This window comes from Saccostrea cucullata, unplaced genomic scaffold (genome assembly GCF_032062105.1).
Source record: "Saccostrea cucullata isolate Sc308-1 unplaced genomic scaffold, CSIRO_AGI_Scuc_v1 ctg248, whole genome shotgun sequence".
NCBI classification, from domain to species: Eukaryota; Metazoa; Mollusca; class Bivalvia; order Ostreida; family Ostreidae; genus Saccostrea; species Saccostrea cuccullata.
Window position 1 is genome coordinate 89,329 of NW_026924677.1, and position 72,089 is coordinate 161,417.

Sequence of the window (72,089 nt, forward strand, 5' to 3'; positions counted from 1 at the left end):
ACTGTTCGTTATCTCCGTGTGTTTCATTTAGTCAGATACCTTATTCTCGTGGTTGACTTTTTTGGTAAATATTGAGCCATTTATTTTAAATCAAGTCCATGAATTTTTAAAATTTTCTACCCCAATGGTTGATAGTGCACGCTTCATTTAATCATTTGTCTGAAAAATACAAGACCCAGGTTTTCCAATCAGTAGAATGTAAGGAACTAATTTTTCGCCAGGAAACGTATCATTTTTCCCGTTATAATTATTCTCTTTATAATAAAAAATAAATGTATATTAACACAAACCCCAACCATTGTCATGGGATGGAAACAATTTTAACAGTTGATGAATGACTACTTGGAATTGAATTTTCGTAAAATAAGGACACTGTCAAAATTGTACTTAAAAGAACATGTGATTCATGTTTCCGTAACAATAGTTAAAAATTCATAAGAGCAATATAATTTCTTGTCAATTGATTTTATTTGTACTATCTCTTTCTCTTTCTCTCTCTCTCAATTTAACAAATTTGTATATCAAATAAAAAATATGTGTAACAAATTACAGCTTAAAGGTGCCTGGGCATAGATTTGAAGTTTTTTTTTCAAATTTTCGGTATAATATCATGACAAATATAACTAGTGCTAATTGTAACGGGAAACGTTACAGATGTTCCCCAAACGCTCCCCAACTCCCTTTCGGTGCCATGTTCCCTGTAAGCTTCATTAAATAAGACAAACTCTGTGCATTTTTGACTTTTACATCGCTTTCCCAGAAGGATACCAATTATATTCAATTTTTAGCATTGCACCCAAGCGCATGTGAATGCATGTGCGTTATGATCATATCATATTGTCTACACTATTAATATTTTAATATACTATATATTAAAGCATTCAGTCCAAAAGTAATAAAAATCACTCATTCAAGAGTATTTTTAAATATACTCGTTTCAAATGCACGCACGTGTGTGCACGTGCATGATGATCATACCTTCTTGTAGGAGTCCCTTACATCTATCTATGTTCTAAATCCCATCCTGTTTGGTTGAAAAACAAGGGAGTTATAGCCATTTAAAGTTTCAGCTAATCAGATTGCAGCACACGTGCATGCGCGTAATTTAATGATTTTTTTTCTATCATTTTGTAGGATATCCTAATGCCTGACTATATTTTAAATTTGAATTCAAAAAATTTCGTAAAAAAAACAAAGGAGAAATAGCAATTCAAAGTTTCAGCCAATCATATTGCAGCACACGTGCATGCGCGTGATTTCATGATTTTTTTTCTATATCATTTCGTAGGATATCCTAATGCATGACTATATTTTAAATTTCAAAGAATTTCGTCAAAAAACAAAGGAGAAATAGCCATTTAAAGTTTCAGCCAATCAGATTGCAGCACACGTGCATGCGCGTGATTTCATGATTTTTTTTATATATCATTTTGTAGGATATCCTAATGCATGACTTTATTTTAAATTTCAAAGAATTTCGTCAAAAAACAAAGGAGATATTGCCATTTAAAGTTTCAGCCAATCAGCTTGCAGCACGCGCACATGCGCATGCTTTCATGAAAATTCTTATATATCATGCGGTAGATCTTCATAATGTAGGACTATGTTCAAAATTTCAAAGGATTATGACAAGAAACAAGAAAGTTATTGAGACTTTAGTTTCAGCCAATCAGAGCGAAGCGCACGTGCATGCGCGTGAGATCTTGCTATTTTGACCATGCTTTCTTGTTTATACTACTAATGTATCCTTACATTATGAGTTTCAAAAAATTTCATCAAAAAATAGAAAAAGTTACGGCAATATCCATTATATTGGTAATTTCACCTATTGCACGTGCGCGCTCTTGCAAGCACGTGCGCGCAAAATGACCTTTGTTTGGCAACTCTACATAACATGCCTACTAACCCTAAAAAGGTTTCACCTAAGTCGGATGTGTAGTTTACAAGATCACTCGTGGACAAAATTTTCCCAGGAAGAAGAAAAATAATAATAATAATAATAATAATAATAAGAAACAGAGTAAAAACAATATGTTCCCCAACTTCGTTTGGGGAACATAATTACCAAGAATCTAACCTAACAAGTTTTTGAAACCGAAAGCTTTAAAGATTTCAAAAAAATGGAATGAGTCTTGTCTTTATTTCTGTTTTTTTTAATTAACCCTGTTTTTGCATTCTGTATCTTTTTAAATGCATTTTGTAATTGAAGTTCTATAGGACCATGTGAAAGAAAACCACTTAAAGAAGATCTGGGAAAGTCTGTTCACATACCTGGATCATTACCTTTCAAACAAACTATACAGTTATTTCTGAGAGCCATATAATGCTAGCGTTTTAAAGAATGAAAGTGCAGGAACCTCTAAGAATAGAATACCCTATTTATGCCCATTTTATGTACTATAATATAGTTTGTTTATTGTATCATTATCTCACAAATTACTCTGGAAAAACATTAATAATACGATCATGTATTTTTGCATTGAGTTTCAAGACAATGAATGTTTAATTCGATACGTTGAACGATCCATAAATTTCCTTTCAACAACAAAAAACCTTGGAAACATATTTTGTTTGTCTTAACTTATTCATATCAGAAACATGTTGTGTAGAATACTTAATGCTGGGGGATGATTTTGATCCCTCGTTTTATAAGTATGACATCACTCTGCGTTTCTTTCAGAAAAATGTAATATTAAATGAACACTTTAAATAAGGGGGAGGTCTGTATGAAATATTTATGTAAGTGATTTTTTTTTAAACTTTATGACATTATGTAGAAAATGTTGGCCATGCTAATTGCAAGTGGTTAAATTTAGGAAAACGCGTTAAAATGGCTTTGAGTAAAAAGCAATACATTAAAAGTCTCTCTAGTAATTTTTGTTTTCATTAAATGAAAAACCCAACCTTAATCAAAATTCGTCTTTTTGCTCTACAAAAAGACAATAATAATATAATTTGTAAAGAGAGTTTTTAACACAACTTTTTCTTGTTGGGGGAATTAGCTAAAAATCTCTAGCTTTTTCATATAATTGAAAATCGGCGAGATATGCCTGGTTTCCCCCATTTCAATTATTGCAAGTTCTTCCAAATTATCACAAAAGCACACACTCTCTTAATCAAATAATATAAGCAGTCGGTGCGAGGAAGAATTTTCCACACACTCTAACGACAAATATTATCAGCAAGTTTTTGTCTTGACTACATTAAGAAAGAATTTATGAACTCATATAGTTTTTTTTTCCAAAATGAACACAAAATAGGTAATTATCGTACAATAATCGATCTAAAAAAACAATACAAATCAGTTATGAAGGTATGCAACATGGACCCTGGATATATTCCAGAGGTGTGATCAGGAGTAAAGGGGGAATAAGCATCCCAACACCCAATGTAGGCCCTTCGTATTGATTAGGAAGACGGGATTTTTTCGTAGTCAATTTCAGACATATACTTGTGTTTAATGTCGTCTCTTATCATCAACAGATCCAGAGCAATTTTCTTTAAAAGCATTAAAACCACAATTTAATATAATGATTATAAAAATAATACATCGAGATTTATTTTTACAACTTTTAACATAAGGACTCCGATGTTCATATTCCAACTATTCAATGTACTTTCTGTGAAAAACACGTTAAACAACAAATATTTCTAATTACAGCCACTTTCTTTAAAATCATAATACATTTTCAATTATTTCGACAATTAACTTGTAACATAAAAAGATTTACACATTGATGTAGCACAAAACACAACTGTATATAGAATGATGGTTATTAAAAAAGAAAAAGAGTTCAGACACAATTTCCTAGAAATGAAATAAATTTGATATTCGGGATTTTCAAAATTAAGTTGAACTTTTGTCAAATAGTATGATCACATAAATTATTAACAAACTTTTTTTAAAAGCGTTCCTCTAAAAATTATTAATAATGGAAATCTCAATTAGTTTAAAGTCTTTTTTAACTGCACCCCTTTAATCGATATACATGTTTATATTTTGAAAATAATTTTAAAAATTATATCAACGATATGAAATCAGAAATGTTGAAAAAAAGTTAATCATAACATTACGAATCAATATATGTGTATTAATTTGCTTATTTAATGTTAAAAATTGTCAAGAAAAAAGCCAATAACGCATTTTGCACAACTGTAATAAACTGAGAGGAGAAGGACAGGCAATTGTAAAAGATCTGACCTGTCGACAGGGTATGCTTACTCCTTCATGGTACCTGATTCCATCTTTGTAGTTTTAGAGGGTCTGCTTGCTCTGCTTCCGGCTTGTGTTTCAATGGATTTTTGAGCTTGACTGCTGTTCAGTATCTCCATATTAAGGTACAATGATACTCTGATAAGAGAGATAACTCTTAATGACACAAATGTCTATCATTCCTTTATAAATTTGTCCAGTTTAAGTGCATTTTTTGTCAAATTTTGCCCCGCAAGCCATGCTTTAATTGTATGAGTTTTATTCAGCATATACACTTCCTATGGAAAATCATAAAAGTTAAAGAAAAATTTTATATGAGTGAGCAGAGGGTTTATGAACCTTAAATCTTTAAATATGCGTTTTTTTCCCTTTCAAAATGCATCTAGCTCAGTCTGTAGAGCTCTCGCTCTGTGTTAGGAGAGGTCATGTGTTCGAATAACAGCCGCGACCGAAGTCGATAAAAAGGTATTTCAAAATGCTCCTTCGGCATCCGATCGGCATTTTGAAGTGAAAGTTGTGGGTCTTTCGGACAAGACCTTAAAAGTAGAGATTCCTTGTCACAGTATGCGTTGGCAGGATAAAGAACCTTCATTTCTCAATGACCTTGTGTGTTGAGTAAAAGTCTTAATTTGAAGCCATTCACCTGTACATGGTGACGTCTTTAAATCCGTAAAAAATGGGACGTAAAACAACTTATCATGAATCAATCAATCAATCAATCAATCAATCAATCAATCAATCACACAGCATCAATGAAGCATCTAATATTTCTCTTTACCTGTGAAGCTATTATGAGACATTCAACTAATACTTTAGCATGTGTGTGATCTTGCTAACTTGTCTGTCCTTAACTGTACATAACAGATAAATTATTCACCAGATTAAACAATACAGAGGTGCTACGAAATGGTTTGTTCTCAATCGTCTGTTCAACATATTGCAAATATATCATTATATTTCTCGTTATGTCCTTATACATGTTAACATAATTTACTATTGTGTCGCATAAATGGGGCAGAAATATGTTACTTTATCCCGCTTCAGACAAATTTGTAGATTGCTGATTGTATAAAGGCTGATCACATGACGCCCTGAAATTTTCCGTATTACGTCTCCGTCGAGGAGTAATATGAAAATCAGGCACGCGATTCCGTTCGAAGCGTTGTTATTGTAAATAAAAATGGCGGCTAAGGAACGGTTTACGTAGGTAGTTTAGTTAGATTTCTTGTTACCGTAACGATTTTATATGTTGATTGTTATTGTATTAAACTTAATTTTTTGATAATATGCGCAAATAATTCCAATCTTCATTTTATCTATTGATTTCCTGTGTTTTGATTGGACGAGAACACGTTTAAGAAAAATTTTACACATCGATAAATTCTTTTTCAATCAGAACTACTTTCTTGAACTAGCTTCTACATGTAGGTTATCGTATAAACAATTAAAGCATCATTTCTGGTTTGTTTTGGCTAAATTATGAATACAAAAAACTTCAAATTTAATTAATTAAAAAAAACTGGCGACATACTAGACTGCCCAGCTGACGGACGCCAAAATGTTTATGTCACTGTCCGATCACGAGTGTGAAGTTTAAAAATCGCTGTCTCAACGTTCATAATCTGATATAATGCGAAGAAAATCAGCTCAGTTTGTATTTTTGACAGGGAAAAGAAACGTTTTTCAAACTCTTGCATCAAATTCATATTTACTTTCTATATTTTCCCTCAATCTTTGAACAAACAAGTATTTTTCTCAACTTTCGCTATGACAGATGTCATTTATGTCAACATGGCCATGGTCAAGGACGAACTATTCTGAAGTAAATATATTACGATATATGTTGACTTATAACAACATTCGATAAGTCTTTTATAAGTTTATTTATCGATTGTTTTGAAAATTTAAGTGCAAAAAATTCATCTCGATTATGTTCCTTTGCGGTAAAATGTATTCCTACGCCGTCCAGAAATAACGGATTGTATGGAGGCCTCTAAAGAGAAATAATTTAAATATTTTTAAACATTCGATATTGGAATTATAACAAATTTCAAAGGTTCTTTTTGAAAAATTTATCGATGTGTAAACTCTTGACATTTTACTCACAAACTTAACATAAAAGTGCTTCGCACTTTTATTTAGTTTGTGAGTAAAATGTCAAGAGATTACACATCGATAAATTTTTCAAAAAGAACGTTTAATCCTATAATATTTTTTTTTTATTCAAAAAGGGCCTTCAGCTGGATAAATTCGTAACACAGTCAGTTAGTGACCTATAAATATATGTAAATATTTTTTGATATGAAAAATCTTCAGCGGGATAAATTCGTTACACAGTCTTTAGTGACCTAATACGGATTCATACATGGTGTGAAATGGAAATCCGGATTGGGACTCGGCTCCGCCTCGCCCAATACGGATTTCCATTTCACACCCTGACTAACTGACTGTGTAACTAATAATATACACTGTAGCAAAATATATACGACACAGCACTGCATTTCACAATATTGATATTTTCTTTTATTTCTCTTTATTATTTACACAACGAAAAGATTTTATATTCATATAAGTTATGTTTTACATTACATCTATGAAAGGAATCATCAATTTTCCTTTCCGCAATATTTTGCTGATATCTCTACAATTATATATTGAAAACAATTGACAATATTTTCATTAAGTTTCATCTCAAAATTGCAAAACACTAAACACATTTAATTAAAATCTAAAATAGTACGTTGGCTTTTATTCTGAACTAAATAATGCTATTCTGCAGAAGTTATATAAAAACTTAAATTTCCTGTCTAATCCACATCTCTTATGATATAAGAATATTAAAATATACATGCAAACTTCGCCTAATCGTCAGGTCTGAAACTAATTTTAGATCCCAAACTGAGAACGCCCATTTCAAATACAAAAAAAATCCATCTTATCTGTAAGGACAATAAATATATCATATATATTACACATGATAGTAATAATCGTACATTGACACTGATTTTTAGATTCCAAACTGAGATCATCATGTTTTCCACAGTTAAGTGAGGTCTTTCGGCTTCCCTCAGATGAAAACGAGCTCGTTTTCACGGTCAACGTCTTCGAGTTTCATGTCATCTGCAAGACAGAAAAATTAAGTCTCGATCTGTTAGGTGAACTAATTTGAACCCTCGAAAATACATAATTTTCCAGTGAACAGATTGATTACGAACATTTTGTTTGATATGAAATTGTTAAGTCTTATCTTGTGCTTAACATAAAGACTTTCTCGCAAGATTACTAGTATGAAAATGAACTATATGTATGTTAACGATAGGATATTCTTAGATTGCTAAAACATGTTTGTAAAAACTTATCTCAAGAATAAAAAAATAATTAAATTAAAATGACTTCCTTTCCTTAATTCTCTTTAATTTCTTTAAAAACTTTTAAAATAAAGAGGATTAAAATAGGATGCGATCTACTCTACAAATATGCAATGTCTATGATATTGATAGCAGATTCTTCTAATTAGAATTTTAGACAAGTTTATGGAAGCTTCAAAATATGGAGCATGCGCAACAATTAAAGTTTTTTTTAAAAGGTCGTGATTATCGATACAAAACTGAGTGAATAAAATGATTCTCTCCGTTATCGGCAATGAAATCGAGCCCCGGTCCGACAGATCGTTGTCAACAAAACCAGGAAGCAACTGCCCCCTGCCAAGCTAGGTATTTTGAAGTTACTAGCATAAGAAGTTGCTTAAGAAAGGTCCCTTTTCAGGGTAGACATAAGCATGGTAAGGATCCTTGGCTAATTAATGACCATTATTGTCATGCAAAACTCTATATTTGGGATCGTTCGTCGGCAAATGGTTTATATGAATGAAAATTCTCATTTGGGATGTAAACCAACATTCAATCAATTAGTCGTACGAAAAGAGAGATTCATTTTTAATATTTACCACTCATTTTTTTTAAAAATCACTTAATGCTTTAGAAATCAAGACTGACAATGAAAAAACGGCTGAAAAATACTTTCAAACAATTATGTATATCAGTTAAAATATTGGTATCCTCAGAAGTATTTTCAACTTTTATTTTGTAAACATATAAGTACGATCAGAAACTATCCGCATTTACCAGCACTTAGGCAATATATATAAAGAGTGTAAAATAGCATCTTGTCTCTATTTAATACTTCAAAGTTAAGGTTTTTTCCACAAATTATTGTTCCCCGTAGTACTACTGGCAGACAACGCTTTTATCAGCATAAATGTAATGTTCTCAATAGATATTTGACCCTTTATTTGACGAGGAGTTTTAAGTAGTATACACCCGATCAGTTTTCTCTTTATCAATTCTTTTATACATTATTTATAATTTGGCCATCTGTCTTGCAAATCGTCCTAATCATTATGTAATCCATGTTTGTACTTTTCATCAAATCTATCGCATTAACTATTAATTTGAAATAGATTTTGCATCCGAAAACAAGTCAAAATCGGAATACAGATATTCTTTTACAATAAAAAAGATAATTAAATAAAATAATAAAAATATATACATCTACTACATAGCTTTTGGTAATAAAAATATGAAACCTATCTCGTAAATGATATTTCATTCGGGTATTTAATGTATGCTTTCATAATATTGCATTGTAAAAGCCTATAAAAATAAAGTGTTCAGCGCGAGGAATTAAATCAAAGATAAATGAATCTTGCATAATATTGTGTTTAGACCACTTAACGTTTAATCTATTTATCAAAGTGGTATAAGAATTATTTCTTAATATTTGGGAATTTTTATTCATCCTTTTGACACTACTACGGAATAAGATTAGTTGCATTTTCAGGATTTGGGTATATTATCCAAATAAAACCAAAGAAACACTGGTAATGTCAATGTACATCATTTTTTTTCTGCAAAATATTAAACTCTCCTACCCTTATTATATACGTAAGTGAGTAAAGGCTACGTGTAGATATTTCTATGCAAAAAATATAATTAAAACTCGAAAGGGCTATAACTATCCCAGAGAAAAAAAAATTGAAATCTGTTTTTGCGTGGACCCTGAGGTCCACGCAGTAAATATATAAGCGAGGTTAAACCGGATGCCAGAAAGGCTAAAAATTGAAACCTGTTTTCGAATTAGAATACATTCATTGGGTAAATCCGCATATCGTATTTATATATTCATTGGCGGATCCGAATTTCTCTTTTATACATACAGGTTTATATAAAAACTAAACATTGGTTCTAAGGCACAAGCATTTTAAAAAGTAGGAAGAACTTGCAGTATATAGATACATGTAACTTAACAACTTGAATACAAAAAGTCATAATCGCTTTTAAGCCATGGCATTAATAATTACATGCTCACAAAATAAATCACTCCGAATACCGTTTGATAGAGGTCAGTAGCGCAAGGGAAAAAAAAATCTGCTACAGAGCTTTGCTTTGTTCAAGTGTACAAAAACAAGTTATAAATTTTTTAAGGACAGATGTTACAAACAAATCAGAAATTTTGAAAATAACAACATGGGTCAAGAAATAGAATTTGAAGTGTAACATATTGCTGCACACAGAAGGTTTACAATTTCTTTATATTCTAGAAATTTATTATTTGCATCATTTGCAATTTGGTTCCAGACATCCATTTTTTGTTTGTATCATCTCTCCTTAAACTGACAAAACTAAATAAAGTAAAAATTTAAGTTGAGACTACAGTCCAGATCATTGTAGAAAATGTTAACAAACCTATACATGAATATTAACTAAAGAAATTTTTTAATTGAATTTGAAACACATGCATATGGTCCACGTATTGCAGTCCTTTTTTAAAGGACAGCAACTTGTCTAATACATTTTGGTAACCCCGACATGCGATAGTCAGTGCACATTATGACGTCATATTATGACATAATTGATCATGGAACATGAAATAAATCACTTCAGCGCAAGGGCATATTTTGTTCTACAAAAACAAGGTATAGATAGACACAAAATACATGTATTCCAAAAATTTAAGATATTGCTGCACAAATGTCGATAGTGCATATATTAAAGTTTTAATTTTATTAAAATGTGAAATTATAAATTAATTACAAATGTATACACTATCTAATAAAAATTAAATAAAATTAAATATGACATGTCCTTGCACCGACGTTATTTTATTACCTTGAATGAAAGAGAATGATGACCTCATTACATGACGTCATAATGTATACAAGCTTTAACATGCTGTGGGTACAAAGTATGAATAAAAAAATAATTTTGAATTTTCTCTGAATATGAAACATAAATCATATGCATATTTATTAGCTCATTTGCATAGAATAGACATGCCCATACCTAGCCTTAATTCACTTGTGTAACTAAAAATACATGTACTACAATGTGAACATGTACATGTATTTCTTTCTCTTGTTTTCAGATTATCTTTCTCAGAAACGCAGTAATGTATTTTCCCAGTTAAAGAATACCTCAAGTTTCACGACTGGAATCGCAACCTTACAGATAAAGCTTAAAGCTTATTGCTCAGTTATATATTTGGCTTATCAGTATTGCCAAACTAATATATTTTTTGCTTTAAGCTACTTGTAGATGCTTGATTTTGGCTCACCAGTATTGCCAAATTTGAAGGCCAAAAGTCACAATTAAGGTTAGTCAAAAAAACATGTAAGCATCTTTAGTTAATGTGGATTCAATTTTATTCAAATCATTCCCCACTCACCCTTATAGGGGTAGGTAGGGACCACTTATGCATTTCAGCTTTTCAATATTAAACTGATTTTTTACTCTTTTTTCCCTATCTACAGTGCTAAGGTGAGTGATATGTCCCCCTGGACCTCTTGCTTTAAGTGGAAATGCTATATGAGACAAAAAGTGATGCTTGGCATATATAGCAAAATATTATTTTTTAGAGGCATCAAGCATATTGGGTTTTTCCCTTGCCTATATCGCCTCATTTGTTAAATGTATGATTTTTATCAGTTAGGTATCAAGCTTAAGAGGTTTTCTAAGTGGAATTTATCTTAAACCAAAAAACATATAAACTTTTAGGATAAATTATATCATTTCATTTACAGTAATTACAGCTCAACGCACTTTTAAAACTCACATGGTTTTTCACACAAATTAAAGTTACATTTTTCTTGCAATAAAACTTAAAATTATCGAGATTCAGTACGAGACATAACCCTTACATTATTACTTTTTTATATTAAAGGTGCATATTCTCTAAATTCATTGTATTAAGTTTTAAAAGTCAATGTTCTTAAAGGGAATTTCATTATAAATTGTATGATGTAAAATGTGTATAATTCTATCATAGTATTTAGGGAATAACTATCTTCTAATTTGGTATTTGCGACCGTTAATGCTGACGCGTAAGCGGAGCCGGTAAAACGGATGTTCGCGACCGTTAAATCAGCATTAACGGTCGCAAATACCAAATTAGAAGAAGTGGAATTTTGTTTGCTGTTTACAAAAAACATATAAACTTTTAGGATGAAAATTATATCATTTTATTTCAAACATCAGCATTAGCCAATCAAAAGGTGTTTTGCAAAATAATTGCATTAGAATTACAAATTAAATAGTCTCTCTAATGAAATGTTCAAATTGTGTAAAGTACTTTTCATATTTTTCATATAGTACAAGCCTTTAGATTTAATTTTCAAAAATGAAATCTTTTAAGCATTTTCTCGATTCATTGTCTTAATTACGTATCTGACGATTGGAATGTTCATAAAAAAAATATTCATTAGATCTGTAGTAGCATCAAAAAGAGTAGATAAATGGGTCCATGTTAAATTCAATCACTTTATTATATTAAGCGGTAGCCAGTAGCTGTATACTTTAAACTTACCTTTTGTTTCAATATCTTCTTTGCTATTCACGTGCGTTAATGACGTCACTTGAACATGCGGACACGTTTTGTAAGGTTTGACTGATCTCGATTTTCGTCTTAGAATATTTTCTTCGTTTGAAGGAGAAACGGCTGCATCCTGGCAAATCAAAAATAAGAATTGTGTTTGTAGCATTTTTGTACTATTGAATTTTCAGATATTTTTGGCGAAAATTTCTGACAAGGAATAATTGGTCGATACTAGTCTTAAAAATATGATTTGGAATCATACAAAACAAAATATGAACACAAGTCTCCTTAGATCGTTTTTTAGAAAAAGAATATAAAACGCTCAAAGGAGCCACTTCCTTGCCTCAAAATGTTAAACAAGATAGGTATACATGTACCTGAAAAAATCCATAGGACTGACAGACCTTCTAGGCACCTAATCCCATCTCCAATGTTTCAAAGGTTCCTGTTTTTGACTTATTCAGGATTTTATTTGTTAAACAGATTTATGAAATTGACCGCTGTTTGTTATTTTCACATTTCACATCTGGAGTATTATAACTAAATGCCAAGAAAAATCAAATATATATAAATCATTTGATAATTAAATACTAATAATAAAATGAGTGATTAGTTATTAAGCTCAAAAGTCCTCTGTAACAACACAAATTGATTCTTGTGTTAAATTTTAATTTCAAATAAACAATGAAAGAGAACTAAAACCATTACAGGTTGACCAACTCACTAAATATTACAAGCAACAAAAGTCTTTAAATTATGAAATATTAAAGCAATGGAACAGAGTTGCACCATATAAAGAAATGAGTAGAGTTTGGGCCATAAACGTGATAATTATTACAGTCCGAATTTCCTCTGTCATATTTATATTTTTTTTTCCTATATTTAATTGAATATTTAATAAATCTGACTGATAAGAACTCTAAATTATTTATAGCCTCATATTACCTTTGTTGCCGTAATTCTCATGGTATAAACATTATATCAAACCTTGTCCTGATATAGTTATATATTAATTTGCACACAATTCAGTGTGAAAATGATGACCTGACATTTTGTACAAAGACATTAGTCAACATACGACTTAAAGATAAACTGTATTTAACAAGGTAAGTGAATCGACCATAGAAATTACAAAATATCACGTTTAATTCTGTTTAATTCATTGCAATTTATATCGATAACAATCCTTCAATAGACCTGTACATCACTTTCATTCTCAATAACCGTGAAGTAAAGGGCAGAGCTGTGAGAAAACCGTTGGTTTTGAAAGCAATTTTTTTTTGTTGTTTTTGACTTCCCTAGGTGGTCGAGCGGTCTAGCACGCTATTTCTGCACTGTTCACAGACAGATTCTGTAAGTCGAAATTTCTACCCCAAATAGAAGTGGAAGTGATATATGCTTCAACTTACAGTCTGAGTTGGTATGTCCGAACTAGTGATAAATTCTCCTCTCGACAAAATGCGCTTCTCTCTTAATCTCTGAAGAGCCTGCCTTACCTAAACAAAGCACGTTCAAAGAAAATGATAATTATGTATCTCCTTCATTCAATTACATTGTATACGAAGTGAAAATTTTCTAGATATATTCTAACGAAAAAAAAGAAACATCTTTATGATGTAGAGTATACTGTTGTATTTGAAAGGGAAGAAATCGTCAAGGTTGCATGGTAGGTATTTCAACGATTAAATAATTTTAGCCAGTTTTCGGGTCTTAGAAACTGTTTCGTTTTGTGAATTTGTCAGTTTATCATTAACTAAAAATGGACCAAATAGTTTACACAGAAAAAAGTTTTTACTGGCATAACATATGAACAAGCTTTTTCGTACAAAAATATTTTCCATGATTCAAAATTGGTAAAGATTTTGCAAGGACACAGTTTAAAAAGTAACTAAATAATTATTTCTATCGAAGTGTTAACTTTGGATTGTTTTTTAATTCAATTATATAAATATATTCATGATATTGAAAGTAAAAAAATACCTCAGAGTTACAAACACAGTGGAATAAGAATACGAAGAAACCCTACAGAAAAAGAAAGATATATTAAATTGTTTACATAAAACTCAAGTAAGAAGACTTCTTACAAGCTTTCTGATCTAATTTTACTTTGAAAACAAAAGATTTTTTGCATTTTACCAGAATGAAATGATAACATACTTTTGTGTTAGCCTTCAGGTTGAAGAATGCATCACAGCCAAGTGTATAATATACAAATCAGATGTATACTTACCTGTAGCGAATTAAAGACAGCAAAGAGATATTGAAATATGATTGTATCTTTATTTACAGCCATGAGGCCAAATATCCAGGTCAAACCCAACAGAGGAAGCAGAAAAATGGCCCCTTTGACACTTGACCTGAAAGTCAAAAAGGAACTAAATAACTATGATAATATATGATTTAAAAAATACACACAAACTTTAAGTTTACTATACAACCGAAAGCGTATTGAAAGGATTTTGATGCAAAGCATTTGGTTATTTTCATTACTGAGAAGTTTTATTTAAATTTAGTATCTCTACCATTTGCTAAAACTCTTTTGGATATGTAATCGCTGGAGGGTTGTGATTCCCAGAGTTATAAGATATATTACCTGATCTGCTTATATTCATCAGATCTCTCTAGATGAATAATGATGCGGATAACAATCCATAAAATGACCATATTTACCTAAAGAAATAATTTTTTAGTATACATACAATTTAAACATCTGTTTACAAATAAATGAGTAATATATGTGATAGATTATGTCTGAAATCGACATTTGATAGATGTTAATTTTAAAAAAAAGTCCCTATTCAAGCACTGCCACTTACATGCTCTTTTTCTATTGTTGTTGTTGTTCTTTTTATTTTAGATTAAAAAAAATATTTCTGATGTCGATAAGACATATTATTATTATTATTTGTTATACATGTGTTTGCAAATGAATAAAACATGCGATAGATTATGAAAGTGTGAAATCGACATTATATATTTACCTTGTTCATGTTGTTTCTTTTATAATTTCACTGGTTAAGGGTGATTAATCTTTTATAAAATAATATTGACTTACAAGAATGATTGACACAGCTGGACCAACAAAAGCCCAAACGGTTCCATCTGACATTGACAACCAGCAACTGAATTATTCATAAACATTAATCACACTATGAATATTCATGTCCAAATATTCACCCAACATTCAACAATTAATCACCTCATGTATCAATTCAAATAACGTTGCATGTTTAATTTAAAGTTTTATATTACATGGACCTAAAGGGAATAATTTGTTGAAATGCAATTTGGAGTCCTTCAACCCGTGTAATCAACAAGAGGCCCAACGGCCTGAATGATCACCTGAATGTAATACAATCTTTAAATTGGTTAACTGCAGTGTACATAACATTACAAAATAAATTAAAATCAAAAACAAAATAAACGTGTAACTTGAAACGAATCAGAAACATACCTGTATAAACCAATAATTTTTTTTAATCTAACTTAGCACAACAATTGGTCTTTTGATGATATTAAATGTACAAAGTATTTTTTTTGGGGGGGGGATGTTCACTTAGATTCAATCATTAATTATGTATTCCTGGCTATCAGAAGGAATGAAAGCACTTTTTGTTGTACACATAATTTCATATTGAAATAATTATTGAAATTACTTTTTATAATTATGTATGAAATACTTGGTTATTAATGCAAAGTGAATAGCAAAACTTAGATACCTTTTTCTTAGAGAAGATATTTTAGAATCATAATCATAGTATAACGTCAGTACAAAATGATCATCAAACTAGTTTACCTTCGGTCTGTTCCATATCCTTTCCAATTCGCTGTGGCTGATATGATGAGAATTATCAAAGGAAGTCCTAAAAAGATGAAAAATAAGACAATGTTAGAAATAAATAATGACTTATAACATTGCTAATCTTAGGAAGACTTGAGGAAGACTTTAACATAAATGATAAAAAGTTACACATTTATACTGTAGTACTTCCCCCCCCTCAAACCTCAAAGTTCAGCTTTTGATTTAAATAAATGTGGATGAACTATACATTATAATCGACATTAAATCCGAAATAAATGAAAGATAGATAATTAAGCTTGAAGGTACATGCAACAAAGTTTGTTCACCCCAACCAAAGGCGTAGTAATATACTATCCGTGACTTTTCCGATCCGAATACTTGAACCACTTTACTATACAGAAGCATTCCTTCCACCAACATCCATACAAATACAGCGGAGTAAAAGTAGTGCAATAAAAGCGCAATAATAGAACAAATTATCTGTAAAGAAAATGGAAAATTCTTCAATATTATTATTATATTTTATGTTGAGAACTAACACTTAATGAGAATTTGAATTGAAATTTCATCAGGAATTACTTCGTTATGAAAAAACAGATGGTCCTTGAGCATCTTATATGAGAGAGAGAGAGAGAGAAAGAAAGAGAGTCCCAAAAGAAGAGAAAGACAATATCATTTCTAAAAGTACAAGTGTGCCTCACCTTAATTTGAACTGCTCTGATACCCACCAAAAATACTAATTGTGCTGCAGTAATAGCATAGCACAGATTTTTGTGTACACAAATTCTTTCTGAATTCAAGGACCTGCAAATATAACTTGACTAAAATTAATCTAAATACAATTCAATTTTTTTTCATAGATACATGTATTTGTTAGCTACTCACCCAACACACGAAAACACAGTGATGGCGATTACTTGAGTGATCAGTGAAACAGTACATCCGATATATGTAATTATGTTGAGGGCCAAAGCATGGTTTCTTTCAACCTAATTAAGATTTAGAAGAAAAAATGTTCTAAACTATCATGGCGATTTATCATTTTAATTTTTTATAATAAATACAATATATGTTTTGATGCTGAAGCCAATTCTATGCGGAAACAATCAAGGTGTGGACAATAAAAAGAACAGGCCTGTACCAATACATTGCTCGTCGGTTTCTCCTGGTGTTACTGACATTTATTTTGAAGTACACAGAACGGCACTTTTATTATACCCCCCGCTTGAAAAGCAGGGTATACATTGTTATTTCCGTCCGTCGGTTTCTCCTGGTGTTAATAACATTTATTTAAAAGTACAGAGAACGGCACTTTTATTGAATTTTAATTTATTTTATAATTACAGTTCACTTGACGTTGATGGACATTTAAAGTACTAATTTATTATATACATCTTTTTATCAGAAAGTTTTTCATTTACGCATTTTTATACAGTTTATTATTTAATCATTATTTTTTATTTAATCATGTTTTTCATTTTAATATTTTATGGTTTTGGACACAGCCTTCACGTCCAAGGGGAGTAGCAACCAGAAAATTTCTAAATTTTAATTTTTTTTCCTATTCCGTCATAGATACCGATGAAAATAGGTGAAAAATACTGCAGCAGTTGTATCAAGATAAAGCTAAAAGTTAAAATTTTCCACAATGACGACTGAAAAAAACAGATAGGGAAAGGTCATATGAGATAATCAGGAGATCTTAAATGTTTATAATACTAAAATCTCTCTCTATTTTTACCTTGAAATCCTTAATCTGCATAAGTATTGCAAAGTTAGTTGTATGGTTACAAAAGCATGTTGTATTCCATGAAGTTGAGACCAATACCACACATCCGTCGTAAGACCATGACCTGTTGTTACAAACTTTAAGTAATTATAAATAATTTATGTTTTCATTAATGCAGGTACTGGATGATTGAACAAAAAAAAACATGTACGTTAATCTTTCAAAAATGATATGCACAATTTAATGAACTCAGCTTATTTGCTTGTTTACTAATGATTAATAATAAATTAAATAACACACCTTGTTTGCTTGTCTATAAAGCCACATTTTACAGTACCATTTTCCAGGAAACCATCCTGCATAAAATTGTTCAATTTATCATTGAGTTAAATGCTGACTGACGTTTTTCATACTCATTGTTAGCTTATTATTTATACACTGAATTGAAGACGGAATTTTCCGTTATTTCCCGATCATGACACGGAGCACATGACGGCTGTGACCGGTCAGCAGGGGATGCTCACTCCCCCATGGCACCTGATCCCACCTCCGATGTTTTGCAGGTCCGTGTTTTTCCTGCTCCTATTTTGAAATGTTTTATGGAATTTTGATCTTGAAAACTGTTCGTTATCTCCGTATGTTTTACTTTAACTATTGCTATTTTAAGAAGACATCCATAAAAAATAGAATTTTCAATAACATTAAATTTATTTTTAGAGTTGGCTGGAGTTTATGCAAAAAAGATATATATCTTCATCAAAAACGAATATTTTACATATAAATTTAATAATTTTTTCCGCATTCACCTTAATGATCGAAGTGTAATGTTGTAGTGTAAATGTATGATGTAGACTGATATAATCCCCCTCCTTGAAAGCTGACAGGGACAACACGGGGCTTATTCTTATCACGTCATCTGTAATAGTCCTAGGGAAAATATTGAATGAATAATCATAGCCCCTTATCATATATGACTGAACAAATTTTACTTTTAATGAAATACTAGTAAACCATTTTTTTTTTCAGAATACTTTAAACACTGTACTAAATTTTATTATATAAATGATTATCTTGTAACAAGTGTTGTTTTCTTCTCAAAGAGCATTCTATAATTATAACTTTGAAACCTATCAGCTGATGTTGTAAACAACATTCAATGCAAGAGGTATGTTTATAATTACCCCATTGTCCTGTTGTCTGTTAGATAATTGTCGATAATGATCACAATTATCGTTATGTTGTCTGTATAAAATATAAGGAATATAAGATCTACACAAATATTTCTAACAATTTCTTTACCAGGTTTGTCTAAAATTCATTTGTAAAATTCAAAAGAGCTCAGCATGATAAGCTGTTAATTTCAATGATGAAATTAAAATTAAGTATATTAATCAATAATTGTTATACATAAAAATCGATAGTCAATTTTTATCTTTCATGTTATTTCCCAGCAAACGTTGAATAATAAATGTTTAATACTTGATTCATCTTTCCGATTTTATAAATATACATTGTATACCTTCATGGGAACCATTAATCAAGATGTTTTCAAAATCATCAGTATTGCCTTTATGACCTTTTGAAAACAATTGAATTGTCTTGTTCCCACTACGTCTGCTATTGGAACCCATCTTCCAGGCATGCGTTTTTATTCGCAACTCTGGAATAACGACCAAAATGTTAATTTGGCAATATTGCGCGAAATTGTCTTAAATTATTTATTCATTCTAAAAGCGTCCAAGTTAATTTGTCATTTATATTAAGTTTCAATTTTACTTCAAATAACAAAATATTTTTCCTACTTCGAAAGTGTCATATTTGTTTTAATTATTTATCTTTATAGTAAATATATTCCTCCTGATAAAAGTTATTAAAACTGAAATTTGATAAGATGGTATATATGAGTGTTGAACACTGATCAACAAAATAAAAAAAGAGGTAATGACTCCTTGGATAATTTGAATTTATCGTAATTAAATCCTAGCAACCTAAAACTATGGCCAGTGTGGGTCGTAATTAAGGGAACATATTTTCGTATGTATACCTATGTTTTCTCTTTCTTCAATATATACATTGTTAAAGAAGGAACTCGATGTCAGATCGCGTTCAACATCTTCTAATACGGAGGAAATGTTCATTATGTGAAAAACACTTGCCTACAAAGAAAAAAAGATGCATAATTAAATGATTTTATTCTTTTTGCGTACTTAGGGTCTAAAATCCAACATCGAAGTGTTATTTATTGAATAACTTACATAACGGCCATTCTCTGCAGTTAATGACAATATGGCATTAGAAATATCCAGATACATCTGAAAAAATGAAACAGATTGTGCTATAAATTTTATAAAATGATAAGTTTGATTTAATTTTCTTGCTACAAAAAATATGTTATTTCATGTTTTGGAGGTACGTGTTTGCTGCGCTCCTATTGTGTAATGTTTAATGGAATTTTGAGCTCGAAAACTCTTCGTTATATCCACATATTTCCTTAAAAAGCAGTTTCTTTTCTTGCTAAGGAGGATATATCATGAATCTTAAAGATCAATAATCATTACTGACTGACACTTATCAACTTAGCTTATCCATACCGAATCCTTCTAATAAACTTTCTCCGGGACATTAAGGGAAATATACCTTCACACTTTCCGGGAAATTTAAGGCGCCAATCATCTCTCCCACATATCCCACGATTCCAGTGAAATTTTGTGCTAACTCTTTGTAACAAAGGTTTTTCTTGGTTTCGTCCAATGTTCTGAAGCACTGAAATTAGATTCAGACTCAGTGATTTCATGAAACTAATGACATTTTATGTGTTGTAAATACCAGAAGAAAAAACAACAATCTTTGAAATGTGTCACAAGTGGATTTCCTTATAAGGTGGCATGATTGTATGATATTATTATTAGAAACATAAGAATAAATGCTAAATGCTAAAAAAAAAAAACAAGATGTGTTTGCGAAACTCTGATTTCCCAGTATGGCAGCTTACGGCGAAGGTACAAGTTTACAAATGCAATTTAAAGTCAAAGCTCAAGTTCAAAACGTCAATTTTTTGGGTAACAAGATGTAGGTCTTTTCACAACAAATACACCTGTGAAATATGAAAGCCCTAGTCCTAAATCAGAAGTTCAAAACTTATGGCCAAAGTTAGAAATTGCTATTTTTCATAAAATTGGGGTTAACTGCAAGGTCATGAGGATAAATTTGATGGTAATGGTCTTGTCAAAAGGAATACATCTCTGAAATATAAAAGCCAGAGCCCAGCCAGTTAAAAGTTATAATTGGCAATGTTTAAGTATTTTGCGGACGAATAGCAAATAGTTGGAAAAAAATGGAAGTTTTTTCTTCAACTTCGATAAATAGAATGTATTCCTCAGATTTATGATAATGTAAATTCATCCCCCCCCCAAGTTGTAAGACATATGGCATCCGATCTCATAAATATACCCTTGGCAGAGAACAAAAACCTCTGAAATCTCTTGGACGAGAGAGAGAGAGAGAGACCGATAACATGAAAACATGATTGTTGGTTAAATACAGAGGTTTAAAAGTTCAGGAATGAATCTTCAGTGAAAATGCTACATGTATAAGATTAATTTTTTATTAAGAATAAACTAAAATATTTTGAATAAAAAGGTGATAAAAAAAGTGTGTTACTGGCTTACATTCGAACACTATAGTTTGACAGCAATCAAATCCTTATAAACGTGTTATTTTTGTCTTATAAAACTCAGTAAAAAAAACATTCAACGGCAGACGAAGTCAAAACAAATTATTCTCAGTTCAACGTTTTTTATTAATACAAGAACATTAATATACATTGTAAAAACACTCTAAGGAAAACAACTTGGTCATCGATTTTAATTTCATTTCATGTGCACAATAAGGAACTGCTCACCCATAAAATCAAACTTTCAAACCAGAATTGAACTGAAAAAAATGCAGAATTAGAAACTTATTGAGTATTTTCATTCTGTGTAACTAAGCCATATAAATAAAGCACGTTTGCAATTACAAACAATTAAACCGCAAAAATGAGTACCAGTATTGAAATCGATGTTTTACAACTATTGATATTTATAGATATATGATATGAATACTGAAATTGAATACTTAATAGATATTGAATCAAAGTTACTTCGATCTTATCAATCCATTCTGGATTCAACGGCATCATAAAAATCCTTACTAATTAAGATATATTGCTCGATCCAGCAATTGCTCTACCAAGTGCCTATCTTACCCATCATAGAATTTTTTTTACGGCTGTAACTTCAAACTTGTTGTTTTACAGTATATTCTACGATCAGATGAAGGTTCTCAAAAAACAACAAGAGGCCCACGGGCCTTATAGGTCACCTGAGTATCATGTAACAACTTTCCAGCGATTGTATTTGGTTCGTGTTTTAATCCAAAAGCCATGAAACTCACAAATTTTGAAGGAGGCACCATTGCTTATCAAAGGGCAGATTTCAAAGCACTAATTTATTTTTAGTCAAAGTACCCCCCTGGTACCCCTGACCCAACGGCCCTGAAATTATCAATTTTGAAAGAGGCCCCTTTCTTCATTATAAGGCCAGCATTTTTTTTTATGTTTAGGTTTAGTTATGAACATGAGAATAAAAAAGTTCCGAAGGAGAAGGAAATGAAATTTTTTTTTTGATAAATCAATTATTAACATTTGTACATTCTTTTTTTATGCTATTCTAGTAGGCTCCTTACCACTGGACACATAATGCTTACAAACAGGAAAGTAGAACATTTAATTGCTTATTTCATCATCTGCCAGTTTGGGCCAGTTATATAATTTTTGTGATGTTGGTCAAAATATATTTTAAAAAATCAATTCTTTAAAAAACTTTCAATATTTCTTCATTTTTTTAATATGTGTTAGGTGAATGTGTAGACATTGTTCTAAAATTTACTTGATGCCTAAAATTATAGCGAGCGCAGCGAGGCCGCGCAAAGCGCCGCTCGCGTAGCGAGCTCAATAGACTAACGTGTACGAAAAGAAAAAATTCAGGTTGAAATGTGCACATAGACGACTTTCACATTTACAAAAGTTATTCCCCTTTGCGGGGTCAATCCGGGGTCAACCGGCGTAAGGCACTGTTTTCCCTCTATAACCTTACCAACTTTATGGGTCAGTATCCTAGAAATAAAATCTATATGAATATGCCCATTATGTTTTTCGTGTTGCCCCATACTCTGGCAATACAGGTACAGATCGAAATTGTTATAGAACGTTTGAATTTTAAAAATATCAACAGGTAACTTGCAAAGGACAAAGAGGGAAAAATTAGCATTACGCCGACAACGGGAGATAACTCTCAGGAATGTGAAATTCGTCTATTGTTCCAAGAAATTTTAATGAGTCCACGTGAAAAAATTCCAAATTCCCAATAATCTTTTGCGGTGCATAGCAACATGGTGGCTAAAACATAGCAACAACTTACTTGAAAAAAATTACAAACAATGATTTAATGCAATCTCCATGCCACAAAACTATCGTTTGCGTCCTAAATCAACAAGACTTTTTATCTGACGTCATACTTTCATCACTTTAACGGTTCGGGTATTTCCGATTTTGTCGGAAACTTCCGAGAAGTTCGGAATCTCGATCCCGATGCTTGGGAAGTGATTTCTTTTTATTGTTTTGTTTTCTTCTTTTTTGCTTTCTTTTCCTTGAATGATAGGCAGTACATGTAGGTTTATGATAGTACATAACTGCGCTCGCCCTAACGGTCACACCGTAAAACATATTAATTCCTATCATAAAACAGACAGGGAGTATTGGTGAGTAGGGTGAACATTTTTTCAATTAAGTGTAAAATAATTTTTCTGGCTGAAACAAATGATACTACATGCCTGTATATATTTGTATATTCTTGCCTTTTAATAGTTGAATTTTTTTTTATTTCTTCAGGTTATTGTTTATTTCTTCCTCAAATGGACTTAACTTCTCCCATAGTTTTATTCATTACATCTGATGCATAAGCAACCCTTTTCTGAAGAATGATGCTTAGACTGTAAGCTATAACAGAGACCTAAACAATGTCGCTGGCAATATGCAATAGCTACCACGGGCAGTTTAAAACCTGGGGGAGGAAAATAATTTACAGACAGATACTTTTGAAACGAATACATAATTACTCACCAGCATGTCATTGTGCAACAAAGTCGTCAGCATTTTATTTGTCCTTTGAACGGGTGAAACGTTTTGAATGGCACTCGTATCGATGAATTTTACACTAAACCAAGCTATCTTCTCAGATCTAGCTTTATTACCCGCCGTTTCATCTTAAAACCGGAAGTGCAAGTTCGTAAATTTGAAATCTCGATCCCGACTCAAATTTGACATCGGAAAGAAAAAAATTGTTTTATTTTTTCTGAAAATTCAAAACCTTGAGCGGAGGGTTTGTAAAACTGATAATAAAATAAATCCTGGCCTTAAATATTTAATTAGATCATTAGCATATTAACCAGGAGCAAAGGATAAGATGTTCAAAGAATTCATGCATTTCACTATATAATCATTAGAGCCCCACCCTAAAACAAGAACCCCTGACCCTGGGGCCATAAAATTCACAATTTTGCATTTGGTAGAGGCACTTTTGCTCATCATAACTATGTACTTAGTTAGTTTATTTAATACCGAGGAACACAGAAGAAGATTTTCAAAGAATTCATGTATTTTCACTATATAATCAATAGAGCCCCGCCCTAACACCAGAACCCCTGACCCTGGGGCCATAAAATTCACAATTTTGGTAGAGGCACTCTTGCTCATCATAACTATGTACTTAGTTGGTTTATTTAATACCCAGGAGCAGAGAAGAAGATTTTCAAAGAAATAATGCGTTTTCACTACATACTTATTTAGCCCCGCCCTAGCACTAGAACCCCTGACCCCAGGGCCATGAATTTCACAAATTTGTTAGAGGACTCATTGCTGATTACAATCATGCAAAAAGTTTGACTGCTTGATGTCCAGGAGTAAAGAAGAAGATTTTTAATGTTTGCATTAATTTAAGTGGATTGGCCCCACTCCTCAGGCCCCAGGGGGGCAGGGATCATGAAATTCACAATTTTTGTTCCCCTTCACCCATAAATGCTTTGTGCCAAATTTAGTTGAAATTGGTTCAGTGGTTGCAGAGAAGAAGCTGAAAATGTTCAAATGTTAATACACGACACACGACACAGGACGCACGACGCACGACACACGACGCACGACGACGGACGAAAACAGATAGCAATAGGTCACCTGAGTTTACTCAGGTGACCTAAAAAGGTAATTAAATAAATAAGAAAATTTCAAATCACTTTAGAATCCATAAGGGAGGGGCGTTTATCAACATACAAACAAACAATATAAAAAATTGATCAAAACAGATTTCATGGGTGCTTCCTTATGGTCCTGAGATCTGGCGCCAAGAACATAATTGGACTGTAGTCTTAAGTCGGGAATGTGAGCCTTTATATCTTATATTTTATTTTCCCCCTTTTTTTTAAATTCTATACTTGTGTGGTTTTTAAATAAGAAGGTATGATGAAAATTTTATTTAATTATCAAAATCATTATAAAAGCTATATTCATTTCATATTATTTTCATACCAATTGTTAGTCCATTATTTACACAGGACTGACGACGGATTTTTCCGTTATTTCCTGATCATGACAAAGAGCACACAGCGGGTGTGACCGGTCGACAGGGGAGGCTCACTCCTCCATGACACCTGATCCCATCTCTGATGTTTCGGAGGTCCGTGTTTGCTCTGCTCCTATTTTGTATTGTTTTATGGACATTTGAGCTTGAATACTGCTCGTTATTTCCATATATTTTATTGAAATTTTGACTTGAGGGCTAATCAATACTTAAGACCAGAGACTCTTCGGTGGGACCGGTTGACTTGGGAAGTGATTTTTTCTAGACAACTGATCATACCTCTTGAGTTTCTGAGAACTATATTACATGTTCACAAATTTATTTTGCTTGTCAATCGGTTTAATTCGATCACAGTTTCTCATCCCCCCTTTTCAATATACATGTAATTCTATGTACTAATAATAAGTAAATTATCATTAAAAAAATTTGATCATACTAACATGTACCTCAACGCAAAAGGTAAAAAATACAAAACAATCCATCCTCTAAATGCAAAAATGAAAAAGACATCAAATAATAATCATAAAAAACCACAATAATTGAAAATATGCGGTTCTTAATAAACAACCTTATCAATTACTTAAAATATGACATTTTCTGTGGAGTACAAAGAAACAAGTACAAGGAAACAATTGTCTTTATAAAAGATGGGGTTTTCCTTCAAGAATTTCATGCTAAGAATTTAATAAATTATTTTGCGAATAAATTTCCGACATTTATTAGTATTAGGTCGACTATGGATATTTTGAATAAAAAATATTAAAAGAGCTACATGTACCCTCATGGAGTTTTTGAACTATTACCTAGGGGACCGAAAATGACTTAATTTTTAAAAATTTGACTTGCTTCTTTTTCATTTCATTGTCTTTTTTCTTGACAAACAAATAGCAACTCACCTTTATAGATTTATAAAAGGGCAGTAACTGTTAATACGCCAGATGCTTGTTACTTTGAAGTGAAAATTGGGAGTTAACAGATGAGACCAGGAAAACTGAGGTCTCATGTCACTACAGACGTTAGCACGCTAATATCTTTCCCTATTTAATGACCCCGAGTGCTGAGTAAGGGAAGAAATGTAAAGCTCTTCACCAAAATATTGTGACTTCTTTATTTAACTGAAACTTTTCTGAATGGGGTGTAAAATAACAATCAATCAGAGCATTCTTACGGCGTGTGCTTACCTAAGGAAAAGTTCCTAGAGGCACGCTTTTTAGTCAAAAGATATTGACACTGTTTTGCAATGTTATGTTATATTATACAAATCAAACATATCATGTGAGAGAAAGCTGGAGAACAAAACAGGTTGAAATTATTTAAGATAGTATCTAATCAAATTTCAAAAGTGACAATCAAAGCCTTATTAAGAAATTAAGATGTTAACCAAAGAAAACGGTGAAACATAAATCATTTTAAAATTTCTAACCAATTGAAAATACGATTCCTTCACTATACAAACGAACACACATCCAAATTCGCATTTTTGTAATAAATACTAAATATTAAAATTCGAGATTAAAAGTGATAAGGCATTGCTGCAATAAAAAGTCTCATCAATTAACTATAATATTATTTCGAGAAAAAAAACATTTCTTGTTTAAATATGAAGATAAAGAACAGAAGATAAGCCCAAATGATTGTTCAAACAATACAGATCAGGAACAGAGCGAACACAAACCTCTAAAGATAGAATATGGTGCCATGAAGAAGTAAGCATCCTTTGTCGAACAGTAACACCCGCCATGTAATTTTGTCATGACTGGAAATCGGGAAAATCCGTTGATAATTCAGTGTAAAGAAAAAATGAAAGAACTCAAGAAAAGTGGAATATATAAAATCATTCCAATGCATACGATCGTGAAATAGTAATATTGAGCTTTTGTTTTTCTTGATGAAGCTTTAAATATTTGTTAAAATCTTGCTGAGAAAGTTCCAAATATAATGCGTCAGTAAGAAATTTTTCAGCATTTACTAAATACAATGTGAATATTACAATCAGTGATCTATGAAATATGGAGATAAAGAAAAATAATCAAATATACTACACGTTTAGATTACTGAAAATTAAATTACTCAACATCTTCAATATTCTCTCTCTCTCTCTCTCTCTCTCGTTAGGTAAAACTTTGATTAGCTATTGTGGCCCCACCCTACCCCAGGGGGTCATGATTTGAACAAACTTGAATCTACACTATCACTAATCATGGCTTTGAAGTACTTGAGAAGAAGACTTAAAAAGATTTCCCTATATATTCCTATGTAAAACTTTGATCAGCCATTTTGGCTCCACCCTACCCGCTGGGGTTGTGATTTGAACAAATTCGAATCTGCACTGCCTGAGGATGATTTCACATGAGTTTCATTTTTCCTGTCTAAATGGTTCTTGAGAAGAAGATTTTTTCTATATATTCCTATGTAAAAATTTGATCGGCAATTTTGGCCTCACTCTACCCCTTGGGGTTATGATTTGAACAAACTTGAATCTACACTACCTTAGAATGTTTTCAAATGAGTTTCATCTTTCCCGTCTCAATGGTTCCTGAGAAGATTTCTAAAGATTTTTCCTATATATTCCTATGTAAAACTTTGATCAGCCATTGTGGTCCCATACTACCCCTCATAATTTGAACAAATTTGAATCTACACTACCTGAGGATGATATTCCACATGAGTTTCATCTTTCCTGGCCCAGTGGTTCTTGAGAAGAAAATTTTTTAAAGATTTTTCCTATATAATCCTTTGTAAATATTTGATCAGTCATTGTTGCCCCACCCTACCCCCGGGGGTCAGGATTTGAACAAAATTGAATCAACACTACCTGAGGATGCTTCCAAATGAGTTTCATCTTTCCTGGCCCAGTGGTTCTTGAATTTTTAAAGATTTTTTCCTATATATTCCTTCGTAAATATTTGATCAGTCATTGTGGCCCCGCCCTGATCCCGGGGGTTATGATTTGAACAAACTTAAATTTACACTACTTGAGGAAGCTTCCACCTGAATTTCATCTTTCCTGGCCCAGTGGTTCTTGGAAAGAAGCTTTTTTAAAAATGCCATTAATTTTTTCACTAATTCATAATTATCTCCCCTTGGAAGAAAGCGTTGCCCTTCATTTGAACGAATTTGAATTTCCTTTACCTAAGAATACTTTGTAGTAAGTTTGGTTGAAATTGGCCCAGTGGTTCTTCAGAAGACAATGGACAAATTTTAATCAAAAAAGCTTACTTGAGCCGTGGGCTTAGGTGAGCTAAAAATGAAACAGAATTTCTTATACTAATAAAAGAAGAAGGTACAGTTTCAATACAAATTGAGCCTTATATTTTTCTAAAATATGAAAGTGATATAAGAAATCAATATTCATTTTTTCGGAAAAATCAGTGTGTCAGATTACACAGTGTAAAGTAAGAAAACACAAATGTTTTTTTCACAGTGTGACCTTACAATGCTAATTGTGACGTTTTCATTAACTCTTGTATTTTCATTCTGTTTTTATTTTTTAAAAAGTTATTAATAATTCATTTTTCACTGGACTTTTTTAAGATACAGAAAACATAAAAATGAATAATCGCACGGAAAGATTTTGAGATATGTGATTTTTCATAGCATTTTACACAATATATCCAAAAATTAAAGTGGGCGACAGTGGCAGACACTATTTTCTAAAGAAAAATTAACAAAGATATGAGTCATTTTGATGATTTTCTGCATTTCACTTAAAAATGTACTAAATTAATGACTTCATATTTCCAGAAAGGTCCTCCTTCCTGCCATATTCTTTATTGATTTGTTATATTATCAAATGATAACTATTGTAAAATAAAATGACAAAATGTTTTGAAGATTACATTACTGAGAAAATAATTTTAGAAAAATATAACTTCTGTTAATTTTGAAAATTGAGAAATATTTTGTTTCAGAGCGGGGGATTGTCCACGCCTTATACGCCCTCATTCTTTATCTTTATAAACGTTATAAAATGCCATCAAATATGTGATAATTTTATTCACTTTAACATTTTTTTTTAATCGCATTTTCCTGTCCGTCATGGTTCTTCCTACGTGATAGGACATTACCAGGTGTACACTAATATAAGCGTGACAAACTAATTTCACGTAAATCAGAATAATGTTATAAGCTATTTGAAAGAAAGTTGGCATATCACATACATAAAAAGTCTTTGGGCATTTGATATATTTAACATTTCTAAAACCAAAAAAAAAAAAAACGATTTAAAAAGTCAAAAGTAAAAGAGTTCAATCGACCAGCTGCAGATATAGATAAAAAAGATAAGGCTGGTTTATGTTGAGATAAAATCAAATATCAATTAAAGCAAATGTGGTAAAATTAAGAGAGAGACTTTCGTTCATTAATTTGATTTTGTTCCTCGTTAATCAAAACATCAAAAAATTTAAGGAATCCAGCATATTCAGAAATTCTCACTACTTCGTTTAAAACAAATAAAACAAAATTGATAATCATATTAAGGTCAGATGGCATCTGATCCAACCTCTGATGTTTTACAGGTCTGTGTTTGCCTTGCTAGAATTTTGTTTCAATTGCGAAATGAACTCTTAGGCTTGAATACTGTTCGTTTTCTCCGTATATTTCATTGAATATAAAATTTACTTACTTGATCTTAGATACTTATTTATCATATGTCAAATGAAATTTTCATATAACAGTAAGTAGAAAAATATTAAGCTTTGATATATAACATACATAAAAACTGATTTTTTTTAATTCGAGCTGAACTTGATATATATATTTTCTTTATCAGCATAAAATATTTTGTAAAAATAATCTTCCCAAGTTGATATTTGTATTTTAATGAAATCTAGGTTTATTAACAAATTAAATATGAAAGTAGTCTATGATCAACTTTAACATAAGTATATCCTACATTATTTCTGAGTTAAAGTATAATATTAACATGAAATTGTATATTATGTTTAGAAAAAGAGTAATCCTATGCTATTGAATATTCCTATCAGTATGCTAAGATATATGAATTGAAGGAAAAAAAAACATTGTATGAAATAAATTATATAGATTTTAAGTCAAACCTATGAAACACTGAAAATAAAAGCCAAAACATTCAAGTATTTAATTCAGAAACAAATACTTGCATTTTCTATTTTAGATTACCATTAAAAATATTGTGTTTATTATTGTTTAACAGGTTTGGACGATTTCCATGGAGGTCAAGAGCAATAACTTTCTTATTAATTTACAGAACATTAAACTATGTTCTATAGCTAATACTTTATCTGCGAAACTGTAGCTCTCTGCTTTAGATAAAGCAGAGAGAATTCGAAGATCCATGTGTTATACCCTTTGATTTACGCTGCGGCCTTTTTTTTTTTTTGTCGCTCACTTCGAGCATTTTTTCTGGTATTTTTAGATTTCCCTGCTTAAAGAATGATACGTGATAATTAATCATGCATTTCAAAACTATTTTTGATATTATATTTTCCTTACAAAGGTCCCCAAATAGCCATTTATGGTTTTCAAATATCGGTTGAAAATATTTCCATTCCGACGTCAATGTTGAAGATCTTGCTCTATCTTTCAAAGAACCTATGCACACCCTAGTATAGGCAGAAAATGTATGATTAATTATCGGATACAACTTCTAAAGAGGAAAAGGCATAAAATACAAGAAATAATACCCGAAGTGAGTGAACAAAATACAGCTGCTTAAATCGAAGGATTTTTACGACGCTTCTGTCTGTAGCTTTGTTTTATTTGTCCGAATTTTCTTAGCAGAAAGCTACTGTTCTGCAGCTACTACCCAGCAGGCACACAACGTTGTTTAAACGTTGAATATTAGTTAAAGTTGGGTTTAGACGTTGATAAATCTAGATTCAATATTGATTCAACGTTGACTTTTCCACGTTGAAAATTTAACGTTGAATCAACATTGAATTCAAATTGAGTTGGATTGCCAACATTGATTCAACATCGGATCTTCGCTGAGGGGGCCAATCCTATTTTTTGCTGATAGATAATTTGGACTATGATAGTGTCGGACTATAACACTGTCGGACCATTACAAGGTCGGACTTGACAAAGTATCACTACTGTATATCATTACTAACTATTATAACTAACAAGGATGGTAAATATAGAATTCTTTTTCACATTCAATAATAAATATGAATTCAGTACGAATTTGCCAAAGTACGAATTAAGAGGATACGCAGTAGGACATCTAGAAAATATTCAAAAAGACAGCAAAACACAACCCTCAGGACTCAACATCAAGATTTAATAAAAAAAAATACTCTTTAAAGAAAACATTTCGGCATGTCAGAGTACTAGTATCATTGAAGAGACATAATTTGTCGAAATGCATATCTGGTGCATCAAAAGTTGTACCGTATAAGATTTGCATCTTATCTTGGAATGGTTTCATGTTATGGACTATTTCATGACCACATGAGAAAATACAAAACGTTTGTAAATGCTCGGGTTTTGTAACATGATTAATTTATAAAATGTATTTTGGTGAAAATTATTGTAACACAATTAACTATTGATAGGAAATTAAACACTTACTGTTTAAAATATATAAATTTTTTTTCTACCGTATGTTTTCATTTAAGGGATTGATTTTCATAAACAACAATAACATTAGAGCCACATGGAAAATAGTTTGAAATATAAAGCACTGTATTTTTTCAGAAATGATTTTTATGTGCAGAGCATGAAATGAAGAAATTGAACATAGAGAATAGAAAGAGTAACGATTTATTACCACAACATTAAATATAATATATGAGGTGCATATGAAAATAATACTTGATATTATACCTATTTAAATCATGTTAGAAAACATCATGGAGCGATGATTCCTAAGTCAGAAAATCACAATGTTGTATGTGAATGTAAGAAAAAATATATCTGTGATGAGGAGTTATCTTTCTTCTAAATATTTCTTCATGTGAAAAAAAAGTCATTCTCATTAAAATACTGTAATAAGTACTTGAAATTTTAAACCATTTTTAAAATGGTATTTAAAAAGATACAACTTATTCAATTTATAAGGCATTTGTGTTGGATTTAAATGTTTTATTATTAAATATAATAAGATAATTACAAAGACATTTGCAAAAGAAATAGAAAGTAATGTTCCCATCTTATCTTTGATCTCATCAAATTGACTACTCAGAGGTCTCAGGAAACTGAGTAAGAAAACTGAGTAGTATTACTATTTTGTACTTTGAAAGTTCTCTGTCTTGTCAGAGGGTCGCTATCCCTTCAACAATTATAAAGGCATCTAAGCAACCGTGCAATAAAACGGTTGAAATTTAAAGTATTTTATTACTAAATGACACCCCCTTTCCAAAATAAATAATTGAATAAATGTTGAATCAACTGTTTTTCAACATATAATCAACGTTGATTATCAATGTTGATTCAATGTTAAGACTTCAACATTGATACAAATTTTCAAAATCTAACAAAAAATCAATGTTGAATCAACATAGAAAAACAACGTTGATTCAAAGTTTATTCAATGTTGTGTGCCTGCTGGGTACTGAGTAATCCTTCTGACCAATCAGATGATGTATATTTATAATAACTTTCAATTATCGGTCTTGATATCCATATCTGGAAATGGTCCAGACCTAGTAATGACTGAGAAGAGGTTTTCTAGAAATAAAATTCTACCTAATGCCATTGTTTTCTGATGTGTTTCCGAACAAAAACAAGAATAATTTTCTTAAGATTGATCTATTTAAATCGGTAAAAAAATGATTATTCGAAGTTTGCTTATCATGTATGAATGTTTCCTTTTCAAAGCTTTAAATATCTATAAAAATAAATGATAAAAACAAGTTCTTATGAAGATCTATTGTGGAATATTTATGCCAAGCACTTTTTTATACGATGGCCGATATAAGCCTGTACAAATTCCGACTGCTTTTAAAATTTGTACATCTAAAATGTACATTGACATGTACATTTTGCAATGACAGTGCACACTTCGTGTTCTTAACTTTTTTCTGTACATGTACATTTTGCAATGACAGTGCACACTTTGTGCTCTTAATTTTTGTCTGTACATGTACAAAATGGCAAAAAGGCAAATGTCAAAACGTGAGCGGTTGAAACGCATATGCTCTTAATTACAATTCCTGGTCGGCGAAAAACCATTAAATATGAATAAAAGTGTACAACGGGAAAAGTTGAACAATTAATATCAAAACAAGATTTGTTTTGTAAAACACTATGCCAGCAATGATAACACAATTCGGGGGTGGGACGTAGACGTAGTATACACCTGTAAGATGTTTTAAGGGTAGCAAAGTCGAAAACACTTAAAACCTTTTGTTTTTTCAAGAAAGTATTGTGTTATGGTTAATTACTGAATACTTTATGAAACGCAATGTTAAAGTTTTTCAAATGATGGTCAAAGGTTACAGTTGAGGTCACAAATTAATCTTACGTTATATTATGGTTAGACTCTTACTCGATTATAAAATGTCCTTTGCAACTTCCCTTTACTTTTGATCAAAAAGGAGTGTAAACTATATAGTCATCATTTTCTGGGTTGGATGGGGGCAATTCATTGTATAAGAAATGTTTGTGGAAGATGATTTTAATCTATGGGAATTTAATTCTTTTCAGTAAAAGGAGACAAATTTTATCATTAGTTTTAATGTTTACAAGAATGTTTACATTTTCTTTTAATATTTCTCATCCTTTTTATCGCAAAATTAATCTTCTCGGTGCCTTGTCTAATCTAATTCATATTTAATCGTTTTTCGCCGACCAGGAATTGTAATCAGAAGCAAATGTGTTTCAACCGTTCACGTTTTGACATTTGCCTTTTTGTCATTTTGTACATGTACAGACAAAAGTTGAGAGCATAAAGTGTGCACTGTCATTGCAAAATGTACATGTACAGAAAAAAGTTAAGAACACGAAGTGTGCACTGTCATTGCAAAATGTACATGTCAATGTACATTTTAGATGTACAAATTTCAATAGCAGTCGAAATATGTACAGGCTGATATCGGCCATCGTATTTTTATCATTTCAAGTCAAAATAACTTGCTGGTCGAGATGCACCATTTTTTTTTATCTCATCTAGTCAGGATATTTGCAATTAATATGCCACAGTAAAGATCAGACAAAGTAATAAATTACAGTGACTGCATTTGAAAATTATTATGACATGTGTGCATCAGCACGTACATAATACGCTCTGTATTGCCATATGGCATATAATAATATCAATTTCATGATATTGCATTTACTATAACAGACAAAAACGATTCCAATGAGATTCAATAAAGTGGCTTGATATTTTATGCTATGGTTAATGTTAAAAATATTTTTTGAAAAAGATGCATTGAAAACCCCCAAAAATACCTGTATGGAAGCCTCTGTAATTTCATCTGTAAGCAAAAGTCCTGTAAAAATATAAGTTCTTAACCATAAGAAATCGGGAAATATGGCATTATTTTTTCCCTAAAACAAACACTTGCTTTAAGAGAAATTGTTAACTTTGAGGTCAGTATTATTTCGCAATACATAATTTCTCATTGGCACAAAAATATAAATAGCTTTGACTAAAAGAATAATAGAAAATCATGTATATCTGTATCAAACACGCTAATTTAGATCTTGTAGTCTTGAGTTAAAAATTTTTCAATTTTTATGTGTTTTACAAATTAGTAAAGACAGCTTTAAAAGTAACTGTCAGGAAACCTTCGTAGCTTACCTTGGCCTATGTCGACAGTTACTGTTAAGGAAGAACTTGGTGTGTTTTGCGATGACATGGATATAGAGAATTGATCACCTGCCAAAAGGATAAATTTTATAAAATTTAATGTTTCCATTTTATCCGACAAAATAAATGTATGATAACATAATTTCAAAAAATAGTTTCTACTACATTAACATATCTATATAATTTAGGTATCATATACCAAATTATATAAAATTATAGGTCTAATTCATGTGTTAATTAATCGGGCTTTTTATAGAACCTTGTCAATTAACACTTCCCAAGTTTAATTAAGAACTTGACAAATTGTCCATTACAATATTTCTCAGTACAGTTTGCTTACGCATAACATGTACATTTATATTAAGAAGCTTAAGTTTAATAAATAAATAAATTATTTTAATTCATTTTTTTTATATTTAACATTAAAAACCTTTAATTCTTACGTTGGTTGGCTGAGCTGCTTATATAAGGCTGTTCTGTGACGTCCTCAGATGAAACCTCTGTTACAGTGGACTTACCTGAAAAAACTTCCAATGATATTCAGTTCTAAAATCTAAAATGGATTGGGGGGGGGGGTGAATCCAGTGTAGATGGATCCATATCAACACTGGATTTCTACATGAAAAAGGAAAACAGCAAACAAAACCAAAAGGAATGATTAAATAAAAACAGGAAACAATAGATTTACTATATTCCTCTTCAGTTTTTCCATTGAATAATTATGTTCTCATAATGTATACATTATATTTAGGCTTCCTAAAAAAGCAAGTATATCACATATTTGATGGTTTCTAAGAAGATGATGTATTGGAATATATTATACTTTCATGTAAATTACTTGAATCTGATTTGTCAAGAAACATTGGTTAAAAAACACTATTACTCACTGAATAATGAAGCCACACCCTCCTGTGTAGCAACAGTCAACACTGCTTGACGACAGGTGATATTCCAAAAAATAGCGACTGTGCAGAATTTATGCGCGCACGGTTCACTATTAAATATATTGTATAAAACATTCAGTATAATATAATAAATATTGCATGTAGTTGAGTGTAACATTGAAAATTTTCACCCCTAGAAAACCATTGTCACCCTCGACTGCACCTCGGTGGATAATGGTTTTCTTGGGGTGAAAATTTTCAATGTTACACTCAACTACATGCAATATTTATATAAGGTATACTTATTGAAGCACATTCAAAATTGAGCTCAAATACTGGTGGATTATATTAAACAGCTTTGAATTTCAGTCTTGTGAAGAGTGACAGAAATATTGTGATGGGATAGGTTCAGAACATTCCCATACTAGAAAAAAAAGCTTCTTTCCAAGTTTCTTTTATTTATTTGGATTTAAAGGGGGAACATTTAATGCTTTACGCACCGTTTGGAATAAATTCAAGACCACTGTCAATTTTTCTGACGAAGAAAAATAAAAACAGTGCTAATTAATTATTAATTTATTTTTAATTGTTTGCCCTACCCATACCTTTAATGTATTAAACAGCTACTGCTAATCATTATTGCAAGAATTTATCTTTATTCTTGCACGTGAAAACAAACACTATATCTTATAATAATTTCGTTTTGTACACAAAAAAAAATTGAAAAATTAAGTACTCGCATCCTTGAACTTCTTTGGTTCTAGGATGTAAGGGTACAATGTAGTTAGTATAGGATTGTTGAGTTCTCAATGTTAATAGTGAACTCTGCATCCCCCGTCCCATGTCAATTTTAAGGATAGCTCCTTAGCAACACTGTATAGATGGACATCTCACTCCGGCTTGGAAAGTTGAAAAATATTTCTTGACACGGAGCCATATTATTCCACAGGAGCAGACTTAAATAATAGTGCAAGAATAAAATAAAGAAAGAGATTTTTATGTATATAGTTTATGGAAATCATGATTAAAAATTCGTGCATCAAAATTAATAGCAAGAAAATTAGCGCTGGCAGAAAAAATCTAGAGAATTAAATCAGGTAGAAAGTTCATTTTTCGAAGATTCCAGAAATCTGGAGTAGCAATTAAGTAGATTCCAGAAAATAGACATTAACGAGCATAATCAAATATTAAATATGAGGGATAATCTTTTCTTTTAAAATTATACATATTCTTTAATTAAACAACATAAACAATTCATTTTTTTAAGTATACCACATAAAGAGATAGATTCGTCACTTCCGGTGGGGCAATCCCCACGTCCATTACACAGAAGATTCCGTGAAATACAGAACATTGACGTACATCCGTACTCTTCATCACGTGATGCGCAGGAGCCGGAGAAAAATGAACGGATACAACAATGTGCGACAAAAATTAACAGCAAGTTATGTATCTAAGAACACAACAAAATGAATTTTGTTGCTTTTGTGTGATGTTAATTTGTCCCAAGATGGAAGTTTTAAAATATGTTCTGAAACTTCATCCTTTTTGTAAGACAATGTATGTTGATGACATTTTGTTTTTGATTTTTAAAAATGTTAGAAAGGTTTTTAAAATTTGAAGTTTAATTCTTACTTATTTCACAAATAAACATTTGATGGATACTGCAATTTTCGTAGAAAGGATCCACTCTATTTTCTGTTATGTTAATCCCTTCACAGTTGGATCTAAGTGGAGTGAAAAGAATTCAACTTTTTTTGAAATGGTAAACTATACATACTTTAAAGTTTCATATATTTCATTTCAAATATGATTTAATAGTTCACATAAGCTTTGCAAGGGTTGATTCTTTATCACAATCATCCGCTTTAAATAATAAATACATATTTCGCACTTTATACCGCGTAGATAATAAGTATTCTTCACACATTAGTTTTAGCTATGTTTGTGTAAAGCAATCAGAGAAACGCCTGTACTAACCCGAAAGAACCTAGGTCCACCCAGTACTGATTATATGGCAAGCTAAAAATCACATAGGAAGTACGTTATGTCATAATGCTAAGATTCATGGTCGCAGGCAATGAATTTGTCATGTTCTAAATTTTAGTTGTAATTACAAAATTTACAACATGATTTAGAATACCTCAAGTTTTGTGTGAGGAAGTTAAGTTCACTTCTGCTGTGAAAACGAGCAAGATCCGCGCCTTGTCGTCTGCACGTGTTTCGTCCATCGTACCACCCAGAGGGTGCTGCCATCACTTTGATGCAGTGTTTTGAAATAGTCATGATCCATCCTAATTCTGTGTGACACTCTACAAATGAATCATTCCTTTTAAAAAACATTTTAAAAGAAAAAGGCAACAATAACGAACAATGGCCCAGCTCATGAAGAAAACATACAAACAACATAAATCTGTAAAGGGCATCAAACACAAACACCTGGAAATTCCAGGGTTGGGATTAGGTACGAATGAAAAGTAAGCACCCCCTGTTGACCGGTCACATCCGTCATGAGTCCTATTTAGTGATCAAAAGGATGGAACATCCCGTAATCAATTCAGAGTAAAAACAAAGGCCCTTGCATGAAATAAGACAGAATGAGAGACAAGGTCATTATAATGATCGACTTCTTTGAAAAAAAAAATTACAAAATGCCGACTTCTACTTCGATCTTGAAATCCTTGTAACATCAACTTATCCGCCAGTAGTCTGCTTCGGTTTAAAAACTGTTTGTACTCGGAGTTTTCTCTCGAGTCTCGAAAAAGTTAGGAGATGCTAGAGGGTAATTATCATATAAATGAGGAAAGCTTACGATGGAAAAGTTGAAATCATCTTGTCTGTCATACAATTTTGTTGTTAGTTTGCCTATATTGTCTATTGACAGTAAAACATTCGAATACGAAACAGATGCACAAGAATCTGTGGTGCCTTTTATTACAAGCTCACTGTAATATATTGAATCGACATGAAATGAAAATAAACATTGTAAATTGATAATAATCGTCTATAAATCCAAAGGTCAAGAATTAGAAGGCCACAGCATGTGTTTGCTTTTTCTCGAGTAAAATTTTTAAAGTCTGCTTCATAGGAAAATTTTAAAAAGTTAGCGAATAAAGGAACATAATAAGTGCCCATCTGCATTCCAACATTTTGTTGGAAGACCTGGTCTCCGAAGACTACACAAGTGTTGTCTATGAGGAATTCAAGCATCTTTTTAACATGAACTTCATTTATGTGTAGAATCAGATTGATTTAAAAGAAGGTAATTTTGTTGATGAACAATCACAAGATAGATTGAGTTCCATTTCTTTTTAAAGAAACGGTTGTCTGTTTTATCGAGAGAGAAAAAAAAGAAAGAAAAAAAAGACACAGCTTTTAGTTTATTGTGGGGGGTAGTGGTATATATACGGTACAGAAAAGTCGTACATTTTAATCTTACAGGCTTGAAACAGCTTTATTATTTTATAAATATATTATAAACTTTCCTTTCTTACAATAGTATGAAATCGCATACTCAACATCTTTGAAAGAAGATGGGGGAACAAGGCGCGCAGAATGCCTATAGCGTTGGAAATTAAGAAATCATATTCATTATGTAAATAATCTTTGAAATTTGAAAATGAAAAATTAATAATAAAAGTAATAGAATACCTGAAAATTAATAAAACTTTAAGTCATATAGCAAAAAGTACATTAAACCACGGTTAGCTTAATGTGTTAATGTAAATGATGAAAATAAGTTCACCCCCACCTACGCTCTTTGCCTGACAAATAAAACGATTGCTTTCATCGCATGGCACTGCCGTCCACCAGCTGTTCCTTAGAATCACACACAAATTGTCACCGGAATTTCCTGATAAAGAGTACAAAAGATTTAACATCAATTACAGCATATATTTGCCTAAATGAAAATCAATCTATTTTCAACGGATGTTGTTACGTGAATTTTGGCATGCGTCTCGAACAACGTAGTCTTGAATCCAATGGATATGTCAAAGTGATTTAGAAGTGCGACGCAGTTTTCTTTTAGTATTTAATACTATAAAGAAATTTAATCCTCAATGTTTTGCATCTCCTGCGAAATATTTTTTTTCCAGTTCAAGATAGCGGGTATAAGATTGACTTTAATAATTGATAATTATATTTTAATTATTCAATTATCCTATTTTATTTAAATACATGTCTACACTTAAAGCTACTCTACAAATTATAGTTAAACGTCTTGTTAGTGTTACCTATTAAATTTGTGGATCCGCCTCTAAAACTGGAGAAAGCGCTGATATCAGATCCAGATGCCCATGTCCAAGATGATAGCTGAAATATCAACAGATTTTTTTTAGAAAAAAAAGCCGCCATTTTTTGAGCAAGTAAACTAAAAAAACTGGAAGTCCAGATTTGAATAGCTAGTTTTTCTGTAACAAAAAAAAATTTAAATCCAAAAAATTTAAAATTTTCTTGATTATAAATTGTTTCATTTGTCCGTAAAAAGCAGACGGGTTGTGTGACCATGGTCGACAGGGGATTCTTACTCCCCAATAGCATCTGATCCCATCTCTGATACTTTAAAAATTAGGTGAGTGTTAAATTTGCTTTGCTGTCTTGATCCCATATTTCTAATCTGTTAATTAAGGGTCCGCGTTTGCTCTGTTTCCAATGTGTATTTATCCTATGGATATGCGCTTATTTTCGTTATCTATAATTTATGAAAACGCAAGTTTTGGTCTTCGACCAGTAGAGAAAGTGGAACAATATTTACATTTCCTTGAAGTCCTATCCAGTAAGGTTCTGATCGGCGTTGAATGACCTCGGTTTGAACAAAGTGTTGATCGGCTGCAGTGATGAAGCAGGCGAGGTCTCCTTCTGGAAACAGACGACAATAAGCACGTGCTTCCCGCCAAGCACGCGGCTCTGGAAACGACTTATAGCAATGGTCGAGGTGAAATGTCCACCCTTGGTAACAAGATTTTTCTGTTAATAAGATTGGTGTTTAGTTTTCTGTTAATTCATTACATATAAGATTTCAGTAGAATTGTGTGACATTATCAATATCTTTATGTGAAACTTGAAAGACTTTTATTGTGGTACACTTGCATGAATTTGTGTTAGATATACATATATGAATGAGAGAACTTTAGTAAGAAGATTTTCAGTTATGTGGCGGATAAACGGTGTACTCAGATATTATCATGTTCCATATTTTAAGTATTTTTAATGTATGGAAGTGTTTAGTTGAGTAAGACTAAGAACCTTATATATCCTTTTAATTAAGTATACAAAATGAAAATTTTAAACCCCCCCCCTCCTCCACCGGATCTTTTGTGATAAAGTCACCTTGAGAAGATATATATACTTCACCAGGCTTGATTACTTCTCATTCTTTTTTATTTTTTAATTGAAAAATATGCGTGCATGTGTGTTGGTATATAGGGGAAAAATTAAAATAACGTCACAGAAAGTTTTCCAAAATTATGATTAACTTGAAATGAATTTGCTATTTAGTGTTACGGAAAAGATCTTTAAGTATATACATGTACTTTCGCATATATACTAGTTGTATTAAGTGTTATTTGTAAATTAACATTTAATTGCGTTATTTGAAAAAATACCTGCTACAATAGTAGAAAATATCCCCATTAGTTCCAGGAAATTACTCAGTGTATCCATTTAACCGTAAAACTGAACAAAAGTCGTCTTGACGAGTGATTCCGGAGGTAAATTTTGTGCTTTCCAGTATAGAGCTAAAGACAGCTATGATCCTGTAACATTTGATTTGAGAAATAATACTGCGAAGCATCTTCGATAAGAAAAGAATTGCTTTGTCGTTAATCAGTATGATGACAGATAAAACAGATTCAGTGCTTGGATACATTGCAGATAATTCATTGGTTTTAAAAATCATGACATTGTATTAAATATTTGCCCAGCTGTTAGTATTCCACTGAGGGTTTTTTTATGATTACATGTAGTTCCATTTTTAAGACTATATTGAAATCATCATTCTGGAAAAGAAATTTGAAAATAAAGCCCTACATTAAAATGTTTCTTCAAAATACTTTAATGACATTAAGGATTGAATATCTATAATAGGAGCTATTTTTAGGCACTAATCCAGGATTTTTTTTTCAGGGGAAGGGGTGGGGGTGGGCCGGGGCGTTCCAACCCCAACTATACACTGTGCAATCACCACCTGCCTTGTGAAAAAACATATTTGCTGTAAATTTTAATTTAAATAAATTCGTCTTTTTCCGTAAAATTCAATTGTTATAATGTTTTATTTCCAATAATATGATTTATTTATTTATTCATTCATTTATTTATTTGTATTTTTTTTCAAGCGCTTATCCCTATGAGCTGTGTAAAAATGAAGTCTCCGGAAAGCTGTCGGGTTTCTTTTTTTACATTACTTTTCGAGGTTTATATCCGGTATCTATTTTACGCCGTGAATATTGGCTGGACAGGGCAGGTGCCTGAGGTAGGTAAATAGAAAGGACACAACACTTCTAGCTTGTGACGATAGGTACATGTAATGTGCGAACTGTTAGTGTTAATCTAGATCTTGATAAGCATAAAAATCGAGCAGAATACAGATACTAAAATAGACAGGTGATAGATACATGTGTTCACAATCATGATGTGTATTGTAACATTAAACAGGTTGGGACCAATCGCCCAAATGGGATATAATAGTCCGTTCGTTTGGGATATAGTATCCCAAATGGGCTATAAATTTACAGTGCAAAATGAAATTGAAATTGATTTTTTTTTATTTTGACAATAAATATCATAAATCCGCAAAATCGCCGCATCAAAAACACTTAAAAAGGAATAACTTTTGGTGAGCAAGTTTTTCTGCAACCCTACAGTTTGTAAGATTGATCCCCAAGAAGTTAAGGAACTTCCAAGGGATCAATCTCCTAAACAATGGGCATATAGGAAAACTTGTCAACCAAAAGTTATTCATTTTTAAGTGTCCTGATGCGGATTTATGATATTTATAGCCAAAATAAAAAACTTCAATTTTTGCATTGTAAATTTATAGCCTATTTGGTACATGTATATTATATCCTAAACGGACTATTATATCCCAGTTGGGTGATTGGTCCCAACCTGTTAAATTGTGATTAATATTATCAAATATGCTGAAGTTCCTGTGGAAGAACAAAGAGTCTTACGGTGTTAGCTAAGATTAAAATTAAAGGTTATCAATTATTAAATTTCAGTTAAATTTACGAATCTATATACATGTACTTGTGTACTCACAACTGGTTATGTCAAAGACTAGTATACAGTCATTAAGGGTAATCCAAATCACCCCGCATTTCACAACACTCGGTAATTTACCTTATCGCGATATCTTATACAAGACATGCACAGGTTTGATAACCAAATACGGCAAATAATCATTAACAACATGGTTTATACTTATTACATACAAAAAATAAAGAGGTAAACTTAATGGGTTATGCATTAATTAAAAAAAAAATTATTTCATTCATTAACTTGCTATCCTTCTTGTCTGCAGTCTAAATGTATGAAAAAGTGATTCAGAATACCCTAAATGACTGTACAAATCACTGAAAGATGATAATTAAACATTTTGAAGGTGACTGATAAACATGCATGACGAAAAAAGATTATTTCTAACATTCTTTTCAGTTACTATTATAGTAATGTTTGTAAGAACTAGTTCTAAGAATAACTGAGATGAAACTATCGACTATATATTTACAGTTTATTAATACACAATAATAGTCTAATGAATATACACGAAAAAAGCATATTTTTGGCGGGGCTGAAAGAGGATAACCATACATTTCCTCTCTACACATTCAATAGACATGTAATCAAATTCTATGGTAAAAGAAAAAAATATGTTCTACACTGTAATAATTATATGTACACTTGTATATTTGCCATTAAACTAATTAAGATCCCCCCTACCCCCAATCTAAATCATGCAGCCACTCGCTCTTTATTTACAGCATAATGTAATTAACATTAAACGAGAAGTCAATGAGTTTTATGACATAAAAAGATCAGTGTCAGTTAAAACATACATATATAAGTATAAAAAAATTTATTTCAAAATATTTGCCAGTTTTATTTGAAAATAAATGTGTATAATTGGTGTGTTGGTATATGTTGAAATATTAGCAGAAACTCAAAGAATGCTTGAAATTTATGCGCTTATGATCATTTCAAATGATTGTATTCAATGAATCATTTTGAGCTCGAGGGTTGTTGAAATCAAATTTAGAATCTACCTGAAAAAAATGTATCAATCTACATTGCAAATACATGCATGTAGTAGTACTTGGATTCGATGAGGCAGCTGCTTAGAGTTTGACAGCATCACAAGATCAATGACTTTGATTGACAGGTCAAACGATTCAAGCTCATGGACTTTGTGTATCAGTTGAACTTGAGGCAGAAAAAGGTTGGTGACTGTATGGACCTATAGACTAAGTATATACTTAGTATATAGATCCCTGGTGACTGCAAAACAAGTGGTTTTGACATAAATAAAGAATACACTACCTGAGCCCACCAGCTTAAGAAATCATGAAAAGAAATTGGCACATATGTTAATGTATGAAAATATTAGAATGGTTGATCGGTTGTACATTTTTATGACATGTAAAATATTTCTAAATTGACATTTGTTTTAACTCTTCCACACATTACAGGGCTCCCACTGGACCAAAAACATTTTTCGCCACTTTTCGCGACAAAAGGAAAGACATACTTACATCTGATTTCTCGACAATGCAATGCACTTTATGTTATTCAATTGTTTTTATTATTTTTATCACAGACATTGATTTAAAATTGTAATGTTTAAAGCTTATGGTAGTATCCATTAAAAAAAAAAACTAATGTTGGAATTATACAATTAATTTCATATTAAATTGATATCGGCCAACTCTTGACAGAAAATGTCCTCTTGTTTATATTTTTTTTTTTTGCCTGGGAGGGGGGGGGGGGGGGCTACAGACATAGTAAATATAATATATGACATTTTTTAAAAATGGAAATTTTCATCATTTCATTAATTAAGAAAAATGAGAAAAGAAGTATAATTAAAAAGTAATGAAATTAGGTTTAAAACTTGACTTTATTTTAACAACTTGGAGACTCCAATGGGTTTAATATGCAAGCTCGTGTAATTGTAAATAATTAAGTCTAATTAACTAAGATAATTCTGTTTCCAAACCATTTTCCTTTTCACTCTTTGTCAGTTTATGGTGTAATGTGCACATTTTTCAATTTTTATTAGGTAAAATTTTAAGCCATTCTTTACAATTTTCGTCATGTTTCCCTATTTTCGGTTTAAAAAAAAAACGATCTACATAGATCCAGATTTTGTTGATAAAAATCTTTTAATTAATAATTTCATCTCCTAATAACACTTTATCCCCCCTTGTTTAATCCAAATTATATTATTTCAAGCAATTTTGTAACCCTTTATTGCTCCAGGCTAGTTACCTAGTCAGCTGTGTTCGTTCAAGCGAGACATGATTTCCTACATGTAGGTTTCAGTTTTCACACCTCTGCTGCATTAAATAAACAAAGGGACTTATCTGTATACATTGAATAAACAAAGGAGCTAACCAGGACTCAACAAATTTTGTGCATGGTACATCTAAAAAATTCATTTTCGACACTTATGAATTTCTTTTCGCCACTTTTGAAAAAAATTCGCAATTGACATTTGAATCACAGCTCGAGCACACATTATCACCTTTGTATGGAAACAAACTCATGTATGTTTGTTATTCATTCCATAAATTGGCCTGCTCCTCTTCTAAAAGCTACAACATTTATAATGATTTTATAGACCAAATAAAAATATTTCTTCATTGTAAGGGCAAAGTTTGTTATCAGTGGCAATGTTTTTCAGTCATGAGTGATCAACTTTCATTGGCTAAAGATAATATATAAGTACAAAAAATATTATAGGTAACATAAATTTTGTGCATACATAATGTGCTGACTGAGCATTCATCAAGCAATCCTTTTGCATTCTGCATTGACTCACTTTTCATTTTTTTTTTCAAATTAACCACTTGTATAATTTATATTTATCATACTTGCTTTCTTTTCAGGAGATACAGTGTTATGTGATACATTTATTTAAGAGGGTACTGATGAAATTATGATACAGTGATTGTTGACCTTTCTGCCAGATTTATAGTACAGAAAAATGGACCGAGGCAGGGAAGATGGATACCCTATTGACAGGGGATGGGCCTGGATTGTCCTCATAGGTACTCTTATATATGTATCTATAAATGACCATTTACATTTATTTTCAAAATTCTAAAGACTTCAGAAATTCTTTTTTTCTTTTTTTTTTCAATACAATGATTACATAATCATTCTAATTATTGGTATGCACTTTGTTGACAGGCCATGATAAAAACCCTAAAACAAAAATAAACAATTTTCAACTGATATCAGATTTATTACAATCATGAACGCTTTCTTAGTTTTAAATCACAAAATGTAGTACATCTATCTCTCTTTTCTCTCTCTCTCTTTTCTCTTTCTCTCTCCCTCTCCAACAACAGAAAGTAGGTCTTTCAATAATTTCAAATTGAAGAGGTGAATTTATATACTTGTAGGGGCAGTTTTAGAACTCTTTCCATTAGTTTACTCTGCCAATGACAAAGTTTGAAACTTTTAATTTTATGATCTTTACAAAGAGTAAACATTGTCCCTGTCACTTCTCATTAAAACCACGAAAAACTATTGGCTTTTGCAATGGGTTACTTATATAAGATCAAAATTTTAGCAATATTTGGATGTTAACTTCAGTAACTGTAATATTAATCAGTTTATATTCTTTACAGCCTGCACCTTTCAGCAGCTGTTATTGATTGGGACACACGCCTCATTTGGAATTCTGTTTAATGAGTTCATGGCTAAGTTTGATTCCTCTGCCACCAGCATCTCTATTGCCCTCTCAATACAAACTGTAACCCTCAGCCTCTTAGGTAAGTACTGTTTTCACTTATTACTCACAATGTTTTCTGATGGTTTTGGAGATCCATGATTGTTCTGCTCCCAATTTTAAAAAAGAACTTTTGAGATTTTTGAACTTTTGAACTTGAATACTCCATATATTTCAAAATTTCCTCTGGTGATGGGATAGCTGCAAGACTTCTTTTATACAGTAAGCTAGGCCATGAAAATCATGTTAATAGGCAACCATCTCATTGGCTATGCTGGAGAGCTGTACATTTTAGGAACTAAGGACAATGCTTTCTAATTGAAGAATCTTTTGTTTTTATTTCAGCTCTTCTGGTACTAAACATTGGTCACAGGCTGTTTTCCTATAGAGTTTTTGTCATGTTTGGAGGGGTGATAGGATTCTCAGCTTATATCCTGAATGCTTTCTTACCAAACATTTCCTTCCTGATTCTTTCTCAAGGAATTCTTTATGGTGAGTTCTCCGCTTTTCATTTTTGAGCTTGCTATTGTTAAAATATTAAAATTTTTATGTTTCTGTATGCAAGGATGAATTATGATTTTGGTGTAAAAAAATATATTTGTCACAGTTCTCTTCTTGATATTCAAGTATATGTTTGAAAATTAGAGATGGGTGTACAACTGTGCATTTATCACCTTATTGGGTAATTTTGTTTCTGAAATAACAAAACTTGAACTAGATTATGACATGACTATACAATGTATGTACATGTACTATAGACATGTTTTAATTCATTTCTTTTTTTATTCCAGGAATGACACATGCTTTTACCCATGGACCTTCATTAGTTATTCTAGGACAGTACTTCAAATTATATCGAGGATTGGCTACAACGCTAGCCAATGTTGGTGCCAGCGTAGGCATTCTTCTATCTCCTCTTCTCTTACGGGCATTGTTAAACACATATGAACTTCGTGGAGCTCTAATAATACAGAGTGGGCTTCTGTTGAATTTCTTTGTGGTTGGAGCTCTTTTAAGACCATTGTCTTTCTATGATAAAACATCAAGAAAAAACTCTAAGACATCGGAGAGTAATAATGAAGAACAAACAGAAAAATTATTACAAGATCAGAATACAGACACAAACAATAGCAAACATGAGGAAAATGAGAGGTCACATGCTCAAATGAAAAATGGAGGGTCATTTCCTGTGGAGACAATTAATAGCAGTGAACATCCTCAAGGCGTTCTACAAGGAATATCCAGAAAAGACCATCTTGAACCTTTCAGGAACCGAACATATTCTGACAGTCATAGAGAGACAAAAAAGCGATTTCACCATCAGCATTTAAAGCCAGAAACCCATCATTCTACAAGGTCACTGAACAGAATTATGGACAATGTTGCTGTTAGCGGTGATTTAGCAGTGGCTTCCTGTACAGGAGATATTGTTGGTTCTATGTACAGCATACACAGTCAGGACACAAGGTTAGACAACAAGAATATGAATGCCGGTGGAGAAGTGAAAACGTCCCAAAATAATTGTATGAAAATCTTACAAGAAATCATAGGTTTCCATTGCCTGAAAATAAGAATATTTCAAATCTGGATGGTTGTAGCTTTCTTTGCTATCCTTGGGGCAGCACAGATAATAACTTACATCCCACCCCTAGCTGCCGAGAAAGGCATTGCAGAAAATGAAAGAGTGTTCCTTCTGACTATAGTTGGTGCTTCAGATTTAGGTGGTAAATTCATCCTTATCGTTATAACAAGATTCAACATTGTGCCAAAGGATCTGATGATGGCCGTTGCACTATGGATAGTTAGTTTGGTGATCATGTGCATGCCTTTGATGACTGAGTTCTCTTACTTTGCGACTATATCCACAGTATTTGGATCAAGTACTGGGGTATACTTTTCCTTGTTTCCTGCAGTGCTAGCCGATTTCGTGGGTTTAGAAAATTTATCAGGTGCAATGGGACTTACCATGCTGACCCATGGTCTGAGTTTAACAATAGGAAATCCTATTCTAGGTATGTCTGAATATGAATGGATTTACTGTATACAGAATTATTTTAATCCTGTTATTTGCATGCCTGAAAACAATATTGACCCATCTGTTTTCTTTGAGCCCTTCCTCCATTTTAAATTTGCCCTCTTGTGATGAAAGGGTTGAAAATTAAAAAAAAAATAAAACATTCAAGAATTTCCCTGAATATAGTAAATTATGGTATTTGTTTAAAAAAATTGAATTTTGGTACATGTAAGTCTTTTTTGAAGATAGATTAGGAATATATTAACACCTGTAGTAAAACAGCTGATTGTTATTAGAAATTTATTATACCTCTGTTGATAATACTCGAATTTGATTGGCTGGTAAGAAAACTTTAAAACACAACAATGACTCCATTTGGTACTGTTTACAGCAAAAATGACCTAGGAATCATTGCACGTGGGATATAATGACCCGGTCATTATAATTAATGACCGCTAAATAATGACCTCTTAATCAAAAATTCCTTTCTGAGTGAAGTTAATGCATAAAATAATAATTATTCGAGAAAAACAACATGTTTTAAAATTGTGCATGGTCTGTTTTGCTTTACCATACAGAATACGGTAAAATTTTATCATTAACTCGGTTTACTCATTTCAAAATATCGTTACAATTCAGTTCAATGGAATGTAGAAGTGGCTCTTTAAAGAGTTGAATTCTGTGTTAAATTTTGACTGTGTAGAGGAAAAGTAATCGCTTGTTATAACAATGTATGTCGCTATCAACCAAATATTGTTTTAATAAGTAAATCATGATGCAAAAACTTACACAACTTGCAGTTGCAGACATCAATTGTAAACAACTTCACTATATTGAGTGTAGCGAATCCCGATCAAAGAAAGAATTGATAACAGTTCGAGATTCATACTTTTCAATATATTATATCGGTATAATAAAACAATTGATTACCCCTTTTGAGTTCAACATGGTGAAATAAGGACCCTCGACCTGGCCCACTCGATGACCTGCCCTGACCTCGGCCGCTATGCGCCCTCGGTCAGGTCAGGTCACCTCGTGGGCCAGGTCTTGGGTCCTTATTTAACCATGTTGACCTCTAAAGGGGTAATTAATTGTAAAATATTAACACTTGTAGTAAAACAGCTGATTATTATTAGAAATATATTAACACTTGTAGTAAAACAGCTGATTGTTATTAGAAATATATTAACACTTGTAGTAAAACAGCTGATTGTTATTTACAGGTGTGATCAAGGACAGAACTGGGTCATTTGAGGGATCCTTCTTCTATGCTGGTACCTGTACCATTATAAGTGCCACTGCCATGACGGTCTGTTATTTCTATCAAAAGAAAAGGAATGAGAAACCCGAAAATCGACATGACGTCATAGAGACCATAGTTGTTACTGATGGTACTTGTCAGGGATAGTTTTAATTTGTTTTGTTTTGTTGAATATAACCATTATAGGGACTTTGTTTTAGAAATATTCCATGTACTTTGACTTATATATCAAATTAATAATGCACAGTAAAACATGCTTATAGCTTATCATGCTAGTAATGAATTGATGCTTATAGTGAAGAGATTCCATTCCTCGTGACGTTTAAACTTATTTTTAAAAATACTTAGAGCATATAAAGAATTACTTTTATAACAAAGCAAAAGTGGCTGTCTTTGGCTCTTCATTATAAATGTTTTAATGTAATAATGTTAACGAATATAATTATATGTGTTAAGTCATTCAAAATTCAATTTTTTTAAAAAATCATATCAGACATTCAGAGAATACCAATTAATGTCTACATTTTTTTTTTACATTTTGTACTGATTAGTGAACTCAAAAATGATAAGTTGTTGAAATGTTATTGAGAAAAAGTAAAATATTGAATTGTTTTATGGAAAACATGATAAAGTATCCTATCCCATATGATATGTGTTATATGCTTTAATAAAAAATATATCTACATATTTTCAACTGCTGGAATTAGACATGCTTCCTCAATCAAAATTAGATTTTTTAATATCACCCATATAAATTTTGAGCCTTGTTTGATTTGTTAGATACATGTATGCATATTATTGTTTTTACATGACTTATTTTTACTTCCAAAACTTTTCAAAACAAAGCTATCACCTTTGGTCCTCAACATCCAATATCAAGAAATAAAAAAAAAAAGATTTTTAATATTTAAAGTCCATTTTACAAAATGGTCAGAATAATACCGGTGTAAAGAAGCTCCCATATTTTGCTGTGTAGCAATTTGTTTCAAGTTGCTATTTTTTATGATAGTTTTTAAAGTGGGAATAGATATCACAAATATTTGTTTTAAATTAATGATAATAATATCCCCTTTAAGGTCATTTAGTTTATATGGGTGGTGATATCAGTGTATATTATTTAATTATTTTATTTCAAATTTTTAGCCACTGTATTAGGAAAAAATAATCACTTGCTACCATGATCTTTTCTTTCCATGTCAAAGATTTAAAGTTTTTCTTGTATTTATAATACCTGTATCCTTTATCATGGGCATTTCTACTTTGTATAATGAATACTGTAAACGTATTACATTTGGCTGTGTATTCTTTTTAGCACCTTTGGCAAATAGAAATTTTCGCTAATTAAACTGCTAAATGCCTTGCACATATACTCATAAATATGTACATTAACGAATGTGCTAAATCAAATCTCCCCTAACTTGTTCAAAAATCAATTTCCGCCAAATATGGTGCACACCAAATATAATGCATTTACAGTATTTAGAATCTTTATTAGGTATCCTGTTCCACATGTATTATACACAGCTTTTTTAGAAATGAAGTTACTAAGTTTAGGACTGAATTCAAAATGCACTTTTTGAAAATTTATTTTTATGCAGTAGATTGCTGGGTGCTACTTTCAACCATTGTGTTTCAATTTTTATTTCAAAAGCTGTTTGTTCAAAATACATGTGCAAATTTTATTACGCGCCAATACATTGTTTTCTTTTTACATTTGTTTTTATTAAATTGTTCATTATTTTGTTGTTTTGAAAGCACTTTTTGAAAATTTATTTTTATGCAGTAGAGCTTTCATACCATGTTTCAAAGCCATATTTTATTATTGTTTTCTTTTTTCATATTTTCTATTAAATTGTTCATTATTTTGTTAGTTTCTGAAAGGAACCAATGATAGCCATACCATGTCAAAGATTTTTTTGTTGTATTTACTATTTAGTAACGTGATTGAAATGTACAAGTTTTTTTATCTCTTTCAAAAAATGGCTAGAATTCTTCTGTTGTATTTAGCAATATGATTAAAGATGTAAACATTTTTTTATCTATTTCAAAAAATAACATTCAAGAATTCTTCTGTTGTACATGTATTTTATAGCAATAGGATTAAAGATGTACAAAGGACTTGTGCGATATATTGCATATTTTTGCCCACAAAAGTCATATTTTGAAAACTTCTTGAAATGTGCTGAATTATATGTTTATATATATTGCATGAGAAATCTAAACTTACGAAACATATCATAGTTTCAAAATAGGTTATTGACAATTTTTTCTTTCCTAATGTCACAGACTATTGGTATTTTGTATTATTTTTCACAAGGAGGAAAAAAATGGACATATTTTGCTCAATTTTCACTACATGTAGTATCAAATTTATAGAGTGCAGGCTTGCTCGAGAACAATACTAATAGTATTTGTATATTTCATTGATATTTTATTCTACACATTATTGGGCTGGAGTAGATTGCTATCTCTTACTTTGATTCAAAATATTCGACGTAATAAACACTTTTTTCTGTAGAATTCATGGAAATTTTACATTTTACATTTACGTCATATTCCTGACATCAAATAAAAATATCAAACATGACTTTTACTCAAAAAATCGACGTAATAAACACCTCTTTCTGTAAAATTCATGGAAATTTTATATTTGTCATATTCCTGACGTCATATCAAATAAATGGCGTCATGGCTCATGAAAATATTCAGTAATTTGAAGCCTGCACACATTCCACTGTTTAAGAACATAATTATATATTTCTGCACTAAGGTTTGATTTTGGGGGCAAATATTGGCCATTACCAAATATACATGTAGTCCCTTTTTACATCAGTATCTCTTTCAAAAAATGACATTTTAAGTTTGTTTTGACAACCGTTTGTCATAAACAGTAAAAATAGAAATTCTTGTTATAATCAATCAAGACACTACTCCTACTTGTACTAAAGTTTTGGTCAGAATTCCTTAAACATGGTGCAGAAGAATACTGTTCATAGAACATAATTCTATTTATAAGTTTTTGAATCCAAGGAGAAATGTTGCAATGACTACTATTATACTCGTATAGAATTTACTAAAAATTCATACAAAATTGTACTTTCCCTTTAGGTTTCATTTTATATCACTAAGTATATTTACACATTTACGCATATTTACATATTTTCAAATAGACTGTTGTAAGGTATATAATGCTTTTTGTTTTATTTCATTGGTTACTAATATAAGTTTTTATGAATTTCTTAAAAATCGCTTCTCCTACCGTTTTGATTTCAAAATATGACTTAGTACTCAGGTGAACTTACATGTATCTGTGATACTTAGTTCTGTAAATAAATGATGATATAAAATTGTTTTTAAACGGTACTCATCCTGTGTTTTTTGTATAAATTTTGTAAAACTTTAAACACAAATGATTTGATACTTATTTATTAATGTTATAATTGTTGCTAAATTCCAGGTCAACATGCAGCTTTTTTCCCCACTTTAATGTGAGAACAAAACAGTAGAGCTACAGTCTCATCAGACACTTCTACCTATGTTTTAAGATATAGAGTGATATCTCTTTTTAAGTTTGTTGCAGAAAGGAAATGATTTTTTTTTTTAAATGATATGAAATGAAAGTGTTAATTATTCCTTGAATTTTATATATTTTCTTTAGGTTTTTATTCAAAGCTGTTTATAATTTTTTTTAAAAATTATTTTCCACATTTTTAAAAATCTTCTGATATAAATTTGAAGAAAAGTTCGATAAAACAATGAATTACAGTAATAGGTGGATAAAATATTGTTACTTTTTACTGAATTAATTAATGATGCCTTTACTCTTTTAGTTGACCATTATTAGATTTCTATCACTCTGCTGTGTATTGTTACTCCATAAAAATCAGAAGTGAATTTAACATATTTACCATGATGGTTTTCCCCAAAAAATGTCGAAAGTAAACTTTATTCTTAATTATTTTTTTTTTTTGAGGTTATGTCTTTTTTTAAATGCAAAAATTTATTTTATTTTCATAATTGTTCGTTTTTTATGGCTTTTTAATAATCGTAGATCATTAATTCACAATTGATACATGACAGTTTTTAACATGATTGACATGCAACTGCTCTATCTCACAAGAATATATATTGTTTAAGTTCAAAGGTACACCTCAACATGTATACTGAAATATATTCTACATTATATTAAACCTATGTGATTTTTAGTTTATATATGCCGATTTTTGTGTTCCATTTGTTAAATGATTGCTTGTTATCATGTAGTAAGAATTAAAATATTTTACATCATTATATAGTTCTTGTAGCTTATAAGTACTTCATGTTAATATACTTTATTTTGAAGAAAAAGGGAAAGTTTCCCGCTAAACTTATATTTGATTAAAAACTAAACCTTTTGCAAAGTTGAAGTGGGCATTATTACCTGGGAAGGCCTAGAAACCCTAGAGGTACATGTTTGTTGTACACCATTGATACGGATTTGGACAAAATGCCCCGTTCCCCACTCTCCACTATTTGTCTGCCCCGGCTGTTTTTTTTAGCTCACCTCAACGAAGTTGGGGGAGCTTTTAATACCCTCGGCGTCGGCGTCGGTGTCGGTGTCAGGTCCCAGGTTAAGTTTTTTGGAGCAGTTTTCTTTTTAAGTACTTCTATGTCCTATATTGATTAGACATGCATGGAAGATGCATCTAGTGTGTTTCATTGTACAAGTCAAGTTTCAATTTCAGCAAAGGAATGACCAGGCTAATGTTTTTGGAGCAGGTTAACATTTTTGATGCAGTTTTTGGTTTAGGTCTCATTTCCAAGGAAATATAAGGCCTACATTGACCAAACTTGCATGGATGGTACATCTAAGGATATACACTACCAGACTTGCTTCGGATGCTGAATCTGACCTACATTTTCCGGTTGAGTGAAGAGGTTAATGTTTTTGGTGCAGGTCTCATTTCCGAGTGACTAGAAGTCCCATGTTGACCAAACTTGTATTGATGATACATCTAAGGATGTACTTACCAGACTTGCTTCGGATGCTGAATATGACCTACATTTTCCGGTTGGGTGAACAGGTTAATGTTTTTGGTGCAGGTCTCATTTAGAGTAACTAGAAGTCCTATGTTGACCAAACTTGCATTGATGATACATCTAAGGATGTACACTACCATACTTGCTTCGGATGCTGAATATGACCTACATTTTCCGGTTGGGTGAACAGGTTAATGTTTTTGGTGCAGGTCTCATTTCCGAGTAACTAGAAGTCCTATGTTGACCAAACTTGCATGGATGGTATATCTGAGGATGCATACTACCAGACTTGCTTCGGATGCTGAATCTGACCTACATTTTCTTAAAAAGTGAACAGGTTAAAGTTTTTGTGGCAGTTTTTTATTTCCAAGTAACAATGAGCCTATAATGACTAAACTTGCATGGATGGTACATCTTAGGATGCATACTACCAGACTTGCTTCGGATGCTGAATATGACCTACATTTTCTGGATGAGTGAACAGGTTAATGCTTTTGATGCAGGATTCATTTCCAAGTAACTATGAGCTCTTTATTGACCAACTTTGCATGGATGATACATCTAAGGTTACATTCTACCAGGCTGGCTTCAGATGCTCAATCTGACCTACATTCTTTTCTGGATGAGTGAAGAGGTTAAATTTTTATGCAGGTTTCATTTCTAAGTAACTATTAGCCCTATGTTGTGCAAACTCGCATGGATGATACGTCTTAGGATGCATACTAATAGACTTGCTACGGATGCTGAATTCGACATACATTTTCCAGATAATGGACCAGGTAAAAGTTATGGGTGCAGGTCTATCACCAAGAAACTATAAGGCTTAAATAAACCAAACTTACCCAAATGATGCATCAAGGGATGAAAACTCTTAAACTTGCTTCAGATGCTGGATTTTGATCACATTTTCGTGATGAAGAACTAGTTTGAAGTTTTTATATAAGTCTATTCCAAAGTATCAGATCAAAATTGCATAAATTTTGCATTTTTGGATGTACACTTTTTGTTGGGTAATTGTGTGACTTTGCCTTACTTAAAGACAACATTCGTTGAGGTGAGCTCTGTAATCTCTGATTACCTATGTTTTAAATTAGTAAATACATGTAACTTTATTTACGTTCTATAGGTACCTGGTTTTATAGGTGGAAAAAATCTAAATGCAACACATCTTAAGATTTATGATGGATCCACCGAACAATTCTAGAATGTGACATGTTTCAATTTCACGACAGACAGACATGGACTTAAAACTGGGATTTGATAATTTAAAAAAATCTGAAGACTATATATACATTGATCCTTTGTTAAAACATGTACAAGGATTAATAAAACCGCAAAACAGTTAATGATGTAAATTTTATTAAGGTAAAGTCTACAATATTATTAGATTTGTATAATTATACGAATTATTACAAGTATAAAATAATGATAAGTATATAAAAAATTAATATCAGTGTCATCTTCTTTTAAGAAATAAACTGCATTCTCCTGTGATAAAACCATCCACGTTATACCCGGTCTAATGGCAAAATTGCCGAGGTACCAATGTTGGTGGTCAAATAGGGAAACATAATATGCATCTTCATAAACTAGCATATAATTAGGCATCAAATATGAACTGCACAATAAGCAAGGAATGATTTAGGAATGGTTTAGCAAAAATACATGTAAAGACTTTTCCATTTCTTTCCCACTCTTCTTTGGCACCTGATCCCACCTCTGGTGTTTTGGAGGTCTGTGTTTGCTCCGCTCCTAATTTGTAATGTTTAATGGATTTTGAGCTCGAAAACTTTCGTTATATCCACATATTTCATACCATTTTCAAACTTCTGCTGCTTAAAATTCACAAGTTGATACCAAATACAATACGCTCACTCACGTTTAGCAATATTATTTTTTTTCTTATGTGAAATATTTTTGACAGAAAATATGTGAATGGGTGGTCAAGAAATTCCATTTCCAAACAAATTTCGAAGCGACACACATTGTTTCTACATAATGTAAAAGCTGCAAGCAAATTTGGAAGTGTTTCTGAAAATATATAAAAGTGAAAAGGAAATATTTTATAAACAGATGGGTTTTCTAATGAAGCAGGTCACCCCTTTCTTCAAATACATCATAAAAAGTTTGAAGTAGGGTTGACATGTCTCCAAAGACATATTTCAAATAACTATCACGGTCACCGCTTAGCCTGAAAATTGAAATATAATTTCTTTCGACTACAGCTCACTGGCTCTTTGTTGATATATGAGAAATGGTCCACTATTAAATTATTACATCCACCTTTTTCATTCATTGTTGGTTTTATAACAACAGTATTAAATTTAATGGCAATTCTTGTATTTTCGTCAAAATTTTCAAACTAGTTTCAATAGTCATATATAATTACTTTTCCGTATCTCATTATGCATTAACAACGTAATATCCATTGGTTGCAGTGACTTTAACAACAGCAAATGCATTTTCCATTTTGCGTGCTTTGTGCATTACAAGGACAATCTACTTTGGTTCTGGACAAAATGTGGTAAAATGTCTCGTATCTATGCAGCAGCATCCCAATAAACTGAAGCAGAAGCATGAGAGAGAATATTACAAGGAAGAGGAAACCAAGAGGCTCGATCACTATTGGCGGACCAGATGGTTGTGGAATAGTGATGTTGATGAGGTTCTTTATTTCATTCATTGAAATCATTATAGCAAGCCACAGGCCATTCAGAAATAAGAAAGCAAAGACTGCCTTGTATCGGAACTCAGACAATTTTTCTGAATCATTCTTCTTTTTATCTGGATCATCATCTATGGGACGAAGATATGTAGAAATTAATGCGTTCCAAAACTGTTCTTCACATTGATCAAGCTTCGTCGTGTGAATTTCCTCAGTCTCATTACTTGTCCATGATACCTCGTCAATCTGAGTCAATTGGGAAGAAGATCCTGGAAATTGGGCGCGTCTATTTCTATCAGTATGACCCTTTTTAAAGATACTAGCTCCACGTACCCCTTCAAAGGCTGGTTTAGGCACATCTTTGGGCATGTTCTGCCCTCTTTCAATAGGTTCTTCAGGCACGTCCTTAGTCTTTTCGTTGATAGCTTGAACAGATTCTAGTGACTTCAGTAATACAAGATTTTTGAACCATTGTATTATGGAAATTGATGAATTCGATACAGTTTTTCTTGCTTGCTCAACCATTCCTTCAATCATTTCTGTTGTTACGAAATATATCTCCTTTTCTGTTTCTTTTCTTCTCGACCGCCTATCGGCATTTTTCAGCACAGCAGTAGTATTTTCTCTTGTTCCCCAAGAGATGTTGTTCAGATTGCAAATTGCATAAATAATCAGGAACAGATAACCAGCCGGAATGCATATGAAGTAAAGCAAGCCTTTGAGAAGGTCTCCAAGCTCGTCAGGGTGCAACAATCCAGCAAAAATGAACATCCCCGTCAAAATGTAGAAAAACATTCCCGTTGGTGTAAACCAACCATCTTTGAATATTGACACGAGCGTCCCCGCTAAAACGGCCATCATTAGAAGTGCATACGCCGTGCTCAAAGCCATCGCAACATTCAACTGTGTGTCATCCTTACATTTCAGACAGACTATTACAAAAACTACTACAGGGCAAAATATAATCGAGTACGTCAACCACGCATGAATTCCAAAGACGGTGCCGAGAGCCGATTGAAGAGCAAGCAGAACCGTCGAGGGTCCGAAAATTGAAGACAAAAATAAAATAACCTGATAAGTTACAAACAAATAAGATATGTTCGGATTCATTTTGGTTGTTCTTGTGGAACTGGAGAGTAGGTCCATTAAATTTGCCATGGTTGATGGAATCCACCTTCTTCTTTGTTTGAAGAACTCTTTGAAGTCTTCTGGAGCAAAAGTCGCCGCCTCTGCTGCGGCACTGTATTCAATTTTATATCCTTGCTGCAGCATTAGAGTGGAGAGCCAGCGATCCTCGCCTGCTCAAAATTAAAAAGTATTTGTAAGGTGAATAAGGTAGATATAATAAGCCTGTTTGTATAATACATTTTACATGGTATTTGTTTACCTTGGTCATACTGAATGTAATGACGTGGTTCTGTGGGTAGTGTTGCATAAGTCCGCATGATGTTGTCATCCATCAGGGCTTTCACTCTGAACAAACTAAAGCATCCGGGGCTACAGAGAACACTTCCAAAGACGTGTTCTGCAGACTTCTGCAACCAATGACCGACAGCATATTCAAACTTCTGATACCAGACAACGGGCCCTGTGGAAGAGAAGGGATTTGTTTCCACTCACATTAGTGACATTTTTTAAATTCCATCCATAATATTTCTACCCAAATAAAGAAAAATATGAGGTTTTATAGTTTTTTAAGTCATCAAACTACATGTATAATCTTCGATCGTTTGAAAATGGAAATAATATTAGAAGATAGTACTATTGAAATGAACTGATTCATACCAGAACCACATGGTTTAAAATGTCCACAAACCGATCCCAATCTAAAGTTGACTATCAACCGATCAATCAGAAGTTGTAAGGTGTTTGGTTGAAAGTCCATCGCCATCAAGTGCAAGAATAAACCAGTTCTCCGCCTTTAATTAAAGAAAACATTCTTATAAATTGAAGAAATTCTTGCAGTTTTCAATTTCTCTGTTGTATACTAGCAATCTTTAAATGATTCGAAAATATATACTTACTTTGATGGTATGATCTTATTATAAATCACTAATTTGAATGTTGATTGAAATGTTTATAAAATTGTTAGCTTTTCCACACTAAATTGTTTATGGATTTTTCAAATTGTTTGAAAAATACAAGGATCAGTTGGCGGTTTGACCGATCAACGGGGATTCTTACTCCTTCATGGCACCTGATCCCACCTAAGACGTCTTTGAGGTCGTTGTGTGTCGTGTTCCTACTTTGTATTGCTTTTTATAGATATATGAGCTTGATACTGTTCATTATGTTCATCTTTTACATGAATATAATAAATTACTATAATCACAATATATTGGAAAATAGTTAAACTTACTTTTTCCCTTATGTTTATCGGAAGAATTTCAAAGATGGATTGTGTTGGTTTTGGATTCTCAATTTTATCTATTCCTGCACACTCGGTGATTAATTTGTAGCCAACAATGTAATACATATACATGATCTTTAAAAGAAAATGAATGATTTTGAAGATATAAATCAAATGATACATGTGTAACGAAAAATACTGAAACAATTTTACAAGTGCATTTTCTTTGCCATAGGAAAAATGTATTAACACTTAGACGTACAAACATCAACCAAAAAAGAGACACATAGAATTTTCAATGGAGTCACTTACTTTCAATCATACCTTATAAAAATGCTTAAACTAATATTTTTCATTTGATTATTCATCTAATTTTAATGCTCAGTTCTCAATGGCACTGTGGGGCGTAAAGACTGATCCTTGGATGAGACCGTATAAACCGATTTCCTTTGTCGCAGTAGGTGCTGACACGAAAAAGATCCCTCCCTGCTCAATGGCCCTGAATGCCGAGTATAGGACAAAATTTGCAGATCACCACCGGCAAGTGGTGGCGTCTCCATATGAGTGAAACATTCTCGAGAGGGACGTTAAACAGTATACAATCAATCAATCTCAATGGCACCTGATCCCACCTCTGATGTTTAAGAGGTCCTTGTTTGCTCTGATCCTAATATGTTCTTTGAATAGAAGCTTAAGTAATGTTCGTTATTACCTTATACTTTAAGCAATAACACCTGTTAAAGTTATGAATCCTAGTTTGTTTTTCTAGCATACAGATAAAAGCTTTTTGACATGTCTCTTAAACAATGGAACCCAGATGAAAAAGTCAAAGATAACATATTGTTATTACTCATATGTCTACATTACGTATTTTTAAAACTGTACCTGTGACCAGCGTTTTTTGTGTCTTATTTTCCCTTTATATTTTAGATGAACAATGAGTTTACAGCCCTCTTTCAGCTTCCATTCCACACGCCCTCCATATGGCGTTGCGTACTTATAAGGCGATCCTACGTTCACATCGAAATCACTGAAATGTCAAAAAACTGTCAAGTCTGTTAGAGCAGTAACCATTATAATATCAGCCCAAATTCGTTTACCGACCTTTGTTATGTGAACTGAGTCGGTGAAATTTGACGATTAAATGCAATGGTTCCAGTAAATTATTAAGGTACAAAGATATGATTTACAGTGTACTACAAATGATTTATGGTACCAGAGGTACAAATAAATTATAATGATACAGTAATTAATCTTACATTCCAACTTCCTCTACGACCTCCATGAATTGCTTGACAAAGTCATTCTCCTTAAGATTCGATCCACTGGAAGTCTCCATGGCATCGTCAAACATTATGTGAGCTAAATATATTTTGCGTCAACATTATATGAGCTAATTAGATGTTGCGTCAACAATGCATGAGCAAAAGAAAGGTTGCGTCAACAATGCATGAGCAAAAGAAAGGTTGTGTCAACATTGCATGAGCTAATTATAGGTTGCGTCAACAATACATGAGCTGAAGAAATTATCATGTATCAAACATTATATATGAGCTTAATATATAATTATTTTATATCGGAATTACAAGTATCAGGAATTAAAAAACAAAAATCCTACGGCATATTCAAATTAAAGGAATATAGCATACTTGCATGCTAAATTACATCCAATGAAATTTTATTTTGCAAATAAAGTAAATTATTACCTTCAAATCCATAGTTCCGTTGTACATTACGTAACCTGAAAAAATTAAGCAATTCAAATTTAAATGCGTTTAACATAACCACTAAATTGTACAGCTTTGAACTGAATTTTGTTAATTGACTAGATCAACAGAAAATTTTGCTTTCAGATATATCTATAAAATCGTATTAGCTTACAACTTCATAAATATTGTTTAAAATATAATATTAAAAACCTGAAGATTGAAGACAGTAACTGTTTCATTTCCGTTCTATTCTCATGCCACATTGTAGCACAGATGAAGACTTTGGTGCCCGATGGGTCTGCATAAATTTCTAATTCTTTCTTCCTTTTTATTTTCCTACTGTGCAGTAGTGATAGGTCAACTAATGGACCACAAAAATTAGGGAAAACAAACAACCTGTAAAGGAAATTTATGTTTTATATTTATGGTCTTCATATTATAGCTGATGTCTAAGTTACTGAAGTATACTTTATTATGCAGTTCTTTCGTTCTTCATAAAACGAGTAAAGGAGCATTAACAACTACACAATAATTGTATAGAATAAATTTCACATCAATGAAGCAGCAGTTATTGTGTTAGTTTTTTCTGTTTTAGGTGTGTTTAAAAAAGTAAACAAAAATGAATTATAGAATTTGTATTTGCACAATTACATTTTTTTTTAATTTCCATAAACTCCAGTTACAATGCTATAAATTAAAACCTACTTGTTTGCCGAAAATAGGGTTTCTCCACGTTGGGCCTCCCAAATGTGTTGAACCATATTAAGCTGACTTAGCCAAGCAACAAGGAAAACAAAGAACAGCATCCAATTCGTACTGTCATTTTTAAATTCAAAATATCGGTAGATGAAATCTTTCTCCTCGTTCTTCAATATTACCACAAGGATGACATATATCGGGGAAGCGATGGAAAGAGGAATTGAATACCCTATCCTCTGCATCTGAAGTCGACAGGCTAGGACCCCGACGTGCATGGTCAATATTGCCCCGATAACATGTGACAGGAATGGACCGAGCACTTCCCATAGAGGGATGCCCTCGTCTACACACGCTGAGATGTTTTTGAACTTTGGGTTCAATAACATGGCCGTTCTGTTAGGCGACATTGTGCAGTTGGCGGGAATGAGACCTTCTGCTTTCGATGTTGACAGGAACTTTTCATAAACATCTTTAATTCCACGAATTCCCGGACAGAGAAGTGTCCAAAATAAAGTAACAGTTATGCATATCCTCAAAAACCTCGAGATGAATTTAATAACGGCATAGTTTTCCTCTTTGTTGAATGATTCGTTTTCATCCTCTTTGTTTCTCAGCTGAGGAATCCATCTACTAGATAATGTAATGATAGAGACAATCGTCCAAACCAAGAGGTTTCCAACAGCTGGATCCCGTGCATATATATTTTTCCTTTCTGAAGTACCAACAGAAACCAATACCAATGCTACTGATACAAGTAGGACCACGGAGCTAATGATATTCAGAACAACTTTAATCTTCCTGCATATTTCTCCTTTTCCATCATTGTTTTCTCTGCAGTACATGACCATATGGATAAATCCTGGGAGGAATGTAGTGGCATTGATAACAACACATGCTTGGATAGGGTCCATATAAGGAAGAACCAGGAATATAAGAACAGCCAAGCCAAAGGAATGCAAGCATTCTCTTATTATTATCTGAAATCAAAAGAACAATTTACATGTAAATGTTTATCAGTAATAATATTTGGTCACATATACATGTAAACTATCAACTAAAAGCTTGAAAACAAGCAATAGGGTAAGATATCTATCTAAAATGTCAAGTCTAATTAAAGAACTCCCTCTTTATGGAGCAAAGGACATATCATACCTTCAATGTAATATCCCATGTTGCTGTCTTTCTATTTCCAAGCATAGCTTTCCAAAGTTCATTTAAACAATTAAAGACATCGGGGGTTATAATGGAAAAGAGAAGTAAATAAGCTATAAGATCCTGATTTACAGTTCTCTGAAAAACAAAAACAAAAAATCAATGAATCATTAAGATGAGAAATTTATGCAAGATTAGTATCTGTATCAAAGCAAGAATATTGTAGAAAATGTATCAAAATGATAAACTTTAAAGATAAGATTACCGCTTTTTTGAAATCATTTTACTTGTATATTTGAATGTAAATTAAGGCCAGAGAATAAACCTACACTAGGGAATTTATTGTGTTGTCCCAGGATAGTGGTCAAAACCTGTAGACCACCTTTAGCAAAGACCACTCCGGTGGTGATAATCAGAACCATCAAGATGTAGGTCAAGACTTTCAAAATTTGTGGAAGAATCTGGCTGACTCTTCTGGCATCGTGTCTTTCCTTTGGCCAGTGATCCATCCGAAATATATCCCATTTCTGAGAGCGTTGTTCTCTGCAATAGAATAAACTTGTTCACTATATATTTTAAAGAAATTGATTGGGGAATTTATTACTTGTTTATAATTTCCTTTTACACGACTTTATAATCATTTATACACGAATTTTTCAAAATTTTGAAACACAAATTTTTAAAAAATGACCTTCTCTCTTCAAATTATTTATAATATTCCTGAAGCATAGTTCACCGTATATAATATATTCATATAGGCAGATACTTTTATATAATTACACCGGTTTGGTGACATTACACGTGAAAAATTGACCCTTCTTTTATAATTTCATTTAATATTCTTACGGTAGTCCTTCTGCCATTTTATATCAGGAATGATGAACCAGCTGTTAAGAAAAAATACATTGTCTGTAAATGGCAGTTCAACACAAAACTTAACATATTATTTTTAGATTCAAGGATAAATTGATTTGCGTAAACAGTTTCAGATTTAAAAAAAATATTTTTGTTAGAAAAAACATTAACAACCTACCTAATCCAGGAAAAAACATATAAACCTAGTTCAGGATGGGGTATGGGGTGTGTTGTGCTCTTTCCACTAATTTCTTCATATACCGGCAACAAGTTTCAGTTTCAGGAGGATCCAAGTTTGGATGAGGGGGGTTTATTTTCCGCTACTTTTCGTAAAAAATTGGATTAGAAATTCTTGTGTTTTCTGTTCTTGTGTATGAATTTTTCTAAACTGTTTTTTTTTTTAATTTATTCAGGTCATCTTATAGATTAATAAAAACTAAGCTTTGAAACTGTTGCAATTAGTTCAAATTTTGATGAAAAATTTGGTAAAATGACTGGATTAAAATACACGTATTCATTCTGAACTCTTTCAAAACGAATATCTACCATTTGGTTCACGACAGGCCTATATAGTTATATTAAAAGCTCTGTTCGACAAAAGCCAAATGGTTGCTTTATCTTAAAAAAAAATACCAATATTTACCATGGATTTTGCCACTTAATTTAAATAATGTTGTAAATATGAATACAAAATGTTTTAAGCAGCAGGACACTTGCAGTCATTTGAAGAAATATCGAAGAAAAATAAATTTTAGGAAGACAAACGTGTACATTTTTAAAAAAATATATTTTATATAAGAAAAACTCTTGGGGTTAGAATCTTGGTTACATGTTTTTTTCAGCATTTTTTTAGTTACATGCTTAAACTTTTTTTGAAATAACAAGCAATCTAACAGTTATTTTGTTTGGCTACCAAAATATAAAATGACGATCGTAGTGTACAAATAATGAAAGAAAATTATTTTCATCAATAAAGAAGAAGCTCTTTGTACAAAATAAATTAAAATGAAATTAAATGAATAACAAATAAAATAATATTTATCATAAAAAAGTACACGAATGATCATTTATAATATCCATAAGATAAACATGCGTGTGTGTGACTCATCAAACATTTCATTAACCGACGAAAAGAAGGATTATCACCTTAATTAAACAAAAAGATAATGAGACGCTGCTTATAAAACTGTCTGCCATTGAAAAAAAAAGACGTGTAACTGGTATTTTATTATAATTGTTTTTTACACAATAAAAATATATTTTACTCACTTTACTGCATTTCTAACTTTGAATCTTCTGTTCTGCTAATATTGCGTCCAACATGTCGTTGTTTGCAAAAAAACTACTTTCTTTAACCTCAGAGCTCTGTTAAAGTCCGAATGTCAGGAAATATTTTGTGACTCAAGTATCCACAAGTCAAGTTAAGTCTATATAACTTTTCTTGACATAAATATTATATTACAATTCCTTTCTCAATTTTTATTCTTTGAACCTTTATATATTTATTCACGTCAATTCAATGTGTGAAAATGGATTTCATTGTATTTATTATTTGATTTATTTATATTTCCTTATGTTTTATTTCTAAAAAGGAAATTTCAGTAAGCAAAAAGTTCTTCAACAATGATAGGTAATTTGTGTAGAATATATGTTTAAGATTTATTTCCGCAAAAAGGGCCTCGAATGAGGACATATTTTTATGCTCTTGTTTTCAAAGTATATCATTTACTTTTATAATTCATGTCTCATGCGGAACGGTGGAATAGTGGCTAGATATTTTTACAAGTTTATTTTTTAAAATATCTCGACATACACTTGTTAACTTCTACATCAATGAATGAATTAACTTAAGCATTTTTTTAAAATTATGTCAAGAATTAACTAATCGAAGTTAAAGCATGACAAAACCATGCATTGAAACATTTCGAGTTAATGTATAAGTACTTTTTTACGCTATGTACGCGGAAATTTAATGTAAGACATCTACTGTCAGTTTAGAAAATCCGCATAATTTTTTACCCGCGGATTAAACAGAAATTGAAATTCCGCGGAATTATGACCCCGTGGAAAAAAGTACGTCTACAGTATAACAAAAACAACTATAAAACCAAAGAACTTATATTAGTTGAAATGTATCGGTAAAGCTTCAGTGTATGTGATGTTTACTGCTCTCGCATCGTGATTCGAAAGCCCTGAGTTCAATTTTCATTTCCTATAGCGGCCTAATTCTTGGCACTTTGCAGGTTGAATTGCCTGTCTTTCGTATGAAAAAATTTAAAAACCTAAATTTCCTAGCCCTGTTATTGAGGGCATGGATCAGAATAAGAGAACCGTACTTCCCAGCCATCCCCGAGTGCCGAGTCTAATTTTGAGCGACCAGTCGCCAGTATATGGTTGTGTGTCATATGAGTAAAAATTCTCACAAGTGAAAAAAACAACCAGTCAATATCTCAGTTTAATCCAGCATTAGTTATATATCGGAACATTAAAGACCAAAAAATCTTGATTCTAACAAATTGATCAGAGATAATTCTAGGTATGTATTTACGCGGCGTGTTTTCAGTAGCAATTGAAATTGTTTATAGCAGTCGGAATTCCCTTGGGTAGAGATTGCACGTTAGCAGACCTATTTTTATATTCATATGAAGCAGAATTTATTCAAAATGTTATCTTTGAGAAGAAGAAAACACTTGCTGTGGGCTTCAACTCGACATTAATTTATTGTGATATATCGACGGCGTATTATAATTAATTATTACTACTAATAATTTTTATTTATTTTTTGACTTGATTCATCCCAGGGAGTATAAAATATACCAAAGAGTCTCAGACATCTTTTTCATATTTGGATACATTACTACCCTGTAGATAAAATAAAACACTAATAGTAACATCGATATCACAACAAAGTTTTCTGAAAAACGTGGTAACTTAACTTTTCAATGGTCACTTTTCCTTACTTCTATTGCTACATGCCCTTATCACCTAACACATGGGGTTTATACTCTCAATTGATTCGATAAGCAAGAGTTTTCATTCCAACATTTCACAACTTGAGGTGCAATGTAATTTACTGTCAAAAAAGTGGACGAAACAAATAATTAAACTATTTCGTTTAAAGTCCTCATTTTGCGTGTTCCATAGTCGATACAATGACATTGCCAGCAAATTCAATCTAAAATTAAGGTTTCCATTGAGTTAATTTAAGCAAGAGTTATTCCCCGTGGTCGCCATGTTGTAGGACAACATTCTCTGATCCCTTCATTATTCAACGAAGTTGAATTTGTTATACTGGTTACTGAGGTAAAGTTAACACTATTTTTCTTATGAAAATATGTTTGTTAAAGCTTCTATTAATTCAAAATCTTGAGATCGTAAATATTTTCCCCCATATATTTCTGGCATGTATGTTTAAAATTGCTAGCTCAAAGAGGAAGGTTCACTGCTTTGCCCTACAAGATGGCGGCTAAGGGGTATAGCTCCAAGGCAAATATGTCAAAGGCAAACCGTCTATAATAACTGAAGCTTTTCATTCCAGTTGTTATGTACATATTGAATTGTTCATGGATTTCCCCTTTTTCTTCTCATGACAAGAAGCAATCAGCAAGCGTGCCCGGTTGGCAGGGGATGCCCACTCCTAAAGGGTACCTGATCCACCTGTTGTTTTAAATTCAGTGTTTTCTCTGCTTATAACTTGAATTGCTTGGATGGATTTTTGAGATTAAATACTGTTTGTTATCTTCAAATTTCGGTTTGATAAAAATTGTGGATTCTTAAAGAAATTTTACTTTATTCAATCCAAAATCATTTTATTCGCATAACGTTTGTTTCGTTGCTGTTAAATGTGCCTCTTAAAAAAATTTCACTTTCTATAGAGACGCCTTCACTTGCTGGTGGATAGCTTAGGGCCATATCATTGATCAATGAGTGATCTTTTTCGTGCCAGCGCCTACTGCGACACGGGACCTCATTTTATACGACCGGTTTCCACTGCCCACATTTAGACTCCTACCTGCAACAGAAGGATCAACACCTTAGGTTTAAAAAAATCGATTAAAATTGTGTTTAGAGAAATAAAATTCATTGCCGATTTTTTACATTGTATGTGAAAAAGCAAATTTGATTAAACAAACCTTAACTTGTTTGTGACTAAACAACTTTTCACAATAATTTGACACCCTTCCGGGTCCAGCATTTAAAAAAGTAAAACTCAAGAAAACTATAACATATTGAACTCTTCCTTGATCTTGGGAGCTCCAGGAGTTATACAAAAAATTACATTAATTTTCTTATTTAGACAGTTATTAATTAAATATCTATCTTAAATGAAATGATAAGTCTTTTGACAAGGAAACTTTTTCCCAATGGGTTGTTTTTTTATAAATGATATATCATTATTGATTTTGTCATTATTCAAACTGATTTCAGTACGTATAATCTAATATATCTTCAAATAAAAATTACGATTTTTTTATTATGTTTTTTATTATGTTTTATTATGTGATATAAATCTTTTTGAACTTTTCCTATAATAAACCCAATGAAGCTTTCAATTACATGAGTTTTAGCTCAACTGTATAGTGAAATGCATTTTACAATCTAAAATGTATAATATAAAAAATGGCTGAAAGAGAGATAACTCTGTCCAGGAACACAATAAAGTGTTCAAGGACTGTATGAGAGAATATTTTTGTAATGTGATTTCTTCAAAAGCATAATCTTATAAGGGTTTTTTTTATGTAGGTGTTGTTGCACTCATACATTTTTTGCTTTATCTCAAAACCATTATACCCAATACATGCTATATTTAACTTAATGAAGCATACCTTTTAATAATACCCCTACTCTAATACTTTTAACACCTGTGATACCTTGATTCTTTATTATCATGTTTTATATAAGTAGCTCAGTAAATAAAAGTACATGAAATATTATGTAAAATTCAATATTTTCTAGATTAAAAGATATCAAACTTCACTTAAATGTGACATAATCAATAATGATAAACCTCAAAACAGACAAACAAAAAAACATAAGTTCGAATGTCAAGGACAGGTTAAATTTTATCAAATCAGAATCTATTTATGTGTAGTAAAGGGTAGATATAATATTATTTTAATCTGCAAATATTTTTTATATTGTTTTGAAAACGCACGTAAGCCAAACAAAATTAATATGTCCATATGTTCGTAAAATAACATCATTGGTACTGTGCCCTTGTACTGCTTCTTGAGTATATATATTGCTGATTATGACATATATTCTACTGACATTAATACAAAAAGGATGTGGAGATAACGAACAGTATTCAATATCAAAGTCCATAAAACAATACAAAATAGGAGAGTAAACACGGACCTCCGAAACATCAGAGGTGGAATCAGGTGCCATGGAGGAGTGAGCATCCCCTTCTGACCGGTCACACCCGCCGTGTGCACCTTGTCATGATCGGGAAATAACGGAAAAATCCGTCGTCAATTCAGTGTATAAATAATGGTCTATCAATAAGTATGAAAAACGTCCGTCAGCATTTGACTCAATGATAAATTGTATTTGCTGACAAGGTCGACCCTAGAACTTACGAAATGATGACTTGAAACGAGACTACTGATATTCTTGTTTCATCAACTTGCTTGTCAATTACGTAGAGCATGCTCTTGCGTATCGAAGAAACTGAGATATATACACTCCGTATGCAGGTGATGATTGCTGCATAAGTAAGGGAAGTTGACGATAGAAAAGTTAAAGTCATCACGTTTATCATATAGCTTATTTGTTAGATTACCATTAATTGAAATTGCAAAAAATATTTTTTCATTTATTTCAAAATTATGGATGAAGGATATTTCTACAAAACTTAGACTTGCAAACCGATGAAATACCAAAGAAGGTCATACCTGTTTTGCTATTAAATATAAGTACATTGATGTACTTTACCCACCTAATACTAATGTGAATAAGAGTATTTAAAAAGTAGAGATGTAATACACTAAAACATTTAATCTGTTAAATAGGATTTTACATGTAAATATATTAAGAAAAAACTATACTTCATTTGATGCATATCTACTTTCGATTTAAATTCGATGATAAACTGATAAACATTGTGATTTTTTTCGATATGTTTTTTTTTTATTTTGAGTAATCATTTTAGTTGTCGGGATCTTTCAGTTGGCGACAGAACTTCATTTCTATTATGAATTCTGCCGAGGATTAATCCAGACGTTGGGCTTAATATGAAAGAGCTTGCTCAAGAGTAGTAGCTTTTATAGGAATGATGGACCTCTTATCTACGTATAATCGTTATAACAGGTACATGATAATACTGTTTGTCCATATGACGTAGTGGTTAGAGCTTAATGACCATGAGTGCTGAGTACATGTCTAAATGTGTAGCCCTTCACCGACATTGTTAGCGACTCAATATCAATATGGAGCAATCATTTTAAAAACAGGGAATCGGGATCTTTTGATTGGAGCCAGAACAGCTTAATACGAAATGGCTTGCTCAAGATCAGTATATTTTTATGGGCATGGTAGACAACTTATAAAAAGTTGCAGTGATTAGAGCTTAATGACCCTGATTGTCGAGTACAGGTCTAAATGCGTAGCGCTCCACTGCCATCGGAAGCGTCGCAGTATGAAACATTCTCTATTCTCTTTTTTCATCTCGAATTTATTGAAACTTCGAATTTCTGGTCGGGTTTGATTGACACGTCTTTTCACTTTCACAAACTATAATTTTATTCTTAATACTTAAGAAAACGGGCAATTGTGTTGTGTATTGATGAGAAATATTAAAATTATAATGCAGAAATTTCAATGGAGCTTTAAATTAGGGATGTCAACGAATATTCGAATATTCCATTCGACGAATTGATATTCGAAAATGAAGTTATGATTGGAATATTCGGGTTTTAGATATACATGTACAAGCATTTAAAAGAGGGAAAATCTGGCAAGTTTTATCAAAGTTGAAACAAGTTCGTACTGTTATCGCAGAACTTGTATGCAAAGACCACACAACAAATTAAAAGTTTAAAGTTTACTTGTGGCAATTTTTTGGCCGCGGTGGAAATAAGTACATTAAATTATAATGAAACAACATACAACTGCAAGGGGATGCCAGTTAGCAAGAGCAAGCCCCAAGCACACAACATATTTACATTTTATGAGATATTAATGACAAGTTATATCAACATTCAACGTTAGATCAACATTTCAACATTATCAACAACTTCATTGTATTATCAACGTCAACATCAAATTGTCAATATTTCAATGACTTTCAGTTTGTCTTTCATCAACATCAAATTCAACAATTGTATTTACCAATGACAACATATTTACAATCAATTATGAAGGGATGCCAACAGCACCGGGTTGATTCGCATGTGTGTCAGCATCCCCCACAATATGGAATGGTACATTTCAGTAAGTTTTTTATATCTGTCATTGAACTTGAGTGGTTCTTCCGCAGCACCCATTCAGAAAAGTAAATCAACTCC

General features: G+C 31.9%; 4 protein-coding genes across 4 annotated transcripts in view; 1 reads left to right on the forward strand and 3 right to left on the reverse strand.

Annotated features, from left to right (window-relative positions):
* Window positions 1-11,192: 11,192 nt before the first annotated feature.
* Window positions 11,193-41,567, reverse strand: LOC134267019 (adhesion G-protein coupled receptor G7-like). Its single transcript, XM_062749248.1, has 30 exons — window positions 41,510-41,567; window positions 40,660-40,871; window positions 40,139-40,217; window positions 39,655-39,756; window positions 38,047-38,215; window positions 37,884-37,925; window positions 37,539-37,630; window positions 37,176-37,298; window positions 35,463-35,537; window positions 35,011-35,088; window positions 34,659-34,684; window positions 20,251-20,376; window positions 19,869-19,925; window positions 19,658-19,769; window positions 19,133-19,273; window positions 18,795-18,855; window positions 18,414-18,540; window positions 17,914-17,969; window positions 17,626-17,737; window positions 16,770-16,873; window positions 16,586-16,688; window positions 16,211-16,364; window positions 15,879-15,945; window positions 15,138-15,204; window positions 14,676-14,752; window positions 14,313-14,439; window positions 14,063-14,104; window positions 13,492-13,578; window positions 12,074-12,212; window positions 11,193-11,236 (listed from the first exon to the last, which is right to left on the reverse strand). Exons 1-30 carry the CDS (start codon window positions 41,565-41,567, stop codon window positions 11,193-11,195), a joined length of 2,859 nt encoding a protein of 952 aa, XP_062605232.1.
* A 4,380-nt stretch (window positions 41,568-45,947) lies between these two features.
* On the forward strand, window positions 45,948-50,331 carry LOC134267028 (monocarboxylate transporter 9-like). The gene is made up of 5 exons (XM_062749258.1): window positions 45,948-46,171; window positions 46,757-46,900; window positions 47,203-47,349; window positions 47,649-48,869; window positions 50,095-50,331. The coding sequence occupies exons 1-5, from the start codon at window positions 46,108-46,110 to the stop codon at window positions 50,277-50,279; spliced, it is 1,761 nt and encodes a 586-aa protein (XP_062605242.1). The 5' UTR covers window positions 45,948-46,107; the 3' UTR covers window positions 50,280-50,331.
* A 7,254-nt stretch (window positions 50,332-57,585) lies between these two features.
* Window positions 57,586-64,613, reverse strand: LOC134267030 (chitin synthase-like). The gene is given in 13 exon segments (XM_062749259.1): window positions 57,586-59,114; window positions 59,204-59,404; window positions 59,602-59,699; window positions 59,701-59,735; window positions 60,176-60,301; window positions 61,052-61,196; window positions 61,426-61,528; window positions 61,873-61,907; window positions 62,086-62,271; window positions 62,581-63,551; window positions 63,727-63,864; window positions 64,056-64,269; window positions 64,573-64,613. Coding segments are annotated over 13 exon segments (3,789 nt in total). The 5' UTR covers window positions 64,590-64,613; the 3' UTR covers window positions 57,586-57,594.
* Window positions 64,614-71,611: 6,998 nt separating this feature from the next.
* Window positions 71,612-72,089, reverse strand: part of LOC134267031 (uncharacterized) — a 4,484-nt gene continuing 4,006 nt past the window's right edge. Inside the window, exon 2 of the mRNA XM_062749263.1 lies at window positions 71,612-72,089. This exon is cut by the window's right edge and continues 62 nt beyond it. Within this exon, the coding sequence (XP_062605247.1) occupies window positions 72,069-72,089 (21 nt within the window). The 3' untranslated portion in view covers window positions 71,612-72,068.

Excerpts from the sequence above, each read along its gene's own strand:
- LOC134267019 (XM_062749248.1), bottom strand. The coding sequence starts at position 41,567 with ATGGATACACTGAGTAATTTCCTGGAACTAATGGGGATATTTTCTACT. Across the intron at positions 34,685-35,010 it reads AACTGTCGACATAGGCCAAG|ATGAAATTACAGAGGCTTCC; the intron begins GTAAGCTACGAA and ends TTTTGCTTACAG. Across the intron at positions 17,738-17,913 it reads TTTATAGACAAGCAAACAAG|GTCATGGTCTTACGACGGAT; the intron begins GTGTGTTATTTA and ends TTGTAACAACAG.
- LOC134267028 (XM_062749258.1), top strand. The coding sequence starts at position 46,108 with ATGGACCGAGGCAGGGAAGATGGATACCCTATTGACAGGGGATGGGCC. Across the intron at positions 46,172-46,756 it reads GGCCTGGATTGTCCTCATAG|CCTGCACCTTTCAGCAGCTG; the intron begins GTACTCTTATAT and ends TATTCTTTACAG. Across the intron at positions 47,350-47,648 it reads TTCTCAAGGAATTCTTTATG|GAATGACACATGCTTTTACC; the intron begins GTGAGTTCTCCG and ends TTTTTATTCCAG.